The sequence below is a fragment of the Pyrus communis genome, chromosome 3 (assembly GCF_041283825.1).
Source record: "Pyrus communis isolate YQ-2024b chromosome 3, ASM4128382v1, whole genome shotgun sequence".
Taxonomy (NCBI): Eukaryota; Viridiplantae; Streptophyta; class Magnoliopsida; order Rosales; family Rosaceae; genus Pyrus; species Pyrus communis.
Genome location: NC_142567.1, coordinates 17,828,426 through 17,900,514, shown reverse-complemented (window position 1 = coordinate 17,900,514; position 72,089 = coordinate 17,828,426). Strand labels below are relative to the sequence as shown.

The window sequence follows — 72,089 nt, the reverse complement described above, 5'->3', positions numbered from 1 at the left end:
TAATGTAAGTCCTACGGGAACTTTCATATAAATTTATGTATCAAGATCCCCATAGAGATATGTAATTACTATGTCCATCAGCTGCATACTCAGTTTTTTAGAAACTACCAAACTGATAAGGTGGCGAAAAGCAATCACATCCATAATAGGTGAATAGGTTTTGTCATAGTTAATCCCAAGGCGTTGTGAGAAGCCTTGCGCAACAAGACAAGCTTTGTAACACACAATTTCATTCTTCTCATTACGCTTCTGAACGAAAACCCACTTTTAGCCAACGGGCTCCACATGTGGAGGAGTAGGAGCTACAGGTTCAAACACCTTACATTTCGCAAGCGAATCAAGTTCGACTTGGATTGCTTGTTCCTAGTTTAACCAATCAGTTCTACGTCGACATTCATCAACAAAACGAGGTTTAATGTCATTGCTCAACATAATCTCAGTAGCTATTGCATATGCTAATGCATCGTTGATGATTATCTCATTTCTACACCAAACATCATCCAAGCTAGCATAATGGACTGAATCTCATGATTCTCGGGAGGTGGATTCGTCTCTTCAAGGACGCTTCCATAATCTAGAATTTCCTCATGAGTTGGATAGAATGAGTAGGTGATAATGGATTCATGGTAGACTCTTCAAGGGCTTGTGTCGTGGGTTTCCTCTTTCGGGGATGTGAATCCTTTGAACCAAGTGGTCTACCACGCTTGTGTGTAGGGGAAAATGATTGGCTAGCCACTAATGTACGTTGATTGGCCAAAGTGGCGTCTCAATCCTCCAAGAAGGAAGTCTTGTCACTCACGCTAGATCGATGAAAGCATTTGGCAATGCTCTGAGCTACACTTTAAAGGTCTAATAAGCGATGCACTTCAGTCTTAGACTGAGCGATGCGGGGATCCAAATGAGACAAAGTGAGAGTCGTCCATGATAATTCACGTCACTTTTTAGGAACGTTGACGTTCTTATCTCCCCTTAACGACGGGAAGACTGTATCATAGAAGTGACAATCCACGAAATGAGCGGTAAATAGATCACCTGTCAAAGGTTCTAAGTAACGAATGATTGAATGAGAATCATATCCGAGGTAGATTCATATTTTCATTGAGGCTCCATTTTTGTACGTAAGGGCGGCAAAATCGGCACATAGACTGCACAACCAAAAATGCGCAGATGCGATATATCGGGTTCGTATCTGGTAACCAACTGAAGGGCGCTGCTATATGGTTAGGTCGCAACAGGCCTCAGGTGGACCAACATGGTTGCATGCAATATTACATGGCCCCAAGCAGTGATCGGAAACTTGGTGCTTATGACTAACGATCGAGCAATCATTTGTAAACACTTAATGAATGCCTCTGCTAAGCTGTTCTGGGTGTTAACATGGGGTACTGGATGTTTAACTTCAACGCTAACTGACATGCAATAGTCATCAAACGTTTTAGATGTGAATTCTCCAACATTTTCCAATTGAATAGATTTGATCGAATAATCAAGGTGGTGAGCCCTAAGCTTGATAACTTAAGCCAACAATTTGGAGAATGTAGTGTTCTTTGTGGACAACAAGCACAATGTGACCAATGTGTGGAAACGTCAAACAAAACCATAAAATATCTAAATGTTCCGCAGGGAGGGTGAATCGGTCCACAAATGTCCTTCTGAATCATTTGTAAAAAAATAGGAGGATTTGAACGAATCTTGTCATAAGAAGGCTTAATAATAAGCTTTCCCATGGAGCAGGTTTGACATGTGATTGCTTGAATTGAACCTTCACTTCGGGTTAATGGATGCCCGTGTGATGATTTGAGGATATGGTGCATCGCTGTTCGTCCAGGGTGTCCCAAACAATTATGCCAAAGTGTAATTTCGTGCACAGTCCCAGAGGTAAAGCTGGCCACATAGTGGCTTTCTATAGGGCGTATGGTCATAGTATATAGACCACTCGAGGTACGCTCTATCTTCTCTAGAATACTCTTCTGGCCGTATTCATAGGAAGATTCAACTCTGTTTTCTACATAGGTTTCAACATGGTAATTATTATCTCTAATATCCTTGAAACTCAACAACGTTCTTCTGGAACGCGGAGAATAAAGTGCCTCATCAATGGTCAAGATTGTACCATTGGACAACATTATATGTGCCTTACCGTATCTTTCGATCAAGTTCGATGGGCCTGAGAGGGTTATGAAAGGTGCATTCTTAGATATGAAGTTAGTGAAATAGATGCGTTCATGCAAAACGGTGTGCGTGATTGCACTATCTGCCAGACAACTAACTTTTGCACTAGTCATACCTAGAAATAAAAATTCATTTGAATCGGTCACATGCATAAAAATTCTAAAAACAAATATCCATTCAAAATAATTTAAGTATTCAAGGATGGTAATTAATAAAAACTTAAAATAAAAAAAAAACAAATCACCTAAAAATAATCCAAACATAAAGGAAATTGTTCAAAATTAAACAAACAACAAGGGAAGGTTCAGTAACTAGGTGGAATTCAGCCCCCAGAGTTCTAAATTCAACTAAAACATAGTTCAAGTCTAAGATTCTAATCTTCCATAGGGTTGGTATCCTCCTGAAAGTCAGAAACCTTCATCTTGGTACTTTCTGGTTTTTCCACTTGCACAAAGTTTGATTCACACTTCTTACTACGAGAATGATATTCAGCTACAACCTTATGGGGAGCTTGGCAAACATGGGACCAATAGTCCTTTGAACCATAGCGATAACACATGTCTGCATCTATGGTTTCAGGTGCTTTGCCCTTATTCTTGAAGTTTGCTGCCTTGGGAGCAATGTTAGGGTGCTTATGGGCTCGGTTTCTTCCCTTAAGTGGGCCTTGGCTCTGTTGATCTTGACAGGGTGGCTTCTGGCTGCCCCTACCATGCTTATGTTAGTGTTTTGGGCATTGGTTTATGCAACAATATGCTTCAGGCACAGCAGTCGCCTTAGTAATACAAATAGGCACGGATCCGCTGCGTCACAACATATGTGTTCCCCAGGGACGCGATTGAGTGCGTCAAATCCCAAGGGCTGATGCTTGCTGAGAGACAGGCCAATCCCAAGTGGGCTTGGGTTTTTTATCCAGACTTCGCACTGCTTGCCGAGAGACAGGCTAAACCCAAGTGAGCTGGGTGAGATCGCCGGAGAAGAAAACCAGGGCCACCGTTTCAGGCGGTCGTGTCTTGGTGCAAAAAATCACGGTGAATGCCGTGGGTTCACCGGTAATCCAAAAATTTGAACGGAAAGGAAAAACTCTCAACGTTGTTTTTTGGAACCCTAAAAATTAAATTGGGATTTCGAAAGAAAAACCGATGAGATTCAAACGAATCTCGTTCAAAAATCGTCGATGACAACTTCAGGTTGTCTAGGACGGCAGCCGTGGTGGCTAGGCATGGCTGTAGGCCATGCTACTCGATGGTGCAGGAGAGACGACACCGTCTGGGCATCGAGTTTAGGGTTTGTGCCTGAAACCGTGGCTCTAAGATTGGGTTTCTCAGCTCGAGAAGGGGATGGCCCGTGTGACATGGTTGGGTTTCAACAAAACCCTATTTTTTTTTTTTAATTCAATTCCAGATTATAAAATTAATGAAATTTGATGCATATTCAATATATAATTTAATGCATGGACAGATATATGATGCAATTCATGACAATATTAATTCACATAATTCAACAATTATGGATATAATGCATACACAATTTATGCAGAATCTAAAATTCGAAAAACGTAAAGTTGGGTCATGCATTATGGTGAATGTTCATGCTATCAAAGCTGCAAAAATATCGAGATAAAAACTGTTGTTTTGAAAGAACCTAATTGCGTGATGATATTGATGAACTAGTTTGATGCAGAAAATTTCTACATCAGATTCCTAAGTGCAGCAACATGAGCGTGCTGATAACGTGTTGTGGCCTATATTTAACTGACATGGAGAAGGGGCCGGTGGCACAGAGAAAATATATAGAGAGAGAGATGTGTTTGTAGGGTTATATATAGGATGTGTTATTCTCCCTACATAGTGCCTTTATTTATAGTAATAAGGGAGAGAAGAAATCCTTCTCCTCCAAAGAATACAAGTCCTAATAGGGAAGAATAACTAGAATAAAATCTAATATAGGATTTACACAATCACACTTGAATAAGAAGTTTATAACACTTTGATCTTTCTCTTTCACAGTGCAACCACAAGTAGGACTCCATGTCTCCAAAGCTATTATTCTATTCAATTGTAAAATCTATCTTATTCTCTATAACTTTTTATTGTTTATTCTCTATCTTACCTCTTACTTAAGTGTTAGTGTTTAGAATTTTTTATTGATTCTTCCTATTAAATTTAATAGTATAGATGACAAGGTTGTCATGCAACAATTAATATTATACATGCTTAGAAAGTACTTTTACAATGAATGAAAGATGTCACATCCCGGCCCGGGGCGGATCACTTCCCGGGCCCGCTCCACCACTATAGCACGATATTGTCCGCTTTGGGCCCCAACCACGCCCTCACGGTTTTGTTTTTGGGAACTCACGAGCAACTTCCCAATGGATCACCCATCATGGGATTGCTCAAGCCCCCTTCTCGCTTAACTTCGGAGTTCCTACGAAACCCGAAGCCAGTGAGCTCCCAAAAGGCCTCGTGCTAGGTAGGGATGGGAACATACACTTAAGGATAACTCCCCTGGGCGATGTGGGATGTCACAATCCACCCCCCTTAGGGGCTCGACGTCCTCGTCGGCACACCACGACCAGGGTTAAGCTCTGATACCAAATTATCACATCCCGGCCCGGGGCGGATCACTTCCCAGGCCCGCTCCACAACCATAGCACGATATTGTCCGCTTTGGGCCCCGACCACGCCCTCACGGTTTTGTTTTTGGGAACTCACGAGCAACTTCCCAGTGGGTCACCCATCATGGGATTGCTCAAGCCCCCTTCTCGCTTAACTTCGGAGTTCCTACGGAACCCGAAGCCAGTGAGCTCCCAAAAGGCCTCGTGCTAGGTAGGGATGAGAATATACATTTAAGGATCACTCCCCTGGACGATGTGGGATGTCACAAAAGAACTTTTAGTGAAAGTGTTTTTGGGTTTCAAAAATGTTGTAAGTGAATTTTGGAAGAATCACTAATTATGTACTCTTTTCAAGAAACACTTCAAATTCTTTTTTTTCATGATTCACTTCTATTTTAATTAAGGATTAGTTCTAAAAATACTTTTATTAAAAACACTTGCAATCATTTTCAAAGCATTTTTAAACCATTATCAATTAATATGTTATTATGATGCTTTGGTAAGTAGTTTTATAATTGATATCCGCCACCTTTTTTCCCTTTGTGAAATGCTTCTTGTTACATGAAATTCTAGTTCCGGCACTGTTTAAGAGGAATAGAACGATCACAAATGAGTTTTGGATACATATGCATGGAAGTTTCTTTCACAAAGAAGGAAGACGTCATCCGCAACAAAATTCGTTTACCCAAAAATATGATTTAGCTTTAGCACATGGACAAATACTGTACTTATATATTCAAAACGCGCGCACGTTTATTTGACTGTGAAGCAAGAAGCCGGCTGGAAGTTGATGCAGAGGTTCCAAAGTCTTTCCTTTTGAAGTTGTCACGCTTTTAAACGTGCTCAATCATTGGTTTTCACGCAACTTGCTTGCAGTCGACCTCTTCTTAATTAACTATTTAGAAAATTATATTTTAATTCCTAAATAAGATGAAGTTTAGAAAAATGTCTTATACAAGATTAAAAATTAATTTTAGTCCCTAGATTTTATTTAATGCCAGCATATGTATTCAATGTTTCTTTTTTTATTTATAATTTTATGAATTTAAATTTTATGAAAATATTATAAATTTTAATTCTCATCATGTTAGGCATCTTATATAAGAAAATATTTTCGTAGAAATTTTTCGGTACATTTATGTTTTTGCATATTTTCTTATCTGCCACTAATTCATAAAAATATATTTAGATACGAACATTTCGGTACAAGGGGTTAATATAATATGTTTAGGTACAGATATTTCGGTACACTAGTTTAGTATAATATATTTAGGTACTGACATTTTGGTATACTAGTTGTATCATATAGTTAGGTACGGAATTTTGGTACACTTATGTTTTTACATATTTTCTTATTTGTCACTAATTCACTATAACATATTTAGGTACGGGCATTTCGGTACACTAATTTAGTAAAATATATTATGATATGGATGTTTAGGTACACTAATTGGAGAAAGTTAAATAAAATTGTATAATAATAAATTTAAAATTTAATGTAATAACATTAAATAAGTTATCTATTAAATATAAAAACTTTGACAAAAAAAAATTGTATTAAATATAAAAACAAAAATATAATATGAATTTGAATTAAGTATACATTAAGGGTCTAAAATCAATAATCAATCTAACACCAGGTTTTTTTTTTTTAAATTTTAATCTTTTTGAAGAATTAAAATTCAAAAACCCCTTAACTATTTAACACAAAGCTTGCAATGCAGTTAATCCAACCAACTAGCTAATTTAAAATATTAATACAACAACAAAGTTGTGAGACCTTGTATTTTAGAAATATATTATTATTATTATTATTATTATTATTATTATTTTATATGCATATAATTCTATTTTATTTTAAAAAGTTCAATTGAAACCCAATTTTATGTACAAATCCGATATACCATTGTTCTCAGCCCATTCAAATAGATACATTTCCACTATTCTCAGTTACCTTCTTCTTGGCTCTAGAATTGATGACTAGATTGCAACGTGCCTAGTTTGTATGAGAAATGCTAACAAAGCACTCTATTATGCATACTAATTGAAGCTATCAATTGGACGTGTCATGCATATTAGCTATGCACTTGACACCTTATACATACAATACTTTAGTCATCTTTGGCCACAAAACCATCCAGTTGGAAGCAAGTTTGACACCGCCTATTTCTACTATAAATAGAGGGTTGCATTGCATTCTTTCATTCACCACTTTAGGAAACATATGTTGGTTGGCACGCATGCATGGTCCGTGTATACCTGAGTGTGTGTGTGTGTGTGCGCGCGCGCGCGCGTGTGTGTGTTAGAGAAAGAGATTAAAAAAGAAAATAGAGTGGAAGAAATATATGGCATTAGGAGTGATCAAGGAGCTTGTTTAGGTACGTGGAGCTTAGTTATTTTGGTAGTGACGTGAATAAGTACATGGAACTTAACTATTTCGATAGTGACGTGGATAAGTATATGGAGTTTAGCTATTCTGGTTGTTACATGGATCTTTGTTTTAGATTTGGAATCCAGGTAGGAGAAATACAACAGACCTTTACGGAAATTGATTTTATTAAATTTTGTGAAGTATTATAATATTCTTTATCTTTTTCGTTGATTCGTGTGGTTGGATATTAATTGGCTAATTGCTTCAGTTGTTTACTTGTTATTGGTTATGGAATTATTGCGGAAATGCTATTCCTTGAGAATATATTGTGATACATGTGAAAGATGAAATGACATTATTTGTGCATCACTCATGTTGTGAGATGTGGTTGGAACTTCAATGTTGAGATTGGAACTTGGAAAATGAGGGTAGGTCGAAGGGATCTTTTGTGTGGTTGAGTCTATTCATTGTGAAACCAATTTCAGGCGAGCCCGATGTGCACATTAGAATAGGATATCGACGAGATAAATTGTCAATGTGGGTGATTTAGGCTGGAGATCAATGAATTAGATAAGATGACTAGCAAAAGGGGTTTATGAACTTGGGATATCTTATGGGGGTTAGTTTGTATAATAGAATATTCGAACCACCATTGCAGTGGTAAAATGCATGGTATGGGATGTGCAGGTCCATGTGTTTGATTATATAAATTAATAGGGGTAGCCGAAGAGGTTGCATTGCATTCATGCATTGTTATAAAAAAAAATGATTTGATATTTGGCTATGTGATTCCATGACACTTAATTTAATATTGTAAATTTACTGTGGTAAGGTTATGTCCCTACTAAGCTGTTGAAGCTCATTCCTTTATTGTTATGCAGGTATACGAACTAGACATTCAAAAGAGTAGACATGATGAGATCGGATTAAATGTGAGAATATAAAGTTTATTCATGTAAAGAATTCTTGATTTGTTCAAGAATCATTAGTTATTTTTATAAAAGAAATTTGTTTTCCAACCCGTTTTAATTTTCTTTTATTTATTTACTTTTTAACTCACATTTCTTATTCGGGTTCGAATCTTTCTATCGATCCAGGGTTCGGAGCATGACAAAAGCCTTTTTCACATTAAGTGGGGTCGGCTGTATGAATCTTAGAATGTCATTGCACTCGGTTCTGTGCCTAATTTAAAATATTAATAATATTACAAAATTGTTAACCTACATTTTAGACTCTCCAAATAAGATGTCAAATCCTATGTGGAATGTCATGTAATTAATTTTGAAGGCAAGAGCAAGCTTCAACCGATATATCCATCCTATGAATTGACATATGAGAAAATATGATGTCAAATCATTTTTAATTATTTTATTATGTAGGTCCCATTAATGCACCAAGAAAATTTATTATCATTGATTTCTTTTTAAAATGGGTTCTAAAAATATCACTTATAATAAAAAAACATATCGGTTGGAAAAAGAGAAAATCTGATATTGCCATGTCAGCCATCAAATTAACATTTATAACAAAATGAAATGCTAAATCCTAGGTGGAGATATGACTGTGTATATTTGACATCAAAAATCCTTCTAACCGAAGTGTTATTTGTTAATTGGATTTGAAGCTTGTGTTTAGAGTATCTCTAAAGGAGATGTCAAAATCCTAGATGGAATGCCACTATGAACATTTGATATCAAAAGTCTCTCTAACCAAAGTATTATTTGCTGATTGAAGTTGAAGGCTTGGTGATTTGGAGTCTAATTTGTGTCAAATTTATTTGTAATTTATTTTAATGGTAGGTCTCTTATTCCATTAGCATTTCAACCAATAAAATTTTGTTTCAACAATTTTTTTTAATAAATATAACCATTTAAAGCTTTACATTAATAATAATAAAAAAAATATTTGACAACTCAGTTGGAGAAACGCAAAATTTGAAATATGACTTCAAATTGTCACATCAATCATCAATTGAAATTTGACTTTAATAATTTAACATTTCCATTGAAGATGGTCTTGTATTTTTCAGGTTTAAAATGATTTTTAAATTGATAAGTTTTTTTTTTTTGTTTTTTTTTTTTCTTTTTTATGTGGATTACACATTATTAGCTCAAGTAAGAGTCCCAAGACACAAAAAGGATATAATGAAACAATGAGTCAGACACAAAAAGATATAATTTTAATATCTTAATGTGTAATATGAAAAAAAATTAAAATTTTATGACTCATTTGAAAAATCATCTCAAATATGAATGAAATATAAACTTTTATTTTAATTTTCAAATAAATTTGTGTATAATATATGTCCGGCATAAGTGAATAATAATGCACTCCCCAACAAAGACTAAAAGTCAAGTTAGTTGATATTGTTGACCAACCAAAGGTGTTGGTTGAGACATCTTTTCGTCTTCTGAATTAATTTTTTCTATATTTCTTTTAAAAGAAAAAAAATGATAAGTGAAAGTAAACAATAGTTATTCATTCATTTTGGGTTCAAAAAGACTAAGAAATTTTATCTTGCTTGTGGCTACAGTCACGTTTTTAATTTACTGAAGAGGCGCAGTCCGTGTCCTTACCACTTAATTAATTTTTGTTTTTGTTTTGAAGAGCAGAAATTGTTAGTGCAAAACACATCAGACTTGTTCATAAGTAAATAAGGAGTCAACCAGGAATCTGGACGAGAGAAATAAGACTACAGACTTCCTCCACTTGATCAAAGAAGTTTTCAAACAAAAAAATGTGTTAGCACTAACCAAAAACGATGATGTGGCATCTGCCAAATTATTTAGTGCCCAAAATCTTTGTTAGCAATATCATCGCATTTTTGAGTTTCTAATACATTTGGGTTTATATCGAACTTTATGAATTTAAAAGATTTTGTTGCTAAAGTTCATTATATTGTGGTCACTAATTTAAACTATATTTTTATTACAATGTTGAAAATTAAAATTAAAAATCAAAATAGTTAAAAGCTTATTATACAGTTATTATCTTTGTTCCTTGTTCACGACGACGTGACAATATTTTATTGTATAAACGTTATAATCAAACCATTTATTCTCTTTATCATCATTAAAATATTATATCTCCCCTTTTTCTTTCCCGATCGAGATATTCTCTCATTCGCCTAACAGATTGATTGTCGCATAAAAAATTTGGAGGCTAAAGGCCTCCAAATCAAATGAATATTCTATAAATATTATTTAGATAATGATAGACATAATTAATTTTTCAAATTATAATATTTTTGTACATTAAAATGATATCACAGGGCTACATAAAAACGACAAAATGAATTTTGAGGGACGTTCGCAACTAGGGCTGGATTGGATCGGGATCCTGTACCAAATCTCAAAACCCGGATCTTGAACAAGGCAGGTTGAATATCAAAACTCGTACTGAAAGTTTCGGTTACGATTCTGTATGGGCTACTGAACCGTTGGAAATTTGTCGGTTTGAAAATTTTCAATTTCGGGTTCGGAATTTTTCGGTTGGGATCGGAAAATTCTTTATTTATTTTTCCAGTCCTATCCCAACACACGCAATGAGAGGTACAGAATTGGAAGGTAGAAGCCAACCTGGACCATTTCTCATCGCCACCTTTTCAGTCAACACACAAGAAAACGATTCATTCAACACTTGACCTCATTCACCCAGTCATTTAATATTATTATTTATTAGTCCGTACTTACACGCCCTCTCCCCTCTTTTATCCAATTTCCCAGAACCATCCCCCCGCCCTCTCACCCTCTCTCTCTCTCTCTCTCTCCCCCCTTTATAAAACCCACCTCTACACTCTCCGCTCCCACCAACAACATAAAATTATAAAAATAAAAACCATTTTCTCTCCAGTTATTTTTCTCCGACATGTACGGCGACCAAGATCCGACGACTCCGATCCAAAAGCCCATCGTGATCCGTGAAGTCTGGGCCCACAATCTGGAATCCGAATTCGAGCTCATCCAAAACGTCATCGACGCCTACCCCTTCATCTCCATGGACACCGAGTTTCCCGGCGTCGTCTTCCGGCCCCCCGTCGACCTTACCAGTCCCTACTCCCGCCAGACCCTCCGGCCCTCCGATCACTACAGGATTCTCAAATCCAACGTCGACGCCCTCAGCCTCATCCAGGTCGGACTCACCCTCTCCGACTCCCGCGGTAACCTCCCCGACCTCGGCTCCCCCACGCGCTTCATCTGGGAGTTCAACTTCAACGACTTCGACGTCGCGCGTGACCCCCACGCTCCCGACTCCATCGAACTCCTCCGCCGCCAGGGCATCGACTTCGACCGCAACCGCTCCCACGGCGTCGACTCCTCGCGCTTCGCGGAGCTGATGATGTCGTCGGGACTCGTCTGTAACGACTCGGTGAGTTGGGTCACCTTCCACAGCGCCTACGACTTCGGGTACCTGGTGAAGATTCTCACGCGCCGGGACTTGCCCGGTGGCTTGAACGAATTTCTGAGAATTTTGAGGGTCTTTTTCGGAAATAGGGTTTATGATGTCAAGCACATGATGCGGTTCTGTAAGAGCTTGTACGGCGGGTTGGACCGGGTTGCTAGAACCTTAGAGGTGGACCGGGCGGTCGGGAAGTGCCACCAGGCCGGTTCAGATAGCTTGCTTACATGGCATGCGTTTCAAAAGATGAGGGACGTGTACTTTTTGCATAGCGGACCCGAGCAACACGCTGGAGTATTATATGGACTGGAAGTATGTTAATTAAAATTTTGACAAAAAATACAAGTATTATAATTAATGTGAAAGGGGAAAGAAAACATAGTTGTGTCTGTAAATTCTATCTATTGCGGTCCTAATTGGGGCAATTTGTTTAATAAGATGAAAAATTCTTTTTAATTCAGGAAACTTTGCTAATGATCCTAGTATTTTTAAGGGAACTTTTATGAAAGGTCTTGAGCTAAGTTTATTTTAATAAAAAATCATGCTATAATTTTATTTAATTAAAAAAACTTAAATTTTAATAAAAATGACAAAAGAATTTAAATTTTAATGAAAAATACATAATTTTAATATTAAAAAAATTAAAAAAAAAACTTTGACATGCGGACCTACGCGTCTTCTCACAAACTGTTTATGAAACTTAACGGTACTAAACTATTTATGAAACTTACTACATTGTTTATCAAACTTACGACACTGTTTATGAAACTTATTACACTGTTTACGAAACTTAACGATACCACATTCTTCTCTCTCCTCTTCTTGAATTTTCTTGGCACATTCTCACCTTCCAAACACATTTTCTTCTTCTAAACCAATTACTTAATTTTCTTCTATTGTTCACCCATCTGCGGCTTCCTCTTTTCCTCCACCAAATGCAAATGTTGTGCCCTGCAAACACAACACTTTTAATAATGAAAAAGTTGGGCACTATGGTCTGAGGTACAAGGAGTGTCTCAAGAACCATGTAGTAGCCATAGGAAAGACTGCTACAGATGGCTGTGGCGAATTCATGCCTGATGGAAAAGAGGGCACCATAGAAGCCCTCAAGGGCCTCAACTGCTCTGCCTGCAGCTGCCACAAAAACTTCCACAAAAAATAAGTTGAAGGTGAGCAACAACAATAGCTTTCCTCTTGGGATCATAATTTCCATCATACCATCAACAAGGCGGTTGGAGTTGGGAGCAGGAAATTCTTATTAAATCATGGAAGAGAAAGAGGACATCACAAGAGTTTACCAACACTACCCCAATACCCCCACCAACACCAAATGATAATGTCTAACTACAATATAAGGATGCGAATGGTGGAGATAATGTCTAACTACAACATGGGGATGCGAATGATGGCGTCCATCCCAGATCAGTCTGATGAGCAGGAAGATCATCATCATCGTTGTCACGGTGGCGGATTACATATTGACACAAGTGTATGGAAATCGTAGGCTTTATTGATCTTCAACTTCATTTGCTTGAATCAATAGGACTTTGAGGTCCGTTTGGATGTTCGGAAATTGGAGATTGAAACAGAGTTGAATTCTAAGAGATTTGAAGAGACATTGACCTTCAATTGGAAAAAAGACCACCGACTGACGGTTTGAAAAATTCCTTCCTCATATTGTTCTTCTTTGTAAGTGGTGGACCACGTATTGACAGAGGTGCAGGGCTTGCACGTGCTTTTGTTAGGTATTTTTTTTAATTTTTCTCTTTCTCTTATCCTTATCATTAAATAAAGTTAGTGGGTGGTTTTTGGTTAAAACTCAAAGTTTTGAAACCCTTTTTATTAGTTTTCTTTATTTTCAATGGGAGATGCATAATGTAGTAAATATTGGGAAAACTATTTCTAGAATATACTTTTAATACTTAATTATGTATTGACACAACACTTTTTAAACATTTCAAGGAGAGAGAGAAAATTTTAAACGCAGAGGATGACATCATGGGCCTTTATTTTTTTGTTAGAATGAAAGTTACGAAATTATCCTTCCATCCGTTTAAAAGCATGGCTGGCAGAGAGTACTAGCTTCAGATTTAGTCGTTCTTATTCGAAATCGTTCAATTTCCTTTTGTGTTCCCTCTATTGATGGTTTATGTTTAGATTTCAGCTTGAGTTTTATTATTTGAAGATAAGTTTTGTTCTGATTTCATATGTGTTGTGCGATTTTGAATTTGTTTTGATTTAGATTTTGAACGAGTTTGTGATCTTCACGTTTTGATTGTTTGCATTTAGTTTTTTTTCTAATCGAGTTTTTGTTTTGCGACTTTATTTTTGCAGGCACTTTTTTTTGACGATTTTTGTTTTTGCGGTTTAGTTTTTTTATCGAGTTTTTGGCAAAGGTGATTTTTCTTTCTTCAGATTTGTTTGCATTCAGTTTTGATATTGAAGTATAGAGAACATGTATATCATGCAGAATCACATTAGTTTATTAAAAGGATAATAGATAAGGAATCAGTTTTTTCCACAAAATTTTATTTATGTACATTATTAGTTTAATTAGAATCGATTTATACTTTACGTAGAATTAGTTTATTACTTTTTTCATAATCAATTTTTAGGCATAATCAGTTTGTGGGGCGGGAGGGGGGGGGGGGTTTGGAGGAGAGGGGTGAATCCCTAAGAAACATTATGAATTTCAACATTATTAACATTTATGTAAAATGAGTTTGTAAAGAATCAATTTTTATGCATAATTAGTTTGTGATAATGTTGTCTAGGGGTTGGTGGGAACCTCCCCTCAAGAAACAGTTAAGAATTTCAACATTACTAACATTTATGCAAAATAGGTTTAAACATAATTAGTTTTACATAAAAAAAAATGTATGCATATGTCTAATTGTTTGTGTGTAGAATCAGTTTATGTATTGTCATTGTGTTTATAATATATGTGTAGAATTAGTTCATACAAAATCCATTTATACATAATCAATTTATACATTACTTTGTAAAACATCAGTTTATACAGAATCAATTTATGATTAATTTATTATTTTTTTTGCTTTTATTTTTATGTGTAAATTATGTCTGTTGTTAAGGTGTTGAAGTGTGTATATGAAATGGTGTAGTAGTTGTGCCACTTTATTCGCATACTAGTTATGAGGATTTGTGTGAGCAATTAAGTTCTAGGTTTCCTACTTTGTTTCTAGGATGGTTTTCCTTGAGATACTCATTATACCGTGGTGAAGCAAACTGTTTGTTAGAGTGCAATGAAGATATTTAGACTCTTGCATTGGTGAATAATTTGATTTCTAATCCAATTGTTGAGGTTTATGTTCATGAGAAGAATAACATATCTATAGTTTCTACTAGTAGTGTGTCGTCCTCTTATTTAAGTGAAAAGATTAGGACTAGATATAATAACTAATACTTGGGAAAATATGGTTTTTAAGAACCTCACCATTATGCAACAAATAAGTGGTAGAGTTATATTTCTTACGAGGGTCAAAGTTATGAAAATGGTGCAGTTGAGTTGTGTAGAAAACTTATACAATATTCTATTGAAGTTGGGTTTGTTTTCAAGTACACTAGGATTGATTGAAAGCGTATTACTGCTATTTACTCAAAGAAACTGTTGGAGGGGTGTTAATGGCGTGTTCATGCTCTTGTGCAACAACCTAGTGTTTGTTTCATCATTAAAAAAATTAAATAATATTCATACTTGCATTGGATGTATTCATCAAAAGGAGAATAAAATGTTTGGTCCTTCTGTTTTATCCTTTTTGTTGGTTACCAAGTTCGTTTGAATCCGTCTATTAAGGCAAAAGAGGTTATGGGGGAAATGAAGGAGAGTTATGATCTTGATGTTAAATACCATGTAGCTTGGTGTGGTAAATAGATTGCATATAATGAGATTAATGGTGATGAAACTCTCTCTTAGAGATGTTTGCCTTGGTACCTTGATGAGTTTGTGCGTGCCAATGATGGATTCTTTTGTTCTCTAGAACTTGATAAGGATACTAGTCGGTTTGAAAGGTTATTCATATCTTTTGATGCTTGTATTAAAGGATTATGATGGTGTAGATCAATATTGTTCCATGATAGAGCGTTTTTGAAGGCCAAATATACCGGTAATTTTCTTAGGTGTTGTGCGAAAAATACAAATAATGGTAAGTTTTTTTAATGTAATAGATTACAAATTCAGTTTATTGTTTTTATAGTTTTAATATTGTTTATTGTTTTGAGTTTTTTTTTTTTTTTTTGGGGGGGGGGGGGTGGATGGGGGTGGGTGGGTGTATGTGGTTGGGGGGACCCCCTCAGGAATAGTTAAGAATTTCAACATTATTAACATTTATTTAGACTTAGTTTTCTATTTTTTGCAGAATCAGTTTTGGGATACATTTTTTATTTATCTTGTGTTTTATACCGAGATTTTTCCTATATGTTATGGTATTGTGGACATAGAAATGAAGACAGTTGGATGTGGTTTCTTCAACATTTGGCTTGAGTATTAAATCATCAAAGAAGGAAGATCACATTCATTATGGACTGATATCATGGGCTTTTGAATGCTATTTGGAAATACTTCCCTACTGCTTCTCATGATTTTTGCATTAAACATTTGAGGGAAAATTTGGAGAGGCGGTGTGCAGGTAATAAGTTTTTGAAGGATTAATTGTGTGATTGTGCATATGCATGTAGTGTTGAAAATTTTGATAAAACTATTGTGAAAATGAGAAGTGTAGATGGAGATATTTCTGATTCATTTTTAGGGGCAATCGATGGGATGAAATGAGTAATTCAATTGCAGAATAATTTAATTCAATGATTCTTGAAAAGCATTGCATGCCTGTCCTGAATTTGATTGAATCGGTTAGGGGAGGGTTTCTGAAGTCTAGACTTAGTTGTTTTTGGCTTTTCTTGTCAATCTTGTAAATATGTACCACACATGCTCACTTTAGATCCTTGTGCCTCAGGTTAGACTTCAGGATACTTAGTATTGAAGATCAAAGTACATATGGTGTTGCCTTATCACATGTAAGGTTTGTACATGCATATGCATTTCACGTTTAGATTCTTATGCATTCTAACTAGTGAACTTGTCCGGTTAGAATTGCTTGATGTTTTCATGCGAGCTGGGCACACAATTTAAGGCCACCCACATGGGCTGATTGATACCTTTTATATAGGATTAAGGTTTTCACCATTGATTTGCTCGGATTGCTTTTACATTTGACAAGTGTCTTTTTTTTCTTTTTCTTTTTTTGGTACTTTTGTCTACTACAATCAAAAAATTTTTATTTAATAGGGTTGGAGAATTTCATTTCCTCCATGGTGTGAAAAATTATTTTGTAGAGAGTATTTGTTTCTTTTCCAACTTAGATATCCTACGATTTTTTAATCCATTGGGGGGTTTTTCTGGTCAAAATCGTTTGTTTTCTTTGTAGTTTAAACTTGTTCACATATCTTGATCTTTATCACATGCTATATATATATATATATATATATATATATATATATTATGTGACTTGTTTTATATGTGCTTGTTCTTAGTTTTCACTGCATGATTATAAGATATTAACTGCATGGGTTGTTAACTAGGTTAACTTATTAAAAATTGAGTATTTCTGTTGGATTTGTGTTTTTATAACTACCAATTCTACACTTAGTTGACTAGTTTGTTTGGCTAGTCAATCTAGTATATTTTAGATCATAGTTGCTATACATTCCACTTGGTACCAACTTAATTGTATCAGAGCTTTGATCTAGATATACATAGAGTGATCTCTAGAAGTTATTGGTATTGGGTGGAATCTCACCATGGATCGTGATCGTGTTGCTGGCTCTTTTAACTTGCCTCTATTCTTTGATGGAACGGACTACGCTGCATGGCGTGATAATTTTCAAATTTTCCTAGAAGCACAAGACTTAATTGCTGTTGATTATCTCACCTTTGAATGGAAAGCTCATTCGAGGATTGTCGATGGTAAATTTGTGGTAACTGCTGAATGCGATTGGACTTTTAGTGAACTCACATCGGCCATGGCAAACAGAAAAACAAGGAATGCCATTGTCACCACAATCTCACCAACTCAGTTTGCACACATTTGCTATCACCATGACAAAACAAGTTGGGGACAAACTCAGAATCCTTCATGAAGATGATAAACAAGTGAGGGATCTCAAACTTTATATGATTATCTCGAAGTTTGAGGATTTAAGGATGAAAGAGTCTGAGTCATTTTCGGCTTTCTATAAAAAAAGTTGGAATGTTGACGAATGAAGCCTTACGTTAGGGAAAGCCTATTGATGAGACAACTATTGTACAAAAGATCTTGAAAACCTTGCATACATGATTCAAAGCAAAAAAGGCAGTTTTTTAGGAGTGTCAAAACTTATATGAGATCAAACTTGGAAAGTTGGTTGGTAAACTAATCACTTATGAGATAGAGCTTGACATAGAAGAAGGTGATTCAAAGAAGAGAAAAGATGTTGTTCTTCAAAGTGTGGAAAATGCTAAAGTTACCTCTGAACCTTGTGATTAATCCCTTGATGATGATCTTGCTTTGTTTGTTAAACAATTAGAAGGATTCTCAAGAACAAAGGAAGGGAGGTAAAAAAAACTAGGGTGTCATAAAAAGATTTCAAGTTTCAACCTCAAGGTAAGTTTACTTTTGTTAGAAAGTAAGGAAAGTTTGTCAGTCATAGGGACAAGCCTTCTATTAGTGAACCCCGACCATGCTTCTCGTGTGGTGGTATTGGACATCGAGCTGCTGGGTGTTCAAACCATAGGAAGCCAAATCGAAAACGTGAGAAAGTAAGGATGGCTACCAAGAGCGAAAGTGAAAGTGATGGATTTATATGTTTTGACAAGTCATCAGATGATGAAGAGAAAACTATTGCTTTTGTTGCCTCAGTTAAAAAGGTGTATCCTAGTGATGATGAACTAGTGTTGAATAATATTGAGGAGTTGATGTATGATGAGCTATGTATCAAGTATGACTCACTTTTTGGTGACACTTGTATTGCTAAAGTGGATAATATAGAGTTATTCGGAAGGTCTCTAAGTTGTAGAAAGAAAATGAGTCACTCCAACTAGTTAGAATGGGATTGAGTGAAAATGTGGTTTCTCTTGAGGATCAAGTCAAGTTTCTAAATGAAAGGGGCTTTGCTAGTGATGACATAGAAGAAAATGATGAAATTGTTGCTGCCCTTGAAGCTCAAATTCATTACCTAAAGAAATCTTAAGAAAACTTGTTAAATCAAGTTCATGTATTAAAGGCCAATAATGTAATGTATTATAAGGAAAATTTAAAGCAGTTGGCCAAGTTGAATGTGGCCAACAACAATGTCATTTGTCTTACCATTGGTGCAGAAGGAATTGACCAAATACTGAGTATTAGGAAACCATATGGAGACAAAAATAGTCTTAATTTTGTTGAAAGTGGTTCAAGTTCTATGGCTATTAAGACAAAGTTTGTGAAGGAATCAAAACTTGTGGCTCCTAATGTCAATCCTAGCTCAGAGAATAAATTCATTCCCACATGTTATCACTATGGTAAAGTGAGTCATATCCGACCAAATGTGGGAAGCTTCATTCTGGAAAGAATGACCTTGAAGAATCAGGTTGATCGATTAGTTGTTGAAGTTAACAAAATTGCACAACTTATTCAATCAACCAGTTCAAATTATATGGTCCTCAATGCACTTTCAGCCACCAAACCAAATGTTTGGTATCTTGATAGTGGGTGTTATTATCATATGTTTAGGGACAAAGATGCCTTCTTGTCACTTGTTCCCTTTAGTAGTGGTGGTGTGGTATTTGGTAATGGCGACAAATCTCAAATCATTGGGAAGGGTGCTGTCAAGATCCCTAGTCTTCCTCAGCTCAAAAATGTTAGCTATGTGGAAGGGTTGAAGTCAAGCCTTATCAGTATTAGCCAGTTGTTTGATGAAGTATCTGCTGAATTTTGCTTCTCCCAAAGAGGTTGCCAAATTGTGGATGAAGATGGGAAGAATATGCTTGTCCTACTAAGATTCGGAGACAATTGCTACATTCTTGATGCTTTTAAAGTTGGTGAATATTCAAAGTGCAACAAAGCAATTGATGAAACTAGGGTATTGTGGCATAGAAGACTTGGTTATGTCAACTTCAAGGATCTTTAAAAATTGTCCAAACATGAGGTTGTAAGAGGTCTGCCACATTTCTTTGTCTCTGAGTCCCATGTGATCATTCCAATTAGGAAAGCAAACTAAGGTGGCCCACAAGAAAGTAATTCATATTGGCACATCCAAAGCTCTTCAATCAGTGCATACAGGCCTAGTAGGACCAATCCAAACCTTGTTTATTGGTTGGAAGAAATATTTCTTGGTAATTGTGGATGACAACTCTTGATTAAGGCTGGTTCAGTATAGGATACCGAACTGAAAATCATGTCTTGATTCCCAAACTGAAGTTTTCGGGAATCCCAATTTCAAGACTGATCCCAAACCAAAATTTCGAGAATCCCAAATTTCAGGAATCCCGAAATAGTTTCAGGATTTCGGGACAAATTGGGAATCCCGAAATAGTTTCAAATAATATATGCAAAACAATGGTCTTAAAGTACCTGAGGAAATACCTAACAGAAAACAGTAGAAGTTGGGATGATTCGTTCATGCTAGTAGATTGTAGCAAAATAGTTGCTGAAAAGCCAACTCATCCAATGAATTTCCTCATCAAAATGATACTAGATTAAATCACTTGTCTACTCTAACATATTAGGTCCATGGATCGACATTGTAATCAAAGAAGCGGCAAAAAAAAAAAAAAAAAAAAAAAAGATGGGAATCCATTGCATCATTCAAACGACAAATTCTGATGTTGAGCTGTTAAAAATAGCAAGAATGATCTACGAAATCCAACTTGATTGACAGTGGGTACAATATTTGCAAATTTAAGCAATTGTTTGATTTGCAAAACACTGAAATTGCTGACCCCAATCGTTCTCACTAGACCCATCTCTTTATTTTTTATTTTTTATACTTAAATAGATGGGATTAAGATCCAAAGCAAACATCTTCGATCACTTGCAATCTAAACACAAAATTTTAGAGATCCAGAACCATATCTAACTACAAACATAAACTTAAAAGCACAGCATTGGTCCCAAAATTGTAAAGATGAAGTCTTGATACATGCAAAGCTCCAAACAAAAATCCCTTAGTCGAAAAAGCTGAAATCCATATCGTCATCTGATTCTTCCTTTTCTTCCACCTTTTCCTACTTCTTCTACTCAACAGTGGTAGGAGCAGTAACCCCACCACTACCGCCGGCTGCGAGTGCAGAATAAGCAACTGCACCACCACCAGATGGAACAGATGCCAACTTTTCCCTTCCAGATGCAACTAGACCCATCTTAACCACACCTTCCATAGCTTTCCATACTTTCTTCAACCGATTCAACAATTGCCTATTTTGGGACTCTTACCCATTGAAAATCAAAGACCTTTACCTGAATTTTGGGACTCGATTCTTGTCGTATTCGCATATTTCTGCGTCTGTGTGTGTGGCCGAATGAGCGCTGTTAAAGTGGACGGAAGAGCGGCGTTTGAACTGGATGAGTGCTAAAGTGTTGTTCGAACTTGTTTTTCGAAAGAGTGAGAGTGAGCGATTGAGAGAGATAGAGTCTGAGGAATTAAGAAGAATACAAAAGAAAAGACCCAACTTAAACTTATAATGGACGATAGGATAATAATATTTCAGGATTTCGGGATTACTGAATAAAATGAAATCTGAAAACCAATCCCATACCGAATATTTCGGTATTTTTCGGTATGGGATTACCAAAGTTCGGGATAGTTTTGGTTTGGGATTTTTGGGTTTGGGTTTGGGATTTTTTCGGTTTGGTTTGGGATTTTCGGGAATTTTTTCCAGCTCTACTCTAGATTTACCTAGGTATGCTTTTAAGAGAGAAGTTTGACACTTTTCAACAATCTCTTATTGTGTATAAAGTGATGATGAATGAGTCTCTATCCAATCATCCTGCATTAGTCAGAGTTCAAACTGATGATGGCACTAAGTCCTCGAATGTGCACTTCGATGATTTCTGCTCAACAAATGACATCAAGCATGAGTTATTTGCTCCAATCACTCCTCAACAAAATGGAGTCGTTGTTAGAAAAAATCGCGTTCTAATTGAGATGACAAGGGTGTTGCTAAGCAGTAAAAATCTAGCAAACCACTTTTAGGCCAAAGCCATGAGTACAACTTGCTAAGTCTCCAATTGTGTCTTCTTTAGACCTGGCACAAATGTGACTCCCTATGAACTCTACAGAGGTAAAAAACATTTGGTTAAGTACTTTAGAGTTTTTGGGAGTGTTTGCTATATCTTGAGAGATTGCAAACACTTAGCAAAATTCGGTACTAAAAGTGATGAATGAATTTTCTTGGGCTACTTCAACATAAGCACGACATATAGGGTTTACAATCTTCAAACAAAAACCATCATGGAGTCCATTAATGTTAAAGTGGATGACTCTGATGTTTCTCTTGCTCCTTATATTGGAAATGGCGATGCGTTTTCTCCTCCCTCAAAAGAGAACAGCGATGCTTCTGGTAAGTCAGTTGTGTTGTTAGAAAGTGACTGAGACATTTAAGTAAGTATTAATCAAGATTCCTCTATCACATTCAAGGATAAGCCAAAATGGGCCAGAAGTCATTGAGATGAGGAGATAGTGGATTCTGCTGACAAAGGTGTTAGAACTCGAAGACAAATTGCAGGTGAAGTTGGTCATATATGATATGTCTCTCAAACTGAGCCCAAGAATATCAAATATGCTTTTACTAATAAGGAATGGATCTTAGCCATGTAGAAAGAGCTAAATCAATTTGATAAGAATGAGGTATGGTTCCTTGTTGATCATTCATCAAACACAAATGTTATTGGCACCAAATAGATATACAAGAACAAGTCTGATGAGTCAGGAAATGTAACTAGAAATAAGGCCAGACTTGTTGCACTAAGATACTCTCAACTCGACGGTGTTGATTTCGATGAAACCTTTTGCTCTTGTTGCTTGACTTGAATGTGTTAGACTCATTTCAGCCATTGCACGCCATTTGAAGTTCAAATTGTTTGAAATGGATGTCAAAATCACTTTCCTTAATGGGTATCTTAATGAAAAAGTCTATGTGGAACAACCATAAGGTTTTGAGGATCCTCACAATCCAAACAGTGTGTAAAAATTGAGGAAGGTCTTCTATGGCTAGAAATAAGCTCCACGTGCTTGGTATGACAAGTTTTCTTCTAATCTTTGTGCTCTTGAGTACACTCGTGGCTTAGTTGATATGACATTGTTTGTTAAGAAGGTGAAATCTCAGATTGTGATTGCTCGAGTATATGTGGATGACATTGTTGTCGGCTCCACCTTAAATTCTCTTGTGAAACAGTTCATCAACATGATGACAGGTGAATTTGAAATGATTTTGGTTGGGGAAATAAACTACTTTTTAGGACTGAAGTGGCAATGATGTTTATCAAACCTTGTATAGAAGTATGATTGACAGTCTTCTCCACTTGACTACAAGTAGATTGGATATTACTTTTGCCATTGGGGTGTGTGCTCGCTTTCAAAGTTATCCTAAAGAGTCTCATTTGTTGGCTGTCAAGAGGGTCATTAAGTATGTTAGTAGAACTACCAATTTTGGCTTGGACTACACTCTTAACACCAACACAAATCTTGTTGGTTATAGTGATTTCGATTGGACCGAATGTATTGATGATCAAAAAAGTACCTCTGGGGAACTTTTTATCTTGGAAACAACTTGGTGGCCTGGCATAGTAAGAAGTAAAATTGCATCTCTCTCTCAATCGTACAAGCCAAATATGTTGTCGTGGGAAGTTGTTTTACTCGGTTGATGTGGATGAAGCATATCCCAATCTACCTTTCTCATATATTGTGACAACATGAATGCAATTGACATCTCAAAGAACCCCGTCCAACATTCAAGGACCAAACATATTGACATATGCCATCACTTCATTACAGATCTCGTGGAAAGTAAAATTCTTACCTTAACCTTTGTGCGAACTAAAAAACAGCTAGCTGACATTTTCACAAAAGCTTTGGATAATTGAAGGTATGAAAATCTTCGACGGTCTATTGGTATTTATGCTATTAATTAAATAGGTTGAATATCTATGCTTCCAAGCCTTGAAAATATGTTTTGTCCCTGGGCATGGTTTTGTCCAGTCTATCAACTCATCGGATAATTCTATATTTCTCTTCGTATGAATGTCTTAACTGTCATACATTGTTAGTAATATGTGGATTAACCTTGGATAATTATTTGGGCTCGAATATCCTCACACAGGCCCAAGACAACCTTGATCGTTGTGAAAAAGCATTGGTCTTTGTTGAAGATGAATTATGCTACATGTATTTTCATTAAAACTTGACATCGTTGTATCAGTCCGAATACAAGCTCTGACTTGTTTCATTCACCATTCGATTCATGCAACTTCTACTTTTTTATTATTTTTATTAAAGGGGTGGGGATATTTGAACTAGAAACCTTTGTAAACATCAGAAATAAAACAACTATGGACATCTAATTTTTTCTTCTATGCACCCATGTCTATCTTAAAGCCCACTTTATTTTATGGCCTTTCCTTAGGCTATCCAAAAATAATTCGATAATCTTCTAAGACTGCCTCATTTGACTAATGTCATTCTTTCCAAGAATGCAAAATCATTGATCATGGTCAGCATATGATTAGGACGAGCTTGCTCGAGTTGCTGTGGAGTTAGCAGTAAGAATACAAAAGATAAGCGTAGCTTCGTTAACATTTAATCAAGAGGGATTCGTGGCAACCTATTTAACAATGTTATTTTTGGTACGACGTAATGGTGGCATTATTCTAGTGGCGGAGACACATGAGGACTAGGATAGGCCTGGGCCTCTCCGACATTTTCTTTGTTTTATATGTTTTTTCTTGTGTTTGTTAGGTTTAATTTCTGTTTGTGTGCTTTCCATTGAGCATTATGTAGTTAATTCACCATTTTGCGTGCATAGTGTTGTTTAAAAAGTTTATACTGAAAGAAAAATCACACATTTGCATTTTTGAGCAATGATCTATAATGCTTGTTCAACTTTAATGTAGTAATTGTTTTTTAAGCAAAACTTATGAACAAGTTCAGTGCTTAAGGTATTATTATCTCAATGCTAAATTATTATTTTCATGACTACATTGTTGTCCTCTGATTCAAGTTTTCCATTCCTATACAAAAGTTAACCCTCAAATCTTCTCTCAATGATAAATTGGCAATGTTAGGGTTAGCGGTTCCTCTTAGCTTTAATTTCTAGCTATGCCACTGCTTAATTGAATGGCTAAGTAATGAAGACAAACTACAAGCATCTTGTGACGGCTAAATTTGGAGTCAAAGTTGCAGGCGATGAAGCTAGTAGCAATCAAATAGTGTTGAGCTCTAGAGAGGTTAATCTACATGTAGTTGTTCAAGGTTTGTAGAGTCATATAATATGATTTTGCTTTGGACACTAGTGTGCATTACCACCCACCAAAACTTCCCATTTATTACCGTTGGTAAGTGAAGCTAAGATGTAGTACTTGCATGTTGTCAAGTGTAGCTTCATAAGTTATCAAGGCTTCTGACTTCGGAGTTTTTGTAAATGTTGGAGTAGAAAATGCATGAAGCTTTTGAATAACTCAAAAGTAGCTTCATTCAACCTATACCTTTGGGAGCCCAAATAGTTTATTGAAGCTATGATGTTTGACCTTTCTAGTATAGTTGAAGGATATGCTAATAATACTTCATATTGCACATTGCAACATAAGTACTGAAGAGTTGAAGCTTTTGTGTTGCTTGAAGCTCTGTAGACGCTATATAAATTGATTGACCTTCTAACGGTGCCCTTAAGGATCCACAATGAAGTTGTAGTGTTTGTGTTGTTGAAGAGGAAAATGTTTGAAGCAGATTCAAGAGGGTTGAAAAGCTTTGGCGAGAGACTGCTTCAGATGTTGATGACAATAATCTTGTAAAAGTTTGGCCTTTGTATACTATATGTAGCTTTCTGGAGCTTCAGACTTTTCCAAGAGACTTGTAAACAATATGATGTTGAAGCATTACACATGCACTAAAGCATTTTGTTGTCTTCTTAAAACATCGCACATTGTTGAAACCCTTGTTGATTTGTAATAAGACTTTATTGTTGACCATAACCCATGTTGGGCTTAAGTGCTCCCCTAGTTAAATTCAATTAAGCTTGTCTACGCCTTTTCCAGGTTGTAAGGCTTGAAAGTTTTTGACTGCTTATGAATGTTAAGAATCCACAGGTACAACTTGTACCGTTCTTCACCTAGTTGGTGAAGAGAGGCAAGTTCCTTCATCACCTAGTTGGTGTGAAGAATGACAAGTTGTTGAGGCACAAATGTTTATTAAAGTACTAGTTATATCCTCTACCACCTAATTGGTGATACGAAGATGAGTTCTTCCATCACCTAGTTGGTAAGAAGAGTGGCAAGTTGTCGAAGCTCAACATTGTTTATTAGAGTACTGATTTTATTTTTCATCACCTTGTTAATTAGTGATATGATGCTTATGACATGAGGGATGTTCATGACATGCATGTTGTTTATGAATGTTTTGCTATGCATGAAGGAAATCCATTGTTTGGGAATGTGAACCATGTTGGTTATACCATTTAGTTTCACTTACTTTGTGTTAAAGTACGTATATTGAAGCTCTAAGTTAGAGTATATAGATAGGTCAAAGTTAGACCAAGTGTTCCGATGTTAGAAATACAAAAGACTTAGATGAAGTTGTCTGAAATACCTCTTCATTAAATATTTATCGAATGGCTTATGTTACAAAGGATCCCAAATGGTTGAAGGTCGAAACATTTGGAATACGTATGTCTTTCTATAATAACTTTTCTTTAGTACCCAGTCCTCCACTTTGAAAGAGTGAGGCTTGACCTCATGGCCATAACAGTTGAAGATACGTTCACCCCTGATTATCTTGATACGAACCTTTATCCCTCTTATTGTAATGAGCTTACAGGTTGCTGAGTGGGGCATGAGGGGATGCACAGAGTGTCTAAATGGCCAAAACCTTCTCACTTGTTAGAATTTTACCTTTGTTTCCCACTTGTTGATAGGGGTTAACCATAGGAGGGTTCCTTTAGTATGTCCTTGCCTTGACAAAAACACTATTGTAAGCTTGCGTCAACACTTCAAATAAGTCTTCCAAGTATTGGTAGTGATCATCTACTTGTAAAAGCATTCACGCATGCTTACCGTGAAGGTCATAAGTGTAGTTTTGTCAATAGCCTTAGCGCAGTGAGAGTACTTATGGCTGAAGTGACCGACATATTCACATAATGACTCATCTGATTTCTGACGAATGGTGTATAACTCATTAGCGGAGTGTAAGCGATCAGCTTGGAAGATGTGTTGAGCCACGAAGATTCTCCTTAGCTCAACGAAGGAATCTACTATATTAAGTTAAAGACAACAATACCAATTAAGAGCTCAATTAGAAAGAGTGAAGGGAAAAATGAGACATCGTTCCTCATCAATGTGTCTTTGGTATGTCATGGTGGATTCAAAGAGGTAGGTATGTTTAATTAGATCTTCCCTCCCAATATACGATTGTAAGCCAAGCTTTTGTTTCATTTCTCCTTGTAGAGAGGTTCAAATGATCCTCCTTGTTAGAGCACTTGGCCTTAGCTGATTCCAATAAGGTATTTTGGCCTGACGCTTGACCTTCACTTTGTTCACTTCGTCAAGGAGTTGCTGGATAAGGGGATCTTGAGTAGAGTCATGTACCATCTGAGCCCTCCTTTGAAAGTTTCCATCTCTTGAAAATAAGGAGGTTTGGTCAAGAACATGTGGCATTTTCTTGGATTCAACATACTGTATGTCAGGATGAGCTTGTCAAAAATCCCTTGAGTCTCCTATGCTCTCTTGTTCCTCCAAAGCTTGTTGTTCCTTCCTTAGATTGGTAGTTGGCCTAAGATGTGGTAGGGGACCGAACCCTTAAAAACCCTTGGGTCATTGATTTTTGAGCCTATGTACATGGGTTTTTCTCAACACTGCCTCAAGAAGTCTCAACAGTCGTGAAAAACAACTATTGATCCTTCCATTTCTTTTGCAAGGAGATGTCTTCTTCCACTTCTCTTACTTTAGTGTGAATTAGTTGGGTTAAGAGAAGTCTTGTGTTGACCAATATCTTGGTGAGAAAGTTGCTTCTCATTAAGAATGCCCTTGTTGAAGACATGTGAACCTTCGCGTTGATGGGCTTATGAGACTGAGTCTGTCTAGCTTGATGAAGCATCTCGAAGAGCTTCTCATACTGTTCTGAGCTTTAAGCTCTTCAATTTTAGTTCGAAGAATAACCCTTTTTCTTTCCTTCCTTCGCTGCTTCACGCCAGGCATGAGAAGGGTGTCGTTCCACTTGCTGTACATTATTATCTCAATGTTAAATTATTATTTTCATGACTCTGTTGTTGTCCTTTGATGTCATGCCCCAGACCTGAGGTCGTCGAAAAAAATTTAACCCCACGCCCGATGCGCGAGTAAAAGTAAAATTAAAAACGAAAACGAACTTTTCTTATAACAATTAACTCCAAAAGCTTTACAGGGTGTACATAAATAAATAATAAAAATCTTAATCCCTCGTCTAACACAACCTTAGCTCGTCTAGTCCTTGTCTTGCTAAATAACTCATCTGAAAATAAAAATGTGAGGGGTGAGCAACAACCACCGTCGCTCAGTGAGTAGGATATATAATATGCTAGTCAAGCGATGCCGTTTTACACACACTAGAAATTGCAATAATAATATCAAAGCTTTAGCCATGTAGTGTCATATAGCATCGTCCCCTTATGTGTTCATTATATCCTTCATAAATTGTAACTCACCCCGTGACCCCTAATGGCCATTCTACCCTAATGTCCTCGTTTGCAGTTTACATTTATCCCTTGGATTAATGCAACAAGCAAGAAAGTTATCATGCTCCATGAACATTTCCAAATAATCCACATATCAAACATTTCAACAAATATAACATGCTTTGACTTGAAATAGAGAAATATTTGAAAATAGTATAAAATCACTTGATAACTCCTGGTTTTCAGTTATCAGAAAATAAGAATATTTTTGAACACATTACATAAACCTCTCACCTCAATAATCCAAGTTTTGGCAAGACAACCCAACTAACAATCTCCACGTATACCAAACCCTAATTTTCCTTTCTCTCTTTCCATATATAGGAAATCTTTAAGGGAAGGGATCCCTATTTTTTTTATAAAAATGGGGATTAGTTGTGGGGTCCACACTATATCGAACTTTAACGATCCGAACCGTCTATTTTTCAAGTTGCACCTCATAGATCATCCTTGCAAAATATTAGTCAAAATGGAAATGTTTAAGAAATCTAATTGGGTTCAAAGAAATTAACGAATACTTTGTTATACAAGAAACAATGAAATTTTATCTTGATAATTAAATAGGCAAATGGTTTCAGATTGAATTGAATTTTTGCAAGGATGATCTATGAATCGAGACTTACAAAATAGACGGTTCGAATCGTTGAAGTTCCATGTGGAGTGAGCCCCACACCTAATCTCCATTTTTTTTTTTATAAAAATGGGATCCCTTTGCATAAAGGGCCTATATGTATATGTATATATAAATGTGTATATATATAAACATCTCAATCTTACATATATATATAAGTGTGTGATAAGCTTGCTCATGGATAACTTAAGCCATTAATTCGACAGCTCCTACTATAAAACAGAGTCATACACACACATATTGATTGCATGCTAATTCAAGACCACCTCCAGCCTAATCCTTCCAACTCAAAAGCTTAGCCATCATGCCACCTCCTAATATAATGATGGCAATGTGTAGGTTGATACTTAACAAGGTTCTACTCTGCCATGGAAACGTGTAGTATTTGCTCCATCTCAAGCAATTAAAATCCTCTCATGCTAATATAAACACTTGCTTAATTGTTAAAATGCCAAGCCTGAATCCAACTAACCAATTCATCGAACTAATATGTGTGTGTGTGTATACACACATTAGAAAGATATGGGTTCTCACATTTGATTCACGTTTGCCATATCTAACCCTCAAATCTTCTCTCAATGATTATATTATTTTTAGTCTAATTTATGTCAAGGCCTAGAGGTTCCTCCTAACTTTAATTTTTGGCTCCGCCACTGCTTAATTGAATAGCTAAGTAATGAAAACAAATTACGAGCATCATGTGACAACTAAATTTGAAGGTAAAATTGCGAGCGATGATGCGAGTAACGGTCAAATTGCGTTGAGCTCTAAAAAAATTAAATTACAAGATATATCTACCAAAAACCACGATGTCCAATTATATAGTTATGATTGGAATTCTAGAAACCATGATGTCCAACTTTTTTTTAAGTTCAAACAAAAGTCAGTCGAAAAATAGGTTAAACCTACTTTCCAACCAACGGTTTAATATGCAAGAGAAAAAACAAAACGTACAGAAAACTACGCTCCTAAATTTAGACTATACCCTTATCTCATACTCCATTCACTATTTCTTAACCCAAGAAAATAATTTGTAATCACGATAGCTTCAATTTAGAAATATACATCTTGAGCAATGCCCTCCTCAATCAGTTATGCAGTTTTGTTGCTTCTTTGCTCTTATGTCTCGTCGTCCCCAGTACTATTCGCAAATGCAAGAGCGTCTGAACTAGTTAGGAGTGTTTGCAAACAAAACTGAGACCAATTCGGTTACAACTATAAGCAATGCGTAAAATCTCTTTGGAAAGATATTCCAATTCAATCAGCACCTAAATTCAAAGATCTTAATGCGTTCAACTGAAGGAAATATTTTGTCCTAGATAAGGACATGTGAGAATATTCGAACATACAAGCATACGAAAACTCTTAAAGTAGGCATGCATTCAAAACAATTCTTTGACCCAAAGAAATTCAAAGCCTAGTTTATGGTGAACCTAAAGACTGTTTGCAAAAGAAAGGGGAAAGTTTGAGCTTTTCTCACCCTTTAAGCTCATCCTTGTTTGCACAAGGAATTCACCCAAGTGGAGGGCCTTCAAGTCACCTCCTTTGCTCCTTGGTTCTTTCCTTTCTTCTTGGCTCTTTGCTTCTTGAATCTTTGCTCCTTTTCTTCTCTTTTGCTCCTTGAGGATATGAGGAAGGATCTCCAAAAGCACCAAAGGCTTGGTGCCTCTAAGTCTCCACACCAAAGATGTAGTGTGAAGAGAAGATGGATGACTTAGAGAGATTTTGATGCTAGTGAAAGTCTCCCTAAGTGGCCAGCCTCCTTGTAGAGAAGAGAGAGTGAATGTCTTTCTCTTTTTCTCCAAAGAAAACCCTAAAGAGGTTAAAGCTATAAAGATGCTTTTGTATCTCTTTCTTAGGTGAGTGACAAACTTGCAATTAAGCAAAACTCACCACTTGCCCTCACTATGGCTGGCCACCTTAAGTGATTGGGCTATTTGCCCATTTTTGTTTTAGTTGTCATATAACTTAAATATAATGGGCCTAGTGGACCAAAACCTTTTTGGGCCCCAAAACCCGAAACTAACCTAAAAGGCCAAATACGAACCTTTCGTATATTTAATTAACTAATTAATTAATCTCGACCATTCTCAATTAAACTATTTAATTGCTTATCCATCTCTTTTTTATCTTCACATTCATCTTTACTTGGAGTACAATCCATTAGGTTCCAATTAGCAAGGTAGTGGGAATTGTTACTCTTAACGATCGATTGTGAATTGAAATCACATTTCAATTCTCCCTTTTAGGAAGATTAGTAATCAATAATTTTTAGGGCTTCCATAAACCATGAGTGACACCTAGCATTATGTCATGGCTACCAAGCTAAGTAGAAGTGGCTGGAGAACCTATCCAGTTACAACTACAATGTAATACGGTCATTCTCTAATACAATACTCTTGATCACATTGTTTAAGTGATATTTTGCTTCATGTCTACTATCCAATATGACACTTCTCTATAGTATTCAATTGAAAATGATTTGGAACATTCTTCCTTGGTCATATTCATATGCTTTGGCCAGAAACTCCTAAATCATATCTCAGAGTATTCTCCTTCCACCATGGAAGGTTAGAGATCCCTTGTTATGCATTCACATGCCTACATGACTAGATGACTTGACCCCAACAATGTCGTGGACACTCTCAATGGAATGCCTTTAACATAGTCAAAGATCAGGACCTAACCATCAGACAACTATGATGCCTCAGGTCAAAGAACTACCTTGCATAGTGCAACTTATGAGTTCTTACATGACATGTATGGTTGAACTATCTTTTGATCATTGTTCAGTGTACTTGATTACCCTTTCGAGTACCTATGTGTTTGTCTTAATATCCAACACTAAATGACTTGAGACTAGTCATACTCATGTTTGAGTCAACATAACACATACTACCCTTTGCGGATTGTCAATGTCCAATAGGCAATCCTATGGCTAGGACTGTTTTAGGAATGAACATAAGAGAAAGGTCTTATTAATCTAACTTACTGAGATCACTTTTCTCTTAGAACGAATACGTTCCTTGGATTTCCCTGTTGTTTAAACACATGATACAATAAACAATGATTAAAAATAAACTTTGCCCTTCATTAAGCAAATAATAGTTTAACATAATGAGTATTCCAAAAGCTATTACATCAAATGACTGGCTTTGTGGGCATACTTCCAACAATCTTCCACTTGCACTCAAAGCCACCTTCCCATGTATCTAATACCCATCTTTTCCATATGGCGGTCAAGTTAGATTTGAGACATTGACTTTGTCAGTGGTTCTGCTACGTTATTGGTTGAGGCATCCTTGAGGATGTTGACATTCCCCTCGGTGGTATATCGTCTAATGAATACAAAAGATAAGCGTAGCTTCATTAAAACTTAATCAAGAGGGAGTCCAGGGAGTTTATTTGACCATATCATTTTTAGAACCCCGTGGTGGTGGTATTATTCTAGTGGGGGAGACCCATGAGGGGCAAGATAGGCCTGGACCTCTCCATCATTTTCTTTATTTGTATGCTTTTGCTTGTGCTTGTTAGCTTTAATTTCTATTTGTGTGCTTTTCATTGAGCACAATGTACTTAAATCACCATTTTGCATGCGTAATGTTGTTGAAAAAGTTTATATTGAAAGAAAAAAAAATCATGCGGTTGCATTTTTGAGCCATGATCTGTAATGCTTATTAAACTTCGATCTAGCAATCATTTCTTTTTAGCGAAACTTATGAATAGGTTTGGCGCTTATGATACTATTATCTCAATGTTAAATTATTACTTTCGTGACTCAGTTGCTCTCCTTTGATTGTATTATTTTTAATATAATTTATGTCGTATGGCCTAGAGCTTCCTCCTAGCTTCCATTTTTGGCTCCACCATTGCTTCATTAAATAGATAAATTTGAAGACAAACTACGAGAATTATGTGACGGCCAAATTTTGAAGTCAAAATTGCGGGCGACAATGCAAGTAACGGTTAAACTGCGTTGAGCTCTAGAGATGATAAATTACAAGATATATCTACCAAAAATCACGATGTCCAATTGTTTGGTTAAGATTGGAATTATAGAAACCATGAAGTCCAGCTTTGGTTGTGTTTTAGTTCAAACAAAAATCATTAGAAGAATAGGTTAAAGCTACTTATTCTCATCCAATGTTTTAATACGTAACAGATAAAACAAAAACAAAAGGTACAGAAAAATATGCTCCCGAATTTAGACCTATACCCTTCTTGGGTTGCTTATATATATCATCCTCCAGTCAATCATTTCTCAACCCAAGCAAATAATTTGTAATCACGTTAGCTTCAATTTAAAAACAGACATCTTGAGCAATGGCCTCCTCAATCAGTTATGCAGTGTTCATTGCTTCCTTGGTCTTATGTCTCTCGTCGTCTCCAGCACCATTTGCAAATGCAAGAGCATCTCAGTTAGTACGGAGTGTTTGCAAGCAAACCCAAGACCAATTCGGCTACAACTATAAGCCATGCGTAAAATCTCTTTGGAAAGATATTCCAATTAGATTGGCAACTAATCTCAAAGATCTTGATATAGCCGTTCTTAAATTAGCAGCAGCAAATGCAGCACAAACCAAAGCTACGTTTAAAAAAGCTTTCAATGCCACCAGCAAGAATGCTAATGGCATGAGTGCTATAAAGCAGTGCGTGGATTCGTATGATTTTGCTTTAGGGGCTTTTGTTTTCGTAGTGCGAGGGGTCAATGACGGTGACAAATCGGTCATCAAAATCCTCACACAGGCCCAAGATGAGCTTGTTCGTTGCCAAAGAGCATTGGCCTCTGTTGAAGTTCAGCTTCCTATGCCAATATCTGCGACGAAATTTTGCATCATGTTATATAGGGATGTTGCATTCCTTGTTACTTCCCAGTTATTAAATGTCTAGGAAAAGATACACGAATAATGTATGAAAATTTGAAGGTACTTGCTACCAAAAAAATGTATATGTGGTATCAACAAATAAAAAGGATAGAACTTTGAAGAAAGGAAAAAAAAATGACATGAATACTAAATTTCGACCTTTTACTATCATTGTTGTTTTCTTCTTTAATTTGAATTTCTTATCATACATTCACTTTACTATGCATCGGCTTTAATCAAGACGAAATTATGCTAGATGCATTTTCATTAACACTTGACATTGCTGTATCAGTCCGAATACAGGCTCTAACTTGTTTCATTCACCATTCGATTCATGCAACTTGTGTTTCTTTATTAAAGAGGTGGGGAGATTTGAACTCCAAACCTTTTTAAACATTTGTTTTATGACCTTTCCTTATACAATCCAAAATAACTTGATAATTTTCTGAGACTGCCTTCTTTGACTAATGACAGTCTTTTCAAGAATGCAAAATCCTCGATCGTGGTCAGCATAATAACTTGAGTTAGCAGTAACTAATACGAAAGATAGGTGTAGCTTTATAAACATTTAATCAAGAGGGATTCCAGGGAACCTATTTAACAATATCATTTTTGGTACCATGCGTTGGCGCCATTATTCTAGTGGCGGAGACACATGTGGACCAAGATAGGCCTGGGCCCCTCCATCATTTTGTTTATTTTGTATGCTTTTGCTTGTGTTTGTTAGCTTTAATTTCTGTGTGTGCTTTCCATTGAGCACAATGTAGTTAAATCACCATTTTGCATGCGTAGTGTTGTTGAAAAAGTTTATATTGAAAATAAAAATGACGCAGTTGAATTTTTGAGCCATAAACTATAACGCTTGTTCAACTTCGATATAGTAATCGTTTCTTTTTAACGAAACTTATGAACAAGTTTGGTGCTTATGGTACTATTATCTCAATGTTAAATTATTTATTTCGTGACTCGGTTGCTTTCCTTTGATTCAAATTTCCAGTCCTATACAAAAGTTAACCGCCAAATCTTCTCTCATTGATTGTATTATTTTTAATGTAATTTCTATCGTATGGCCTAGAGGTTCCTCCTAGCTTCCATTTGAGGCACTGCCATTGCTTCATTGAATAACTAAATTTGGAGACAAACTATGAGAATTCTGTGACGGCCAAAATTTGAAGTTAAAATTACGGGCAACGATGTGAATAACAGTCAAGCTAGGTTGAGCTCCAGAAAAGTTAAATTACAAGATATATCTACCCAAAAACCACGATGTCCAATTGTATGGTTAGGATTGGAATTCCAGAAACCATGAAGTCCAGCTTTTGTTATGTTTTAGTTCAAACAAAAGTTACTAGAAGAATAGGTTAAAACTAGTAATTTCCATCCAATGGTTTAATACGTAATAGATAAAACAAAAACAAAAGGTACAGGAAAGGGGTGTGCTATCCAGACATCTCATTTTACTTCTCACACACCTTTTGATAATTTCTATTAGTTGATCTTCCTCAATTCATCCGATCCGACGGCCGAAAATTCAAAAGGTGTGTGAGAGGTAAAATGGGGTGTGTGGATATCACACCCCTACAGGAAACGACGCTCCTGAATTTAGACCTATACCCTTCTTGGGTTGCTTATATATATCATACTCCATTCATTCATTTCTTAACCCAAGCAAATAATTTGTAATCACGTTAGCTTCAATTTAAAAACATACATCTTGAGCAATGGCCTCCTCGATCAGTTATGCACTGTTCATTGCTTCCTTGGTCTCCTACCTCTCGTCGTCTCCAGAACAATTTGCAAATGCAAGAGCGTCTCAATTAGTTAGGAGTATTTGCAAGCAAACCCAAGACCAATTCGGCTACAACTATAAGCCTTGCGTAAAATCTCTTTGGAAAGATATTCCAATTAGATTAGCAACTATTCTCAAAGATCTTGATATAGCCGTTCTTAAATTAGCAGTAGCAAATGCAGCACAAACCAAAGCTTCGTTTGAAAAAGCCTTCCATGCCACCGGCAAGAATGCTAATGGCACGAGTGCTATAAAGCCGTGCGTAGATTCGTATGATTATGCTTTAGGGGCTTTCGTTTTTGCAGTGCGAGGGGTCAATGACGGTGACAAATCGGTCCTCGAAATCCTCACACAGGCCCAAGATTAGCTTTGTTCGTTGCCGAAGAGCATGGGCCTCTGTTGAAGTTCAGCTTCCTATGCCAAAATGTACGACGAACTTTTGGGTCATGTTATATAGAGATGTTGCATTCCTTGTTACTTCCCAGTTATTAAATGTCTAGGAAACGATACACGAATAATGTATTAAAATTTGAAAGTACTTGCATACCTAAAAAATGTATCTGTGGTTACAACAAATAAAAAGGATAGAAGTTTGAAGAAAAGAAAAAAAAAAGTGACATGAATACCGAATGTCGACCATTTACTATCATTGTTGTGTTCCTCTTTAATTTGAATTTCTTATCATACATTCACTTTACTTTGCATTGATTTTAATCAAGATGAAATTATACTAGATGCATTTTCAATAAAACTCGACATAGCCGTATAAGTCCAAATACAGGCTCTAACTTGTTTCATTCACCATTCAATTCATGCAACTTGTGTTTCTTTATTAAAGAGGTGGGGAGATTTGAACTTGAAACCTTTTTAAATATTTGTTTTATGACCTTTCCTTAAACAATCCAAAATAACTCAATAATCTTCTCAGATTGCCTCATTTGACTAATGAGAGTCTTTTCAAGAATGCAAAATCCTCTATCGTGGTCAGCATAATAACTTAAGTTAGCAGTAACACATATGAAAGATAGGTGTAGCTTTATAAACATTTAATCAAGAGGGATTCCAGGGAGCCTATTTAACAGTATCATTTTTGGTACCACGCGGTGGAGACATTATTCTAGTGGTGGAGACACATGTGGACCAAGATAGGCCTGGGCCTCTCCATCATTTTGTTTATTGTGTATGCTTTTGCTTGTGTTTGTTGGCTTTAATTTCTGTTTGTGTGCTTTCCATTGAGCACAATGTAGTTAAATCACCATTTTGCATGCGTAGTGTTGTTGAAAAAGTTCATATTGAAAAAAAAAAAAATCACGCAGTTGAATTTTTGAGCCATGATCTGTAACGCTTGTTCAACTTCGATGTAGTAATTGTTTGGTTTTAGCAAAACTTATGAACAAGTTTGGCGCTTATGGTATTATTATCTCAATGTTAAACTATTTTTTTCGTGACTCGGCTGCTCTCCTTTGATTCAAATTTCCAATCCTATACAAAAGTTAACTGCGAAATCTTCTCTCATTGATTGTATTATTTTTAATCTAAATTATGTCGTATGGCCTAGAGGTTGCTCCTAGCTTCCATTTTAGGCTCCGCCACTTCTTCATTGAATAGCTAAATTTGAAGACAAACTACGAGAATTCTACGATAGCCAAATTTGGAAGTCAAAATTCCGGACGACGATGTGAGTAACAGTCAAATTGCGTTGAGCTCTAGAGAAGTTAAATTACAAGATATTTCTACCAAAAACCACAATGTCCAATTGTATGGTTAGGATTGGAATTCTAGAAACCATGAAGTCCAGCTTTTGTTGTGTTTTAGTTCAGACAAAAGTCACTACAAGAATAGGTTAAAGCTAGTAATTTTCATCCAATGGTTTAATACATAACAGATAAACCAAAAACAAAAGGTACAAAAAACTACGCACCTGAATTTAACCTATATCCTTCCTGGGATGCTTATATATATATATATATATATATATATATATATATATATATATATATATATATATTATACTCCATTCATTTCTTTCTTAACCCAAGCAAATAATTTGTAATCACGTTAGCTTCTATTTAAAAACATATATCTTCAGCAATGGCGTCCTCAATCAGTTATGCAGTGTTCATTGCTTCCTTGATCTTATGTCTCTCGTCATCTCCTAAACTATTTGCATATGCAAGAGCGTCTCAATTGGTTAGGAGTGTTTGTAAGCAGACCCAAGAACAATTCGGCTACAACCATAAGCCTTGCGTAAAATCTCTTTGGAAATATATTCCAATTAGGTCAGCAACTAATCTCAAAGATCTTGGTATAGCCGTTCTTAAATTAGCAGCAGCAAATGCAGCACAAACCAAAGCTACATTTGAAAAGCTTTCAACGCCACCGGCAAGAATGCTAATGGCACGAGCACTGTAAAGCAGTGCGTAGATTTGTATGATTTTGCTTTAGGGGCTTTCATTTTTGCGGTGCAAGGGGTCAATGACGGTGACAAATCGGTCATCGAAATTCTCACACAAGCCCAGGATGAGCTTGTTTGCTGCCCAAGAGCATTGACCTCTGTTGAAGTTCGGCTTCCTATGCCAATATGTATGACGAACGTTTGGGTCATGTTATATAGGGATATTACATTCCTTGTTACTTTCCAGTTATTAAATGTCTAGCAAAAGATACGCAAATAATGTATTAAATTTTGAAAGTACTTGCGTACCAAAAAAATTGTACATGTGGTTACAACAAATAAAAAGGATAGAACCTTGAGGAAAAGAAAAAAAGAATGACATGAATGCTGAATGTTGACCGTTTACTATCATTTTTGTGTTCCTCTTTAATTTGAATTTCTTATTATACATTCACTTTACTGTGCATTGACTTTAATCAAGATGAAATTATGCTAGATGCATTTTCATTAAAACTTGACATTGTCGTATCTTCTGAATACAAGCTCTAACTTGTTTCATTCACCATTCGATTCATGGAATTTGTGTTTCTTTATTAAAGAGGTAGGGAGATTTGAACTTGAAACCTTTTTTAAACATTTGTTTTATGAACTTTCCTTATACAATCCAAAATAACTCGATAATCTCCTGAGACTGCCTCCTTTGACTAATGACAGTCTTTTCAAGAATGCAAAATACTCTATCGTGGTCAGCATAATAACTTGAGTTAGCAGTATAGAATACTAAAGATAGGAGTAGCTTTATAAACACTTAATCAAGAGGGATTCTAGGGAGTCTATTTGACAATATCATTTTTTGTATCGCAAGGTGGGGGCATTATTCTAGTGGCAGAGACACAGGAGGACTAAGATAGGACTGGGCCTCTCCATCATTTTCTTTAATTTGTATGCTTTTGCTTGTGTTTGTTAGCTTTAATTTATATTTGTGTGCTTTCCATTGAGCACAACGTATTTAAATCACCATTTTATATACGTAGTATTGTTGAAAAAGTTTATATTGAAGAAAAAAAAAAATCACGTAGTTGCATTTTTGAGCCATGATATGTAATGCTTGTTCAACTTCGATGTAGTATTCATTTCTTTTTAGCAAAACTTATGAACAAGTTCAGCACTTATGGTACTATTATCTCAATGTTAAATTATTACTTTCGTGACTCGGTTGCTCTCTTTTGATTCAAATTTCCAATCCTATACAAAAGTTAACTGCCAAATCTTCTCTCATTGACTGTATTATTTTTAATCCAATTTCTGTCATATGGCTTAGAGGTTCCTCCTAGCTTCCCTTTCTGGCCCTGACACTGCTTCATTAAATAGCTAAATTCGAAGACAAACTACGAGAATTCTATGACGACCAAATTTTGAAGTCAAAATTGCGGGCGATAATGCGAGTAATGGTCAAACTAGGTTGAGCTCTAAAGAGGTTAAATTACAAGATATATCCACCAAAAACCACGATGTCCAATTGTATGGTTAGGATTGGAATTTTAGAAACCATGAAGTCCAGCTTTTGTTGTGTTCTTGTTCAAACAAAAATCACTAGAAGAATAGGTTAAAGCTAGTAATTTCCATCCAATGGTTTAATACGTAACAGATAAAACAAAAACAAAAGGTACAGAAAACTACGCTCTTGAATTTAGACTTATACCCTTCTTGGGTTGCTTATACATATCATACTCTATTCGTTCATTTCTTAACCCAAACAAATAATTTGTAATCACGTTAGCTTCAATTTAAAAACATGCATCTTGAGCAATTGCCTCCTGAATCAGTTATGCAGTGTTCACTGCTTCCTTGCTCTTATGTCTCTCGTCGTCTCCAGCACAATTTGCAAATGCAAGAGCGTCTCAATTAGTTAGGAGTATTTCCTTAGGCACAACAACAACAACAACAACAAAGCCTTTTCCTTAGGCACAACAACAACAACAACAACAACAAAGCCTTTTCCCACTAAGTGGGGTCAGCTATATGAATCCTAGAACGCCATTGCGCTCGGTTCTGTGTCATGTCCTCCGTTAGATCCAAGTACTCTAAGTCTTTTCTTAGAGTCTCTTCCAAAGTTTTCCTAGGTCTTCCTCTCCCCCTTTGGCCCTGAACCTTTGTCCTGTAGTCGCATCTTCTAACCGGAGCGTCAGTAGGCCTTCTTTGCACATGTCCAAACCACTGTAACCGATTTTCTCTCATATTTTCTTCAATTTCGGCTACTCCTACTTTACCTCGGATATCCTCATTCCTAATCTTATCCTTTCCTGTGTGCCCACACATCCAACAAAGCATCCTCATCTCCGCTACACCCATTTTATGTATGTGTTGATGCTTCACCGCCCAATATTCCGTGCCATATAGCATCGCCGACCTTATTGGCAATCCAAAATAATTCAATAATATTCTAGGATTGCCTCCTTTGACTAATGACATTCTTTTCAAGAATGCAAAATCCTCGATCATGGTCATCATATGATTAGGAAGAGCTTGCTCGAGTCACTGTTGAGTTAGCTGTAATGAATACAAAAGATAAGCGTAGATTCATTAACATTTAATCAAGAGGCGTTCATGGGAGCCTAGAACACTCAACCTCTCACTAGACTCTCTTTGGAGAGTTGTTCTTTTCTTCCTCTTTAGCTTTTTCCCCAATTACTCCTTTTCTCCATCTTTTTTCCTGCAAAAAAGGCTTCCTTCAAAATCATTTTTCCTGCAAAATCGTCCCCAAAGCTACTCTCTCCTCCCTCTCCGTCTCTCCATTTCTCTTCATCCCAAAGCTACTCTTTCCCCTTCTCTATCCATTTCTCTTCGGAATTTTCTGGCAAAATGGAAAAAAATTTTGGGAAATTTCTGAGAACTTTTTGGGAATGAGAAAGAAATTTTTTTATTGGGATTGTTGTTGTTATCGTTTTGCATTTTTTTTTTTTTTTTTGCCAAATTTTGGTGTTGATGTTTAGGCAGTGGGTGGGGCTGAATTTCATATTTGGGAAATGGGTTGTCAAACAAAGTTGCCTAGAAGCATGCTTGCAGACTTGCAGCATTCGTAAGACTTGCAACATGCGATCGTCGTACGTAGATTTGGACACGGGATTAGCAATCCCATGGTTTTTAGGGGATTTAGCTAAGACCGGCTAGCCCTTATTTCAATCGAGGCGAATGAGAACTAGTCTCATTAAATCTAGGCCCTACGGGGAACAAACACGAGACTAGACTAACCCTTAGTCCAATCTAGTGAACTTTAGTGAGGGAAAACAAACACCTCTAGAGAGGTCTAGGAGAAAGATGTCGATATTCCCTTTGATAAATACCCAAGCTAGAGTATTTATAGGGATCTTAAGAGTCCTTGTAGGGAAAGTAATCTTTATCAAATCAAGACACTACCTGGGAAGAAATCTAGGATAAGATACCCAATCGTCCTACAATCTTGATTATGTTGGCTAATTCTCTCAACATATCTCAATTTGACTTGAATTGGGATTTCCTTACTTGGGAGACAAGTAATATCTTCAATAAACCTAAGCCTAGGTTGCCAGACTGTGCTTATGGACTATGGGCATTCAGGTCCTTCTTGTCACCTGTCATAGGCACAGAAAATCATGATCCCACATAAGCAAGTCCAGATAAGCTCCAACCATTAAACTCATCGCAAACTTTATAAGTACCAAAAATCAACAATTCTTTTTTGTTTTTCATTTTCATCACCAAAGTTTCTTCTATCCTTTCAAATGGTTCAAATGGCAGAGAAAGGTCACAGAAGAAATGGCAATTGGCAAACTATTGAAGATGTAGCTTTATGCTTAGGTTGTCGATTATGGGGTGCAACTTTGAATATTGCACACCGTAACTCAGGGAGCGATAGCAATGCAGGTGATGGGGTCCGATTCGTCTGAAGTGGATCAACAGTTTCACACCTCCAATGGAATGTCTTCTCATAGTTCTTCAAATGCTGTGAACTTGGAGGTAGATTCGGATGTAACGCCACACCTAAGGTCATTGGGAAGAGATTAACACAAGGCAACAAAGTAAGAAAGAAAATCCTAACTCAAATTCCACTCATAAATCGGGAAAGGCGGATAACAATGGTATAGGAAATCAGAAATGATTAGATAAGGGAAGATAGGGGATCGTTTGAAATAAGAAATCTTACAAGAATTTTAGTAGGTAAGCAATCCACATAGATAAATGGATATATCCAAGTATTTCAGATAAATAATTGTGATAAGGAATATAAGATGAAAGATTGGAAAATAGGGTCTAATAGCTATATTATCACATATAAAATCAAATAATAGGTCATGCATGCAACTAGATACCAAATTTAAGGCATACTCATAATAGAAAACAATGTCAAATGCACATGAAAATGGGTTAGAAAAATCTGAAAATCAGTCGAGAAAAATGTTAGAAATTTTGTCCTTAAGACAAGTTTACGCCCTAGTACACACTACTACAAAAATGGCTTATTGTGTCGGTGGCTAGTATCGATTTTATATAATATATTGGCGGATAAGATATTTTCGACACCCTCTTTACATTGTGTCGGAATTAATGTCGGCTATAACTGAAATAAACTGTCTATGTCACTTATAACCAACATAGAGTATTAATGTCGCTTATAACTGACATAGCTTTTAATCTTTTTAAATGGTGGTGTCGTATAAAAAGAAAACGTGTCACTTTCAACCGACATAAAGTTAGTGTCGATTAAAAAAAGAATCATGTCGCTTCTACCCGACATTAATAATTATATTTAAATGTTTTAAAACCTGGTATCGGTTGTAGCCGATACTAATAATTATTTTTTAAAAGGAAGTGGTGAAATCACACACACTTAACTACAAAATTTAGAGAAGGCGCGGGACAAGAATTTTGCAAATTTTCAAATTTATCTCATCCCATTAGCTAGTAATTGCAAAACTCCCCCTCTCCAAATTGTGAGAATTTTTTTCGATTTTCTTGCTTCTTTCTTCCTCGTCTGCTTTGAGTCCTCAAGTATCTCCACCACTCTCTCTCTCTCTCTCTCTCTCTCTCTCTCTCTCTCTCAGGTTGGCTACCGATAAAATCCCAATTCACCACTCTTCCATTTCCTCGGTAACCAAACAGAGAACCCATTTTGTAAAGCTCCCAACTTTCTCTTTCAATTGGATTAAAATTTGTTAATTTTTTGTCAAATGTTAACTTGAAACTTTGTGGTTCAGTTTGTGAAGGGAATTTATGGAAATGGACATTGATGAGCTTCTGGGTCGCAACCGGCCGGTGAGCATTCTGACGAAGAGGGCGATTTACGTGTGGAGATATAGCAAGTTGGAGCAGACAGGTTAGAATGGGAAGAAGTACCAGTTGAAGATCCCAAAGCAACTCTCCGAAGCTTTTTGGGTGCACGGCGGAGGCTAATTGGTGTTGGCTGGACATTGCTTGCGACCGCTAGCACACCACCTCTATTGCCTCAGATGGGTCGCTTTTCACTTAGGGTAATTAAGCTTCATTTTTTTATTTTATTGTTTTAATTTTTATAAATTTCAATTCTTCCATTTTTTAATTTAATCAAGTAATTATAAATTGTGTTTGGTTTATGTGCATTAGATAACCTGAATGTGCAAGCAATTGTTCAGGAGGTAGTGATTTTGGTCTATTGGGAGATGGAACAAAGCAGTGAAGAAATGTATAGTATATTTGCAGAAATGCATGAGCGACAATAGATTTGCATAAATGCATGAACGAAGTAGTTAAAAACTAAGATGGACTTTTTATTATGATTATTATTTATTAATGGTTTGTGGTGTCGCTTATGGGCGACATTATAGTGGCTATTTTATTATCAAATTATTAGGTGGTGTCGGTTAGGACCGACACTAGTTTGCTCCATCCGATAGTCATTGTCAGTACTTAATGTCGCATTTATCTGACGTGAGCCTTGATGTCATTTTTAACTGATGTTATGATCCTTTTTTTATTTTATATTGCTTTCCTTCTTCGTGGCGGATTAAGGGGACTAACCGACGTCAATACCCTTTTCATGACGCTAACAATGGTGTCGATTCCCCTATCCGACATTGCACGATTTGGTGTCGGATTTTTACCAAAAATCCGACAGTACTTGAGGTTTCTTGTCGACTTTTACACCGCCAGTGATAGCATCTTTTGTAGTAGTTACAGTGCTCATGGCTGATCGGTGCTTGTTTGCAAATATACAACGACAAGTTTTCTTAATAGTAGCACTCAAAATTACAACGCACCAATGAACCACAAAGATGTTGAAAACTCTCACATATGGACTCAATGACACTCTAATATCTTGAGCACTAATGTATGATTATGCTTATGATAGAAAAGGTTACTAAATGACTACAAGGGGACTTGCCTATTTATAGAAATAAAGATGTCACTTTTTAAAATATGGTCTAAAATATATGACTATTCATGAAGAATCAAATATTGCAACTCTTCATTTGCATCGAGAAACTCCCATTTAATTTCCAATCCATTCAATTAATAAATTTAATAATATAATAATAATATTAAATTTTCCAGCGTGCACTGACGGCCTCACGTGAGGGATAGATGGATCACAAATGAGTTCCGAATACATATGCATGGAAGTTTATTTCACAAAGAAGCAAGAAGCCATCGACCAAAAACTCCGTCTCTCTATAAACATGATTTAGCTTTAGCACATGGACAATTACTGTAATTTTATATATTCAAAACGCGCGCAAGTTTATTTGACTGTGAAGCAAGAAGCCGGCTGGAAGTTGATGCAGAGCTTCCAAAGTCCTTCCTTTTGAAGTTGACACGCTTTTAAGCGTTCTCAATCATTGGTTTTACACAACTTACTTGCAATCGACCTCTTCTTAATTAACTATTTAACACAAATCAAACAATACAATTAATCAATCCAATCAACTAGCTAATTTACAATATTAATAATATTACAACATTACTTTTTATTTATTTATTTTTTTCCTTTAATCAAACGATAAATTTATTGGATTAGAGAGTTGATGGGGTTCGGACACACATCGTGATGCAAAGGCAACACTTCTGTCTACCACTATGGTAGATAGTCACTTGGTATTACAACATTGTTTTAAAGGCAACCTACATTTTATACTTTTCATGTTTAAAGTGATTTTTTAAATTGATAAGTTTTTTTTTTTTTTTTAATTATCAATTAGTGTAAATGTATCTTACACATTAGCTCAAATAAGAGTCTCAAGTTACCTCAACATTAATTCGTTGAATTATCATACAATCAGTTAAACTAGAGGCATGAAGTAAAATAATTTTATTATCTTAAGATGTGATAAAAAAAAAATTAAAACATCGTGACTTATTTTAAGAATCATTTCAAATTTAGCAAGCGTAAAATATAAACTAAATTTTAAATAAATTTGTGTATAATATATGTCCAGCATAAGGGCATAATAATGCATTCCCCAAGAAAGACTAAAAGTCAAGTTAGTTGATATTGTTGACCAACCAAAGGTGTTAGTTGATACTTATTTCCGTCTTATGAATTAATTAATTTTTGCTTTTCAAGAGCTAAATTGTTATTGCTAAACATGGATCAGGACTCTCTCCTGAGCTTACGAGGTTGAGCTTCTTGAGTAAATCACACTGGCCGTTGGATCAAAATTTAACAGCTACAAACAAGGAGCTCCTCTAAAAATTATAATAATTGTAACTAGTCGATTTTGATCCAATAGACCGTGTGATTTGTTCAGGAGGCTTAGCCTCCTAAGGTCAAGAGAGTATCCTGATCCGCAAAACATAGCAGACTTGTTCAAAAGTAAGAAGAGTCAACCAGGAAAATGGATGAGAGAAATAAGACCACTACAGACTTCATCCGCTTGGTAAAACAAGTTGTCAAACAGAAACATTTGTGTTATCACTAGCCAAAATCGATGATGTGGCCCATAATCTTTACCCTATACTTTAGGGATTCACTTTTCAATCTATTAAAGATTCATTTTATCCCTGTATTTGTTTTATACTTACTTTATAGTGATTGTCCTTAGTTAGGGACTTCATTGGAGATGCCTTGAAGCATCATTCTATTGTAGTTACTAATATAAACTATATTTTTTGTTAAAATGATGACAACTAAAATTTAAAATCGAATTAGTTAAATGTTTATTTCGGTTATTGTCTTTATTTCTTCTTGCATGACGACATGATAACATTTTATTGTACAAACGTTACAATTGAGTTTTTCATTCTCTTTATCATCATCTAAATATCATCTCTAAGAAATTTCTTATGAATGACTAAGCGACCTCCGATTTGAGTGAAATGTTCTAGAGATGTTCTTTAGACGATGATAAAGGGTATGAATTGTTCAATCTATAATGTCTGTACTGTTTGAAATAAAAATATAGAAAGAATAGCTACAAGAAAGGGATTAGGAGGAGGAAATAAAAGTGTTCCATTCTTCTCATTAGATTGCCTATATATAAGCCTAGGATTTTCCATATTTACAACAATGAGGACTAAACTATTAAACCTTGCTTGGAAAACCCGATGGGAAAAATCTAAGCAAAGGAGAAAAATCAGGCACCACAATTATGAAATATTGACATGGTGTTGGACGTGCATAATATTGCCTAGCTAAAACCTTGACAGGAAAAACCTGGTCGAGAGGAAAAGAGCACAATGCACTTGTATGTCTATTATAATATATTGTCGAACACTATCCCTAATGAATAACTCCGCTAAATAAGTGACTCCCCCTTATGATAGTAAGTCTTGATTTGACTGGTCATCACTGTCAAGTTTAAAGTAATGTGACTTAGGTCTTCAAGAAATTATACTTGAGTAGAACTTGACATGGGGAAGTGCGAAAGTTTATCGGAAGTTGACAACAACTGTTTGTGTTCTTGCAAAGAACAAATAAATACAAAATTTAGGATATAAAATATACTAGTAGTAGTGTACAAGTCCATGGTAATATAAACCATACATGCAAATAGCCTTGTAGGTTCTTCAAGAGTTGTATCATAACTCTTAAATCTTTTAAGGGTATGTTTGAAACAACATAATTCAATTCGAACTAACAAAAGTACTCATTAAGGTAATATATACCAAATTTATCTAGAATAGGTATTGAGTACATATTTTGAGCTCTGTGCTCTTCAATTGAAATCTTTGAATAAGAATTTCATGGAATTCTCTATTCTTTATGAAATTACTTTGAGAAAGATATAAAAACTTAAAAACTCAAGTAGTATGCAGTTTCCACATGCTATAAGTCTCATGTTTAAGATGACATTGTACTTATAAAAATGTGGTTGCACTTATAATAGTAGATTATGTCTATACCAAGAAGCATATGCCATACAATGATTTTATTTCACTTTAATACAAACATCCAAGAGTAACTTTTTGGGTTTAAATTACAGGTTCACTTATTTCACATTTTTTAGTGCCTCTCAAAAATGGAATTTACCTTTTATGGTTTGTCGACATTTAATAGGAAAACATTATTGAAGAGCCCTTGATGATGTGAGTAGCTACTATAATAAAAATTATCTAGTATCATCGATTTGTGACACAACAACTCTCGTTCGCATGCGCATGCGCATGCTTAATTTATAAGTTTTTCATTGCTTGGGTACAATGCTTCTTTAGGGCTTCCATTGCCACATCTAGAACAAACATCTTAATTTGAATTACTTAATAGAATTGGATCAAACTTTCATGTAGAAAGTTATTTTCAATTAGGGCTTGAACTTTATTAATCTCCATTTGTGGGGAGCCCAAAGTCTTATGAGACGAGAGCGTATGTATCAACGTTGATCCACGGCTTTCTTGAAACTATCATTTCTTCCCCCTAACGTCACTTAGGATTTTCTGTATTTACTACAATAAGGACTAAACTATTAGCATATTACATAGACCCTAGAATACGGGCAACCACCTTATAAATAACATTTACAACATGTTTAGTAAAATGATGTCATAGTGCTATATAAAGAGGAATAGCATAACCCGTACCTTTTTAATTTTATAAAATGAATTATAATTTACCGATTTCAATCATCAAGGTGAAGTTTTGAAAATCGATCACGAATAATTTTGACTAAAAATTCTCAAAAAAGATTATACCTTAGATAATGAGGCCTGTACAAAAAGAGCAAACTGTGAAAAGAAAAACTCGCCAAGATGATAACATAAGAAAAGAAGTATACAACACATGGATGGATAGCAACAGGTTCATTCGTTCAACTGTTTCATCAATCATACATTGAATTGAACTGTGGGAATGAAAGGGACAGAATGGGAAAAGAAGAAGCCAACCTGGACCATTTCTCTTCACCTCCTTTTTTTCTGTTACTCCATTTGACTGTTTCGGTCAACACGGAAAAACGCATTCATTCAACACTTGACCCCATTCACGGTGAGGATGCTCTCAGGATTCTTTTGTGAGGTCTCCGGTATCATTTTATCTTACTCGTATATTGTATATTATGTAATTATTTTTCGTCAATTACAGTTTGTATTCAATTTTAAATAAAAAAATAAAATAATTTATAACCTTACGATAAAATATAAACAGACACGATGAGGTGATTTTTAAAATCCTGAAATGATCATATTCCCTCTTTCACCCCTTACTCCTACCCACCCTGTTATTTAATATTATTATTTATTATTCAAACTCCACTTGCACGCCTCCACCCCTCCTTTATCCAATTTCCCAGCACCATCTCTCTCTCCTCTCTCTCTCTCTTTCTCCCCCCTTTATAAAAGTCACCTCATCACTCTCAGCCTTCTCAAACCTTCTCAGCTCCTCCTCTCTCAGCTCCTCCAACAAAATAAAATTATAAAATAAAAACCATTTTCTCTCCAGTTATTTTTCTCCGACATGTACGGCGACCAAGATCCGACGACTCCGATCCAAAAGCCCATCGTGATCCGTGAAGTCTGGGCCCACAATCTGGAATCCGAATTCGAGCTCATCCAAAACGTCATCGACGCCTACCCCTTCATCTCCATGGACACCGAGTTTCCCGGCGTCGTCTTCCGACCCCCCGTCGACCCTACCACTCCCTACTCCCGCCAGACCCTCCGGCCCTCCGATCACTACAGGATTCTCAAATCCAACGTCGACGCCCTCAGCCTCATCCAGGTCGGACTAACCCTCTCCGACTCCCGCGGTAACCTCCCCGACCTCGGCTCCCCCACGCGCTTCATCTGGGAGTTCAACTTCAACGACTTCGACGTCGCGCGTGACCCCCACGCTCCCGACTCCATCGAACTCCTCCGCCGCCAGGGCATCGACTTCGACCGCAACCGCTCCCACGGCGTCGACTCCTCGCGCTTCGCGGAGCTGATGATGTCGTCGGGACTCGTCTGCAACGACTCGGTGAGTTGGGTCACGTTTCACAGCGCCTACGACTTCGGGTACCTGATGAAGATTCTCACGCGCCGGGACTTGCCCAGTGGCTTGAACGAATTTCTGAAAATTCTGAGGGTCTTTTTCGGTAATAGGGTTTATGACGTCAAGCACATGATGCGATTTTGCAAAAGCCTGTACGGCGGGTTGGACCGGGTTGCTAGAACCTTGGAGGTGGACCGGGCGGTCGGGAAGTGCCACCAGGCCGGTTCAGATAGCTTGTTGACATGGCATGCGTTCCAGAAGATGAGGGACGTGTACTTTGTGCATGGCGGGCCCGAGCAACACGCTGGAGTATTGTATGGATTGGAAGTATTTTAATTAAAATTTGGACCAAAAACAAAAGGAGTATTTTAGTTAATGTGAAGGGGAAAAGAAATCATAGTTGTGTAAATTCTATTTATTGTCTCCCTAATTGGGGCAATTTCTTTAATAAGATAAAAAATTCTTTTTAATTCAGGAAACTTCCTAATGATCGTAGCATTTTAAGTGGGAGATGCATAATGTGGTAAAATATTCCATTGAATGCTAAAATTACGCATTGAATTTCTGGTAGTAGATCCATAATAAAAAAAGTGTTTGTGATTTTAGATATTTTTTTTCAGAAAGCGTAGAAACCGTTCGGGGCCCATTCATTCCAGCGGGAGTTCGTGGGGGAGAGAGGAAGCTTCCAGACCGCCTTTTCCAACCAAATAGCGAGATACGAGCTTGACAACCACATAGTAATATCCTTTCAAGCACTCCTACATGGATAGGATTTTCCTTCCTTTTTCGTGGTGGTGCTCTTCTACAGCTTCTTCATAATAGGCTCATCCACTTCTGGAATGGATAAAGGAAACCTTTCCATCGTTTTCCTCATAAAATAAAACGAAAACAAGCCTTATTCAGTAAGTGGGTTTGATTATATGAATTCTAGTCCATTACTGTGTTTGTGTTGACTCTAAAACTACTTAGTTTACGTGGCTGTTGACCCTAAAAACTACCAAGCCTACGTGGCGTGCAGGCTAAGTAATTAATAAGCTAACTACGTCCTTCGGTTGTATGCGCGACGTGCCAACTCGTCGGCCGAGTTCGGTCGGGGAGTAAAATATGTTGACGTGGCATTGGGCACGCTACTGACTTCTTGATCTTGAGACTGCAGCCGAAAAAGGAACATGTCTCGGCTTTCGGGTTCTAGAGCCTGAAGACAAGGCTACTAATTCTGCGAAATTCAATTTCAAACTTGGCTTTCAATATGCCAAATGTAATAACTTGGTAACATCTCACTTCGCCGACAAGGCTGATGAGATGACCTTTACAAACAAGGACTCGAAAATCCTTATTGACCGAGACTTAGATAAACAACCAATCAGTCTCGAAGCAGTGCTGTGTATCCAAACTGAAGGTGCTCATTGGTCGGCTGATTCTACGACTCCAGTGTTGTTTATCCAAACTGAAAATGTCGTCGATTGCCTTCACAGTGCTGTCTATCCAAACTGAAGATGTGTTAGAGAGAAGAAAAGGGGAGAGGAAAAAATCTCAGCGTTGTTGAGAAGCTTTGTGTAGGGCAATTTGTATGTTAATTTGAAGGGGTCTTTAAATGTCATCTGCCGCTTTATATTTATAAGAGGAAATGTCATTCAGCGCGGCTTGACGCTTGTGCAAAATTTAATTTCTGTTATAAATAAGTAAAAGTTAAAGATCCTTTACTAGTAACAGGTGCGAAGTAGAGGTAAAATATCACACTGTAACTATAATTCAAAGGGATGACAAATAAAAGAGGAAGGAATAGATACTGATGTTAATGATCTTTCCCTTTTGTTTCCTGTGTGTTTTGATAACAGTCGGAGTGCTCTATTTATAGAGCAACTCGATACGAAAATATTCTTAATTTTGAAATTTACAGCACATGACTTTGAAAATACGATCACCTTTATTTCCAAAGTCTACATCACTTTGTGTGGGTATTGAAAAAACTATGTGGACATTCATTAAGCTACCAACGGTTTCAACATTGCCAATGTTTTCAACACTCCCCTTTGGATACCCATATATAAACATTAGTTGCCTCGTTAAAACCTTGCTTGGAAAAAACCAGTGGGAAAAAACCATAGCAAAGGAAAAAGAGTACAACTTTATTTGGAATGTTGATATAGAGTTAAGTATGCTAATGTTGCCTCATTAAAACCTTGATAGGAAAAACCCACTAGGAAAAATCATAATCGAAGGAAAAAGAGTACAACATGCATTTATCATGGATACTCCCCCTGATATAAATCTCCTCCTGATTCCGCATTTTCCAAATTTAGTTGATTGGTAAGTTGATGTAATCCGATACTTTGCACTAACTTTTGAAACGTGCACTTTGGTAAAGACTTGGTGAACAAGTCTGCCAGATTTTCATTGGACCACATTTGTCTGACTTTAATAATTTTAGCATTCTGAAGCTCATGTGCACTGAAAAAATTGGAGATATCTGTTTAGTCTTATCGCCCTTGATGAATCCTTCTTTCATTTGAGCAACACAGGCTGCATTATCTTTATGAATAACAGTTGGAGTGTCTGTAGATCACATGAATTTCGGATATGATTGATCATTGATCTTAACCAAGAACATTCACGACTTGCTTCATGTAAAACAAGTATTTTTGAGTGATTTGAAGATATAACAACTAATGTTGTTTTGTTGAGCGCCAAGAGATTGCTGTATCTCCATTCTTGAACACATATCCAGTTTGTGAGAGGGCTTTATGCGGATCAGAGAGAAAACCAGCATCTGCATATCCAATAAGGACCTGGTCATTTGTGGATTTTTTTGAGTAGAAAAGACCTATGTTTGTTGTCCCAAGAAGGTATCGAATACATCTTTGACTCCCTTCCAATGACGAATTGTTGGAGCAGAGCTATACCTTGCTAACAAGTTGACTGAAAAAGCTATATCTGGTCTAGTATATTATGCTAAATACAATAAAGCACTTATTGCGCTCAAATATGGTACTTTTGGACCAAGGACCAGTTCATCATCTTTTTTTGGACAGAATGGATCTTTTTTAATGTCCAGAGAACGAACGAACATTGGCCATGCCAAATCGCTTCAGGATTTTTTCAATGTAAGCTGATTGGTGGACGAAAATGCCACTAGCACAATGCTTGATCTGCAGGCCGAGACAAAATTTTGTTTTTCCAAGGTCTTTCATTTCAAATTCCCTTTTCAAATATTCAGCAGTTTTATTGAGCTCTTCGGGGGTTCTAACTAGGTTCATATCATCGACATATACTGCCACTATAGCAAATCCAGAGTTGGATTTCTTAATGAACACACAAGGGTAAATGACATTGTTGATATACCCTTCTTTGATCAAATACTCACTGAGACGATTATACCACAATCGTCCAGATTGTTTCAGCCCATACAATGATCGCCTTAATTTGATTGAGAGCATACCTCGTGGTTTGTTAGTTGTTTCAGGTCAAGTTTTTCTGAAACCACTAAACTTATTAAGTAACATAACGTAATTGCGTCCATTATAGGAAAGTATGTCTCCTCATAATCAATTACAGGTCTTTGTGAAAAACCTTGTGCAACGAGTCGTGCTTTATATCTTGCAATCTCATTTTTCTAATTGTGTTTTCTTGTGAATACCCATTAGTAACCCACGAGGTTTACACCAGGCGGGGTTTAGACTACTGGTCCAAAAAACATTTCACCTTTCCAAGGAATTTAATTCTGCCTGGATTGCATCTTTCCACTTAGGCCAATACTGTCTCTGTTTGCATTCATCAACAGAGCGGGGCTCAAGATCATCACCTAATATAATTTCATTAGCTACTACGAATGCGAACAAGTGGATTCGTTGGGCGTTCTAGGTGTAATCAATCTTTCGTTCTTTATGTTTAATTTCAATTTTGTTTTTCTTTTTGTGAACATGAGAGGCTAAATCCCTAGTTAGCTAGGAGGTGATTCGAAACCATGTTTATGCTTGCAATATGAATTGATTACCTTTGGTTGGAATTTCATGAGTTGTGGATTCAATTCGTTTAACTGTTTGATTGATAACTTATTTGTGTATGTTTATTGAGAGTGCACGCTTAATTTTCGTACATGAATATGATGCTAGAATATAAATGAGTTTCACCTAATAGTTACAAATTTATATTCACAAGTAGTGGAGGTTGCTTATAAACAATCGCGTTAAATGAATTCTTGGCACTAGTTTCATGCTCATCATAGTAACGAATGCCTCGTCAACACTTATAGTTTTCATGTTGCTCAATGATCTTTGATTGTATCTTTATTGTGCTTTTCACGTAAAGGACTTTTGGAGAATGTTTTGAATTGTGTATGCGCTGCCCCATCCAATTCATTAACTTAAGGAGAACTTGAAGGTTAATTTAAGCGGACCTAATTAACCCGAGGTGTTGAGTTTCATAATTCATCGAAAGACCAACTGAAAATCATCTTGTATGCAAGTGTGACATGTGTGGAGAAGAACCTTCTAGCTAGCATTCATCCATATTTCCATCAAATTCATATTTAAAATCTATTTGAATTACATTCTGTGCTATTTGTTTAATTTCGTCAAAACCTCAATCCCCCTTTACTTTAGTGTCCAATTTAGTTAGAAAGTGTATTAGTTTGTGTTTCTAAGTGTTTTGATTCAATTTATTACCCAAATTCGTCCAAAATAGTCAAAGTGCTCAAAACTGCCCAGATTGTGTTTTTAAGGCAGTTTTGAGTGTTTTGGGGCAGTTTTGAGTCTTTTGGTTTGTTTTAGTGTTTTATTGTTTAGTTTTGCATTCTTTGAGTCTAGTTTAGTGTTTTAACTTGTGTTTTATGTTTTTGAGTCAGTTTCCAAGTGATTTTGCAATCCCTCCTAATCCCCGGTTAAGAACGATCCCTACTTATTCATATACTACAATTGTCAAAAGAGGGTTTTAATTTGTGTGCTTATATATTTCGCATCAAATTTTTGGCGCCGTTGCCGGGGATTAGCAAACTTTGCTAATCCCTTGGATTGTTTACTTTCTGTTTATTTAGTTATTTGTTAAAGATTATGACCTTGTTTTGTTTTTCTTGTTTTAGGTACTAGTGCATGACTCGAAGTTCTCAATCGATTCGTGAGCATATCTTAGACTTTGACAGCGATTTTGAGAGGACTTTGAGACGAAAGAGGAAGCAACACCAATCAAATCCACCAAGCCCGGAACCTGACCTCGAAGAACAAGTTCTAAAAGAGGAGGAGGAACCCACGACAAGGGTTTTTGAAGAACCATACGTCATGGCCATGGACAACCGGACACTCAAAGAGCTTTCGGCATCGGGATTGGATAATGCCGCACCTTTGTGTATCCAATATCCCCCACCTGCCCAAGGGAAGACCGACGAGTTTGAGTTAAAGTCAAGTTTGCTCCACCACATTCCAAAATACCATGGGTTGTCCATGGAGGATCCGAACAAGCACCTGAAGGAATTTGAGGTGGTGTGTTCAAGCATGACTCCCGTCAACGTTGATGGAAGTATATTGAAGATGAAGGCTTTTCCATTCTCTTTAATGGACAAAGCCAAAGATTGGTTGTACGAGTTAGCTCCCGGAACCGTCACATCATGGGAGAGAATGAAGAGGGCATATCTGGAGAAGTTTTTCCCAACTTCTCGAATCATCCTTTTACGTAAAAGGATAAGTGGAATCCAACAAGAAGAAGGTGAGTCTTTTCCTACGTACTATGAACGTTTTAAATCACTTGTTGCTTCTTGTCCACAGCATCAGATGAAAGAGGAGTTGCTTCTACAATACTTCTACGAGGGGCTCCTACCAATTGAACGTCAAATGCTCGATGCCTCGGCGGGTGGAGCATTGGTGGACAAGACACCCATGGCGGCCAAGGTCTTGATTGCTAACCAAGCATTGAACGCTCAACAATATGAAGGAGTAGGCCAAAGAGGACCCCCACGGCAGCAAGTAAATGAGGTAAGTTCCACACCCGACATTCATTCACAATTAGCTAATCTTACTTCCATTGTGTCTCAGATGGTCGAAGGAATGAGGGTGCAAGGACCAATTGTATGCGGAGTGTGTTCTATCCAAGGACATGCTTCTGAGAAGTGTCCACAACTAATCGAAAATGGTGGATGGGAGAGCGCAAATGCAATTGGATTTCAAGGCCAAAACCAACCAAGGCACGATCCATACTCTAATACATATAATCCAGGTTGGAGAGACCACCCAAACTTCAAGTGGAGGGAGCCCCAACAACCACCACAACAATGAGGTTTTAGACAACAACCCCCGGGGTTCTTCATGAAGCCATTCGCACCCACACATGCTCCACAACAATCTGCCCCAAATGCTTCAGGTACGTCCCTAGACAATGATACACTTCTTAAGTTACTAACTAATTTGTCTCAGGGGCAAGAGAATCAAACCAAGGCAATGCAAAATCAAGAAAAAAGGGTGGATCAATTGGAGAAACAAATTGGGTAGATTGCGGAGTTTGTAGGCCAATTCCGAGACCAAGGCAAGCTCCCAAGCTCAACCATTCCAAACCCAAAGGGAGGGTTCGAGACGGCCAATGCAATCATCTTGAGAAGTGGAAAAGAAGTTGGGGCAGGTCCTACACCATCACCATCAGGTCCTAACGAGGATGAAAAATTGAGAATTGAAGAGGATGAAGCAAGCCACCCCACGGCAAAGGTGGAAACACCTTTGCCGCAAGCTTTTATTGATCCTAAAATGTCCAATTCAGCCAAAAAGGGTAAGAATGTGTCAAATTCGGTTCCTACTAATGTTTTTCCTTTGAATGTGCCTTTTCCTAGTAGGTTCATGCAAACAAAGAAGGAGGAGCAGGAGAAAGACATTCTTGAGACGTTTAGGAGGGTCCAAGTAAACATTTCTTTACTTGATGCCATTAAGCAAGTGTCCAGGTATGCAAAGTTTTTAAAAGAGTTATGCACAACTAGGAAAAGAATTGCAAACAAAGAAGTTGTGAAAGTAAGTGAAAATGTATCCGCGGTTTTGCAACGAAAGTTACCTCCAAAATGTAAGGATCCAGGGAGCTTTACTATCCCATGCATAATTGGAAACACTAAATTTGAACAATGCATGTTAGATTTAGGTGCTTCTATTAATGTCATGTAATATTCCATTTATGCATCTATGAACCTTGGTGAGTTAAAACAAGATGGCGTTGTAATTCAATTGGCCGATCGTTCTAATGTTTATCCCAAGGGAGTCTTTGAGGATGTTTTAGTGCAGGTCAATCATCTCATCTTTCCTGCAGATTTCTATGTCTTAGAAATGGAGGATTCGAGCCATGCTCCATCATTGCCACTCTTGCTAGGCCGTCCGTTCATGAAAACAGCCTAAACAAAGATTGATGTGGCCAAAGGAGCACTAACAATGGAGTTTGGTGGTGATGTAATTAAATTCAATGTTTATGACTCTATTAAGAATCCTAACGATAGTCATTCTTGTTTTGTCATAGATGTGCATAAGGACATAGGGTCGAAAGGATCCACACTTATCACGAAGGATGTATCAAGAACCACCCAATATGGCCGAAAGTAGCCATGGGGACATTGTTGATAGGGCTGCCGATTTTGAGCCTTCACTACAATATGTTTGTAAGTCGTCAAGCCCAATTTCAATTCCCATTTCAAATAATAGGTTGTTACCTTCTGTGGTGCAGGTGACCAACCGATTTGAAGGTGGTGGGAGCATGTACATGGACTTTCGGAACTAAAACACCACCATCAGGGAGGATCACTATCCCCTCTCATTCATTGAGCCATATCATCAAAGTGTTGAAGGGCAGGTTGTGGAGGACATCACCCTCCATGCCGTGGGCCCTAAGTGAGGAATGAGCATACCATCGTCCGGCTGCAAGACGTTAAAGCAAGCGCTTCGTGGGAGGCAACCCATGCAATCACCAAGGAGAAGATGGAATCTACACTCCATAACTAGATTTGCGTCCCTAACCTCTTCTCTTTGTTATTTACATTCTGCCATGTTTAGTGTGTTTAGTTGTTGTTTGTGTGTTTGTTTTTGTTTAGTGTGATTTTAGGCTTAAAACATTGAGGACAATGTTTGATTTAAGTGTTGGGGGGGGGGTAACTAATGTTGTTGATGCAAATTCGTGGGATTTTATCACCCATAACTTCCAATGTTATTCCTTGCTGTTTTTAAGTGTTTTTAAGCCATTTTAGAGTGTTTTAGAGTGTGTTGACTTAAAAATCCGAAAAACCCATAAAAATTTGAAAAACTGTTTTGAAAAACCCAAAAAGAGTTGTTTTTGTGTGTTTGTTTGTGTCGTAGGTTACCTTCCAACACAATGATGAGGATTTGGTTTTTAATTGCATGATGGTTAAAGAAAGTTACAAACATGGATGGACGTTTGATATACTCTTTGGTTTATGCTTGTTTGTAGTTATAGTTTACGAATTCACAAGTAATCACAAAGGAAAATTAGTTTTTGTAACATGCTTGAAGGAATGAACTCAAACTAACGCTACAACCTTATGAGACTTGAGCCTAAACGTTATTTGGAGAGTTAAAATCTGTGCATCATTGTTTTCTAAAGTCGTTGCATGATCTCATTATTCTTTGCTTGGTTACTACTTAGAGGGCGTTTCATCACTTAGTTCCAAATGCTAGAACTCATGCCCATTTCATTCAAAGCATGTTATTGAATTGCATAACACATATTCAAGATGAAGTTGTGTAGTGACCACCACCAAAGCCAAATAGCCGTGTGCCCTTCACACATTTTGTGTTTAAGTTTAACCCCATTGAGCCGTGTTAGCCATGTTCTTTGTTAACCCATATCATCCTCACCTAGCCTAGATTAGGACCATCTGTACCCTTGTTCTTGAAGCATAGTAAGCATGAATGAATTCATTTTGATTAATGTGTTGCAAAAAATAAGTGTGGCGGAAGGATTATTGATGTGAGTTATGTGCCATAGGCACAACTAGAAAAAAAAAAAAAGAAAAGAAAAGAAAAAAAGAAGTGAAAAAGAGTTGAAAAGAGGTAAAAAAAAAAAAAAAAAAAAAAATGAATTCCAAAGTATTGGTTGTTGAAGTAAGGGTCCAACCCTAAGAGTTGTTTGAATCTCCCCTATTTGTCTAAAAGTTGATTTCTGCACTCTAAGTGAATTCTAAGTCTCAATTTCATTACTTTGCTTGCTATTGCTTAAGGAACTTTTGTTTATCCCTATCTTTCCTTGTTAGCCAATACCCAAAGCCCCGTTACAACCCTTGACTTCTATCTTGAGTGTTGTGCATTTCAATTGTGGAGTTTGAATTTAGTATGAGCATATGGTGTCACTGGTTCTCGCATCTAAGTAGTAGCATTCCATTCATGAGATCATATCTAAACATGTTTAATTACTCCAGAAATTGTGTTCTTTGTTATAACATATGTGAGTACTAGTCTTTCATGTTTACATCAATCTTCTCACATATAACTATTGTAGGGTGTGTAGTCAGAAAGTCTGAGTGAAAATTGAGTGCATAACTAGTGAGGAATTGAGGGAATTCTCTAAGGCATGTTACTACATTCAAAATGTGTTTTAATTGATTAAATGTGAACTAGTGAATGGTGACTATGATTAAGTATGTGCTTGAGGGGAAGGAAGACTAAACGCTATGTGAGTAGTGATCTTTGACATGTCATGTTTCATTGGAAATCCCTGAGGCAATCGTTGGAAGGTTTAGGTTATGTTTTGTTTGTTTTGTTTCGTCTTGTTTTCTTTAGTTGTTTTGTTTTGCTCGAGGACTAGCAAAAGTTAAGTGTGGGGGAATTTGATAGGAGCATATTCATGCGACTTAATTAGCTTGTTCTCGTGCATTTATGTTGTGTTTCCTTAGTTATTTTAGTGTTTAAAGTCATTTTTATGTATTTTCAGATTATAAGGCCAAAGTGTGCAAGAAGATGCAAATTGGAGCCTTTTGGAGCAAAAGAGGAATGAATGAGTTGAAGACTTGAAGAAACGATGAATTCCTACTCCAACGATGAATTCCTACCGAAATGAGGATTCCTACCCAAACAAGGATTCCTACTTGAAGTAGGAAAGTTAACCCTAGGTTTCCCGTTTTGGTAACCTTTCCTAATCTTAAACGTCCGTATTTTCTAGCCACTTTGAAGGCCTTGTAGGCACTTTAGGACACAAAATGAAGGCCCTAGGCCCCTTAAACACCCTTGCCGTGCCCTTTTCTCTTCTCCCCTTCCCTTGCCGTGCAAGGGGGGGCATTTTTGTCCAATGTTGTGCACTTAAACCCTATTTCCCTCTCCTAACCTAAACCCTAGCCGCACCTTGCAGCCATCCCCTTTAATTTCTGATTTAATTCCCTAATTCTAGCAGCCTTTAATTTAATTTTAGTTAATAAAAATAAGCTAGGGTTTGAATTTCTGAAACCCTAGGTTTTCCACCATTTAGTCGCATCCTAGGGACCTCTCATTATTTTCTTTTCATATTTTTCAGCCACAAAATCATCTCAGCCGTAATTCCCATCCAAAAACCCTAAGCCTTCTAATCTGAGCCGTACCCTTTATTCCACCCTAGTCTCTATTCATTCAATGAGGATTCATTCTTCATATTATTCAACCATCATTCACCCTAAGCTCTCAGCGGCAACCATCCATTCCATTCTCTCCTTTCAATTCGCAGCCATCATCACCCAAATTCCATATTGCCGTAGCCTTCCCACCATTGCAGCCACCATTCCCAACCTTCCAGCCACCATCCACACCTCCATACACCTTCCTATCACCTTGCCGCAACCCTTCACCTCCCTAAATCCATTCCCAACCCAAAATAACATCCAAAAACCCCCTAAACCATCTCTGCCGCAGCAAGGAGAAGAAGAAAGAGGAGCTTAAACGCGCAGAAATTCAAGTGGATTCGTTGGGCGTTCTAGGTGTAATCAATCTTTTGTTCTTTATGTTTAATTTCAATTTTGTTTCTCTTTTTGTGAACATGAGAGACTAAATCCCTAGTTAGCTAGGGGGTGATTCGAAACCATGTTTATGCTTGCAATATGAATTGATTACCTTTGGTTGGAATTTCATGAGTTGTGGATTCAATTCGTTTAACTGTTTGATTGATAACTTATTTGTGTATGTTTATTGAGAGTGCACGCTTAATTTTCGTACATGAATATGATGCTAGAATATAAATGAGTTTCACCTAATAGTTACAAATTTATATTCACAAGTAGTGGAGGTTGCTTATAAACAATCGCGTTAAATGAATTCTTGGCACTAGTTTCATGCTCATCATAGTAACGAATGCCTCGTCAACACTTATAGTTTTCATGTTGCTCAATGATCTTTGATTGTATCTTTATTGTGCTTTTCACGTAAAGGACTTTTGGAGAATGTTTTGAATTGTGTATGCGCTGCCCCATCCAATTCATTAACTTAAGGAGAACTTGAAGGTTAATTTAAGCGGACCTAATTAACCCGAGGTGTTGAGTTTCATAATTCATCAAAAGACCAACTGAAAATCATCTTGTATGCAAGTGTGACATGTGTGGAGAAGAACCTTCTAGCTAGCATTCATCCATATTTCCATCAAATTCATATTTAAAATCTATTTGAATTACATTCTGTGCTATTTGTTTAATTTCGTCAAAACCTCAATCCCCCTTTACTTTAGTGTCCAATTTAGTTAGAAAGTGTATTAGTTTGTGTTTCTAAGTGTTTTGATTCAATTTATTACCCAAATTCGTCCAAAATAGTCAAAGTGCTCAAAACTGCCCAGATTGTGTTTTTAAGGCAGTTTTGAGTGTTTTGGGGCTGTTTTGAGTCTTTTGGTTTGTTTTAGTGTTTTATTGTTTAGTTTTGCATTCTTTGAGTCTAGTTTAGTGTTTTAACTTGTGTTTTACGTTTTTGAGTCAGTTTCCAAGTGATTTTGCAATCCCTCCTAATCCCCGATTAAGAACGATCCCTACTTATTCATATACTACAATTGTCAAAAGAGGATTTTAATTTGTGTGCTTATATATTTCGCATCAAATTTCCGGCAACGGCGCCAAAAACTTGATGCGGAATATTTAAGCACACAAATTAAAACCCTCTTTTGACAATTGTAGTATATGTATAAGTAGGGATCGTTCTAAACCGGGGATTAGGAGGGATTGCTAAATCACTTGGAAACTGACTCAAAAACGTAAAACAAAAGTTAAAACACTAAACTAGACTCAAAGAATGCAAAACTGAACAATAAAACACTAAAACAAACCAAAAGACTCAAAACAGCACAAAAACACTCAAAACTGCCTTAAAAACACTTTCTGGGCAGTTTTGAGCACTTTGACTAATTTGGACGAATTTGGGTAATAAATTGAATCAAAACACTTAGAAACACAAACTAAGACACTTTCTAACTAAATTGAACACTAAAGTAAAGGGGGATTGAGTTTTTGACGAAATTAAACAAAATGCACAGATTGCAATTAAAACAGAATGTAAATATGAATTTGATGAAAATATGGATGGAATGCTAGCTAGAAGGTTCTTCTCCACACATGTCACACTTGCATACAAGATGATTTTTAGTTGGTCTTTCGATGAATTATGAAACTCAACACTCCGGGTTGATTAGGTCCGCTTAAATTAACCTTCAAGTTTTCCTTAAGTTAATAAATTGGATGGGACAGCGCATACACAATTCAAAACATTCTCCAAAAGTCCTTTACGTGAAAAGCACAATAAAGATACAATCAAAGATCATTAAGCAACATGAAAACTATAAGTGTTGACGAGGCATTCGTTACTATGATGAGCATGAAACTAGTGCCAAGAATTCATTTAACGCGATTGTTTATAAGCAACCTCCACTACTTGTGAATATAAGTTTGTAACTATTAGGTGAAACTCACTTATATTCTAGCATCATATTCATGCATGAAAATTAAGCGTGCACTCTCAATAAACATACACAAATAAGTTATCAATCAAGCAGTTAAACGAATTGAATCCATAACTCATGAAATTCCAACCAAAGGTAATCAATTCATATTGCAAGCATAAACATAGTTTCGAATCACCCCCTAGCTAACTAGGGATTTAGCCTCTCATGTTCACAGAAAGAGAAATAAAATTGAAATTAAACATAAAGAACAAAGGATTGATTACACCTAGAACGCCCAACGAATCCACTTGAATTTTTGGGCGTTTAAGCTCCTCTTTCTTCTTCTCCTTGCTGCGGCAGAGATGGTTTTGGATAATTTGGGATGATTTCTGGGTTGTAGATGGGTTTATGGGGATTTGGTGGTGCGGCAAGGGGTTGTGGAAGGTGTATGGAGGTTTGTATGGTGGCTGGAAGGGTGGGGATGGATGCGGCAAGGTTGGATGGTGGCTGGAATTGATGGAGAAGCTACGGATTGAAGGATTTTGGGTGATGGAGGCTGCGGCAAAAGGGAGAAAATGTGGCTGAATATGAAAAGTGAATGAATGAATGAAGAAAGACTAGGGTGCGGCTTAGGGCTTAGAATATATATGGTTTCAGAATTTAAAACCCTAGCTTATTAAAATTAAATCAAAGGCTTACAAAATTAGAAAATTAAATCAGAAATTTAAAAGGGAATTGATTAATAGGTGCGGCTAGGGTTTAGTTTGGGAGAGAAATAGGTTTAAATCAGAAATAAAAGGGCAAGGTGTGGCTAGGGTTTGGAGCATGTGTTTTAAGTGCAAACCTAGGACAAAATTGCCCACCCTTGCACGGCAAGGGAAGGGAAGAAGGGTTAAGGCACGACAAAGGCTTTAAAGTGGCCTAGGGCCTTTGTTTTGTGTCCTAAAGTGCCTACAAGGCCTTCAAAGTGGCTAGAAAATACGGACGTTTCAGATTAGGAAAGGTTACCAAAACGGGAAACCTAGGGTTAACTTTCCTACTTCAAGTAGGAAACCTTGTTTGAGTAGGAATCCTCGTTGGAGTAGGAATTCATCGTTTCTTCAAGTCTTTAACTCATTCATTCCTCTTTTGCTCCAAAAGACTCCAATTTGCATCTTCTTGCACACTTTGGCTTTATAATCTGAAAATGCACAAAAGTGACTTTAAACACTAGAATAGCTAAGGAAACACAACATAAATGCACGAGAACAAGCTAATTAAATCGCATGAATATGCTCCTATCACACGCTTCAGGTGTGTACCAGATAAATCATTCGCTGCCACTTTATTTTGTTCAACAGGGACATCAATTCTTGCAGGTGCATTTGTAGCTGGTATATGTGATTTTGTCACTTTCATAGCATCATTAAATGCATTTGGCATTTGATTGGCAATACTTTGAAGATGAACAATCTTTTTTACTTCATTTTCACATTGAATGCTTCGAGGATCAAAATGAGATAAGGTGGGAACAACCCATGTTAGCTCTTGCCATTCTTCGGGAACGGGCTTTTCTCCCCCTAACGATGGGAAGACTGTCTCATCAAAGTGACAATCAGCAAAACGAGCTGTAAACATATCACCTGTCAAGGGTTCCAAATATCTAATGATAAATGGTGAATCAAAACCCACATAAATTCCTAGTTGGCCCTGAGGCCTATTTTAGTGCATTGTACTGGTGCAATATGTACATAAACAGCACAATCAAAAACTTGTAAATGTGAAATGTTTGGCTGATGTCCAAACACGAGTTGTACTGATGAGTGTTGGTGGTTGGCTATAGGTCTTAATTGAACCAATGATGTAGCATGTAAGATGGCATGTCCTTATGCAGAAACTGGCAATTTTGTTTTCATGAGCAAAGTGTGGGCTATTAACTGAAACCGCTTGATCAATGCTTTTGCTAAACCATTTAGAGCATGGGCATGAGGAACAGGGTGTTTAACATTAATGCCCAATGTCATGCAGTAATCATCAAAAGTTTGAGACGTAAATTCACCAGCGTTATCAAGTCAGATTAACTTAATGGGGTAATATGGGAACTGTGCTCGCAACTTAATTATCTGAGCAAGAAGTCTTGCAAAAGCTACATTCCGAGTAAACAAGAGACAAACATATGACCATCGGGTAGATGCATCAACCAAAACCATAAAATATCGGAATGGTCCATATGATGGTTGAATAGGACCACAAATATCCCCTTGAATTCTTTGCAGAAATGATGGGGATTCAGCATCAACCTTTAGTTGTGATGGTCTAATTACCAACTTCCTTTGAGAACAAGCTTTGCAAAGGTTATCATTTGAGATAGCAATGTGTTTGCTTAATAATGGATGTCCATTGGAGTTGTTAATGATTCTACGCATCATGGTAGATCCTGGGTGACCCAGACGGTCATGCCAAAGTATGTAAACTTTTGAATCAATGAACTTATGGTTCATGACAGTATGTGATTCAACTGTCTTTATGTACGTGTAATACAATCCACTCGTCAAATCATGCAACTTCTCCAATATACGCTTCTGGGTATCATTAGAGGTAATGCATAGATACTCCACATTTTCTGCACTTTTCATTTCACTGTGGTATCCATTTAAATGTATGTCTTTAAAACTTAACAAATTTCGAGTAAATCGAGTAGCGTACAACGCATTCTGTATGGACAATATTGTTCCATTTGGTAACATAATCGGGGCTTTCCCTGAGCCTTCAATTACATCTGAAGGGCCTGATAGTGTTGTTACCCTTACTTTTGTAAGCATCAATCTTAAGAAATACTTTCGATCTCGAAGTATTGCATGCGTGCTTGCGCAGTCTGCAAGATAAATAACTCTGCCATTTCTCATGTTTTGAGAATGACCATAGTTTTTATCCATGCTCTCTGAGTAAAGGAATCATAGTTAAAAGCAAGTTATAATAGGAAATTTAAACACACTTTTATTGAATTTGAAATGCTAGTTTTGAACTATAAGTTCAGTACATCAAATATAAACGATTTAGTTGGACTGGTATACTTCATTCCCCTTTCCACAATAAAATCTGAGACATCTAGGTAGGTTGTGTTCAACTGCCCTGATAAGTCACACACTGGATCAGGTATATCCATTGGTTTAGCCAAGTCGAGAAAATTAGTCTTGACACCCTTCTTCTTGATGGAAGCTTGATATAAATCCACCAGATGTTTTAGGGTACGACAAGTCCGTGCCCAGTGTTCATTGCCACCACACCTATGGCAGGCTCATTCAGAGTTTCTGGGAGCATTGTTCATATGAGCTTTGCCTTTGTGGCGATTCATATTTTTAAAGCTCGGGCTTGAATTATGCCTTGTAACCTGGTTATGAAACTGGGCACCATGATTCTTGCATTTCCTGTTCCACCGTCCTCGCCTGTGGCTACGTTTTCGTTTATGATTATTGCCACCAGAGGATGTGGCGTTCATTTCAAGGGAAGGAGCATTCACTTCTAGAAATGATACATATCCAGTAGGTTGGGATTGATGATTTTTCATCAGGTGCTCATTGTTTTGTTCAGCTACCAAGATCACAGATATCAGCTGGTTGTATTCAGTAAAACCTTACTCTCTATACTGCTACTGCAGGAGCACATTTGAGGCATGAAAGGTGCTGAAAGTATTTTCCAGCATATCTTCCTTAATGATGGTTTCCCCACAGAGTTTCATCTAGGAGCTAATTATGAACATTGCAGAATTGTACTCAGCCACTGACTTGAAATCCTGGATCTTTAGGTGAGTCCACTCATAACGAGCTCTTGGAAGAATCATTGTTTTTTTGGTGATTGTATTTGTTTCTCAATGCCTTCTAGAGAGCTAACGGATCTTTAACCATTAGGTACTCGTTTTTTAGTGCTTCATCAAGGTGGCGACGGATAAAGATCATAGCCTTCGCTCGATCTTGAGAAGATGCATTGTTCTCCTTCTTGATTTTTCTCCAAGATTCCCTACCTCCAAATGAATCTTAGTATCCACTACCTAGGTAAGGTAGTTCTTCCTAATAATGTCCAGGGCAACAAAATCAAGCTTTTCCAAGTTTGCCATTTTTCTGAAAGAAAAATGAGATGTGTAAGAACTTGGAATAATATGTATTCTGAAGGTATGTAGTGTTAGAACTTCTGGTTCTTACAAATTTTTCATTTTGATCTTCAAGCCAAAATTTCAAGCTTGAGATTTACACGATGAATGAGGAAGGCGATTGTACCGTACCATTCTCATTGAAATAATATAGGATGGGCGATTATACCGCACCGCCTAAAATTGCAATGAAATTAAATAGCAGGCAAATTAAGTATGCAGAGTAAGGTGGGCTATTATACCGCTGCACCTAAAATTTGCAATAAAATTAGATCTGCAGTCCAAGAAAAGTGATGATACCGCACCATCTTGGATTGTAGTAAGATTAAATTTGCAGTTCAAGATGGGCGATTGTACCGCACCATCTTGGATTACAGTACAATTAACATAAATAAACACTGGGTCAGTAATCAAGATCTACACCAAATAAGAAATCAAATATATATGTAACTGTTAGGTTGAGAACTAAAAGTAAGCATGGTGCAAACAGTTCTTCGTGAGGGTATATCCAGCAATTGAGGCAGAGGAAGAAGATGAACAGTAAAATCCTTAGAGGAAACTTTTTTTTTTTCTTTCGTTCGGCGAAGAGAAATGATAAATGGTTAGATTTTAGAGAGTCATGCTGATAACGTGTTATAAATAGGTAAAAACGTGTTATAAATAGGTAAAAGTTAGAGAGATAACCTTTACTAGTAATAGGACCGAAGCAAAGGTAAAATATCACACTGTAACTATAATTCAAGGGGATGTGTTTGGACCCAATTTTACACTATCGGCCCGAGTAATCGAGACCGTTGAAGGAGCAAAATTTTAGACCATTGAATGACAAAGTGGTTGAAATGATTTTTAGTTATTGTTGAGAAATAATATTGTGATTTTAATCATGATATTATCTCTTAGTAATATATTAAATTATTTGAACCTGATATTTGTCTACATCCAATTGATTCGAATGATGATGAATATGGAATATGCACGGCATCAAATAATGAAGCATGTAGGATGGAATTGAAGCATGCAGGATGGGATTGGATTTCTTGAAATTGTCATTATCCAATTCAAGTTTGGTGATAATGATGACAATTAAATGTTATCATGCACGTGGCTTGGTACTGATCATGATGGTAAAAAATAATGGAATAATGATGAGATAATGATTACACTTCGCGATTTGTAACGAATAAGTGCATTTGGACAATAAAATGGAGAAGGGAGTCTCCTGGTTGAAGTAGGAAACATGACTTATGCATTATCACCTGATTATTCATTGGGTCAGTGTGAAAATATGTGGCTATCAAGAAAAGCCATGTTATCTGCTCATGCTTATCAGATTCTTCATTGCTATAAATAAGAAGTGTTGTGCAATGTGTCGGAACCCCTCCAATTCAACACACAAATTGCCCTGCATAAACTTCTCAAACATCTTGAGATTTTTTTATTTTCTTTTTCCGCCAACACACCTTTAGTTTGGATAAACAGCATTGTGAAGGCAACCGGTGATATCTTCAGTTTGGATAAACAGCACTGTTGTCGTAAAATCAGCCATTCCCGAAGCACCTTCAATTTGGATAAACAACACTGCGTCGAGGCCGACTGGTTATCTATCCAAGTCTCGGTCGAGAAGGATTTTCGAATCCTTATTGGCAGAGGTTATCTCATTAGCCATCTCGGCGAAGTGAGATGTTACATGTTACTACATTCCGCACATTGAAAGTTGAATTTGATATAGAACTTCGCAGAACTAGCAGCCTTGTCTTCAGGCTCTAGAACACGCCTCGGCCGCAGTTACAAGATCAAGAAGTCAGCAGCGTGCTTAACGCAACATCAACACATTTTACTCCTCGGTTGAGCTCGGCCGACGAGTTGGCACCCCCGCATACAATTGAAAGACGTAGTTAGCTTATTAATTACTCAACATGCGCACCATATAGGCTTGGTAGTTTTTAGGGTCAACATTTTGGCACACCCAGTGGGACCAAGTGCTAAAACTACGAAGTTCGCATGATATATCAAGATCACAATCAGGATGAGATTCAGCACCTAATCAAGGAAATTGTCAAGCAACAAAAACTCCTTGACCAGATCCTTAAAGCAGATGAAGAAAGGCAAAAATCTTTCTCTCAAATGATAAAGGTGAAGGTTCATCACAGCTTACAAGATCAATGGTTAAATGAAGATAGAGCTCGATTTTATGAGTGGCTCGATAAAAAAAGGCTATTTGGGTTCAAATCAATTCCATTTGAAGAATGGTTGGATCAGAAGACCGGGGGCAATTTTTTGCTTCGGCCACAACCAACATTCAGCCTAAGAAGATTGTCGAGACGGCCGAAGAAGAACCTAGGTCACCTGTTTTTTCGGTCGAGATTGAAATTGTGGTAGGCCTAGAAGCAAAAGTTCAAGTTTCTAATCCACAAATCGACTTAGAAAATGATTCGTCAGAGGAGTGCTCCAATGACAAACAGGGCCAAGACATGGTTTTAGGTACCGAAACCACGCCAATTGATATGATTATTGGCTATAAAGCTGATATGGAGAAATCCCTTTCAGCTAAGTTGTTTGAGTTAAAAGCCGAAATTGGTGAAATTATTATGCTCGGGTTAATAATTGTTCAACGCATTCGGCAGCCGAAAATGAAAAATATTTCACCAAATCAAAAATATTTGGAGGTCATTTTTTATTCGGCTTGGTGCAAAATCTGATTAGAAATATTGGTATTAAAAGATCTCGGCTTAGAATAAAACATCGTTGGCCCCCTCCAATTTAACACACAAATTGCCCTACGGAAACCTCTTAAACATCTTGAGATTTTTTTATTTTCTTTTTCCGCCAACACACCTTCAGTTTGGATAACCAGCACTGTGAAGGCAACCGGTGACATCTTCAGTTTGGATAAACAACATTGCTGCCGTAGAATCAGCCATTCCTGGAGCACCTTCAATTTGGATAAACAGCACTGCGTTGAGGTCGACTGGTTATCTATCCAAATCTCGGTCGAGATGGATTTTCAAATCCTTATTGGAAAAGGTCATCTCATTAGCCATCTTGGCGAAGTGAGGTGTTACAGGTTATTATATTCGGCACATTTTACTCCTCGGCCGAGCTCGACCGACGAGTTGGCATGCCCCGCATACAATTGAAGGACATAGTTAGCTTATTAATTACTCGGCCTACGCGCCACGTAGACTTGGTAGTTTTTAGGGTCAATAAGATGACAAATAAAAGAGGAAGGAATAAATTTTGACTTGTTTTCTATGTGTTTTGATAGTAGTTGGAGTGCTCTATTTATAGAGCAACTCCATACGAACATATTCTTACATTTTAAAATTTACAGCACATGACTTTGAAAATACGATCACCTTTATTTCGAAAGTCTACATCACTTTGTGTGGGTATTGAAAAAACTATGTGGGTGTTCATTAAGCTACCAACGGTTTCAACATTGCCAATATTTTCAACAATTTCAATCCAAACCTATGAATTGATCTGTGAACCTTATCTTTCGCATGCCTTAGCAGAAACCAAGCCCTCAAACTTTGCTTCCTATTCCAACTAGAAATTATCCTTTTCCATCACGTCGGTCCAGGCGCAACCACGCATGCATACTAAACTCCAATATACTTCCATCCTTTATTTTATCAAACCCATACTTGCATAAGGAGTCAAAATCTCCTACTGATGCATTCCACGAGGCAAGAATCAAAAGGCATATTCCATTTGTATTCATGTGATAATCATCCCATCCTACCTCATCATCTAATGCCGCGCCTTAATGCACATCCATATCCCCATATTCCATCATCATTCAAATCAACTGGGGAAGTAGACAACATTAAGTTGAAATAATTCAATATATTACTAAAAGATAAATATTATGATTAAAAGACAATATTATACCTCAATAATAATTAAAATTATCTCAACCACTTTGTCGTCTAATGGTCTAGAACTCTGCTCACTTCACGACCTTGATTACTCGGGCCGATGGTGTAATTTTGAGTCCAAACATTACCTCCTAGTTTCCTTGAACTTTGGCCCATGAACTGAATGGTTAAGGAAATTAGGCTTCTCCAGCTGACCACTAAATACATCGGCACCAAGAAATATATCAAAACGGAATCACTGTCGAATCCTCTGATGAACACTAAATACATTGGCACCAAGAAATATATCGAACCGGAATCACTGCCGAATCCTCTGTGCAACATTCTACAGTTGAAATGATTAAATCGCATAACCCCATAAGAATGACTTCGGCAATGTCATAATTTATATGATGAAATGCAAAATCCTTGAGCTAAGAATTACTTCAGTAGACAACAATGTGTGCCTAGTCTTTAGCATGTTGACAAATTCATAAAGGAAACTTTGGAGAAAGTCTTGGGCGAATCATCAGCTCCCCGAATGTAATGAAATAAGATATTGAATATGGATATGGTCTTGCGCTTGATTCGAGGAGACCGAACCCCACCGAACGAAACCTCCAATGTCTTTTGTGTGAGGAACCCATTCAGTGAAAATGAGATCAAATGATAAAGATGTCGCAACAGCTCAAGATCAACACCACGGACAACATATATTGAAATCCAAGACCATAATACACATGACCTTTCTCTAGTTCACTCCAACGAATCATGCATGCTCTTCCGTCCCTTGCCCTCCACGGACCATAGTGGTTGTTCTGAACTGGAAAGTAGCACGCCTGTTAGGCCACCATTTTTATTTTGTTGAACTAGAATGCTGCCGAAAGGGTCGATACCACCGAACTCGGCTCATAATGCAATCAAATTTAGAGATGAATTGATGCATCGAGCAACAGATGATGGGTCATCACCGGAGACTATCGCTCTATGATGCACGGATACTTCCGTTTGGTCCCTGTATCCCGTATCTAATACTTGATCGGATACGATACTTGTCTGATACTCTCGGATACTCATTCGACACATATTCTAGTTGATGGACATGAATTTGACAGGATGGATATGTGTATCCTACATTTAGGATACACGTATCTGGCTTTTAGGATACATTTACACTTTCAAAAAAGGTATTGAGGAGGAGGAATAGGAAACATCTATAATTGAAAGTTGCTGAATACAAATAGCTTTCCTCTAATTAAAATCATGAATACAACTCTCACACTTCATCTACAGTTTAAAGAGGATTAGATTTCAAACTTTTCTTCTCTAACGACTCAAATGTACTTGATTTGAATGATGAATTATGTTTTTAAATGTATATTTTTTGTTGCTATATACATTTTTATTTGCCGTATCTATAACGTATTGTATCTTAATTTTTAAAGATTTTTCATATCACCGTGTTGTGTCGTATCGTCATATCGCCGTATACACATTGAAAATACAAATAAATTATTCATGACAATAATGATATGACTAATGTTCACCCATGTGGATGATTATTTTAAGGTGTGTCTTTGAATGAAGATCCAAACAATGAACAGTTTGAATCATAAAAACAAAATAAAAATAAAAAAAAAAAAAAATATTGTTGT

At 36.9% G+C, this 72,089-nt stretch overlaps 3 protein-coding genes, 1 long non-coding RNA gene and 2 pseudogenes across 4 annotated transcripts; all 6 read left to right on the top strand.

Annotated features, from left to right (window-relative positions):
- The first annotated feature begins 10,942 nt into the window (after positions 1 to 10,942).
- On the top strand, positions 10,943 to 12,014 carry LOC137715221 (putative CCR4-associated factor 1 homolog 9). Its single transcript, XM_068454468.2, has one exon. The coding sequence runs from the start codon at positions 11,028 to 11,030 to the stop codon at positions 11,877 to 11,879; it is 852 nt and encodes a 283-aa protein (XP_068310569.2). The 5' UTR covers positions 10,943 to 11,027; the 3' UTR covers positions 11,880 to 12,014.
- A 21,446-nt stretch (positions 12,015 to 33,460) lies between these two features.
- Positions 33,461 to 34,027, top strand: LOC137715222 (uncharacterized). Its single transcript, XM_068454469.2, has one exon. The coding sequence runs from the start codon at positions 33,461 to 33,463 to the stop codon at positions 34,025 to 34,027; it is 567 nt and encodes a 188-aa protein (XP_068310570.2).
- Positions 34,028 to 35,723: 1,696 nt separating this feature from the next.
- LOC148698066 (uncharacterized) lies at positions 35,724 to 36,291 on the top strand (annotated as a pseudogene).
- A 1,591-nt stretch (positions 36,292 to 37,882) lies between these two features.
- Positions 37,883 to 38,448, top strand: LOC137715223 (uncharacterized; annotated as a pseudogene).
- Positions 38,449 to 43,125: 4,677 nt separating this feature from the next.
- Positions 43,126 to 44,126, top strand: LOC148698065 (uncharacterized). Its single transcript, XR_015960327.1, has 3 exons — positions 43,126 to 43,337; positions 43,421 to 43,693; positions 43,806 to 44,126. It is a non-coding gene; the product is annotated as an uncharacterized LOC148698065 (long non-coding RNA).
- A 4,849-nt stretch (positions 44,127 to 48,975) lies between these two features.
- On the top strand, positions 48,976 to 50,072 carry LOC137715220 (putative CCR4-associated factor 1 homolog 11). Its single transcript, XM_068454467.2, has one exon. The coding sequence runs from the start codon at positions 49,087 to 49,089 to the stop codon at positions 49,936 to 49,938; it is 852 nt and encodes a 283-aa protein (XP_068310568.1). The 5' UTR covers positions 48,976 to 49,086; the 3' UTR covers positions 49,939 to 50,072.
- Positions 50,073 to 72,089: the final 22,017 nt, after the last annotated feature.

Bases quoted from the DNA above. Each gene is read 5' to 3' on its own strand.
- LOC137715221 (XM_068454468.2), top strand. From the start codon at position 11,028: ATGTACGGCGACCAAGATCCGACGACTCCGATCCAAAAGCCCATCGTG.
- LOC137715222 (XM_068454469.2), top strand. From the start codon at position 33,461: ATGGCCTCCTCAATCAGTTATGCAGTGTTCATTGCTTCCTTGGTCTTA.
- LOC137715220 (XM_068454467.2), top strand. From the start codon at position 49,087: ATGTACGGCGACCAAGATCCGACGACTCCGATCCAAAAGCCCATCGTG.